At 53.6% G+C, this 71647-nt stretch overlaps 1 protein-coding gene across 2 annotated transcripts; it reads left to right on the top strand.

Moving 5' to 3' along the window:
• Positions 1-14145: 14145 nt before the first annotated feature.
• On the top strand, positions 14146-57097 carry SNX19 (sorting nexin 19). 2 transcript variants are annotated; one of them, XR_012727564.1, is made up of 13 exons: positions 14146-14300; positions 16957-18482; positions 22786-22924; positions 26606-26706; positions 27059-27178; positions 39000-39130; positions 43574-43670; positions 43798-43939; positions 44534-44663; positions 45570-45754; positions 45823-45910; positions 54828-54906; positions 55356-55443. XR_012727564.1 is itself a non-coding variant. In XM_075328645.1 (12 exons), exons 1-12 carry the CDS (start codon positions 14264-14266, stop codon positions 55438-55440), a joined length of 2781 nt encoding a protein of 926 aa, XP_075184760.1. In that variant the 5' UTR covers positions 14146-14263; the 3' UTR covers positions 55441-57097. The 2 variants fall into 2 exon arrangements, 1 of the variants encoding a protein (XP_075184760.1); XM_075328645.1 differs by lacking the exon at positions 54828-54906 and having other exon boundaries at positions 55356-57097.
• Positions 57098-71647: the final 14550 nt, after the last annotated feature.

Below are 71647 nucleotides of genomic sequence, written 5' to 3'. Positions count from 1 at the left end.
AAGTGCAGTAGAAGCAACTGGAGGCACATTAACACGGGTATCAACATGTGGTGGCTTAGAGGAACGGGGAACAATGGGGACAAAATAACTGGGGGCATCCGGTGTTGTGGAGCTGTTAGGCGTCTCTCCGTCCTCCAACAGAACCCTCCACTGAGGCTTGATGGTGAGCACCTCATCAGCTAGAGCAGCAGCTTGTTCCACAGTTGACGGCTTTCTCTCACGCACCCATTCCCGGATCTCAGCGGGGCACTGGGCAAAGAATTGTTCTTTTAGGATGACCTGCAGGAAGGTCTCCCAAGATAAGGCCTCCTCTGCCTCCAGCCAGCGATTACATATTTGTTTGAGTCTATGAGCATATATCTTAAAAGACACTTCCCCATCACAGGCTAAAGCACGGAACTGAGTCCTGTAAGTGTCTGGCGTTACAGCATAATGTTCTAGAATAGTCTGTTTAATATCCGCATACTCACAGTTCCACCGAGGGTCCATAGCTCTATAGGCTTCAGCAGCTCCCCCCTCTAAGAGCCCAACCAGATGCCGGACACGCTCCCTGTCCGGGACTTCCATTAATCGACACTGATGCTCAAAGTCCTGGAAGAAGCCCTCAATGTCGCCTGCAGCCTCATTAAACGGCTTAAAGTCTTTGCGGGACACCCTGGGAAGTTCCCTCATGATGGGTGCTGGGGTTACAGTCTGTCTGGAACCTCTCGCGGCTTCCACAGCGAGCTGCTTATCCAGCAATGCCATCTCCTCCATCCTGCGCTCCTTCTCTTTAGCTCCACGCATGACCTCCATCTTATATTCTATGGTGGTCTCCTCTCCCAGCAAGGCCATCTCCTCCTCGTACCACACAACCCATTGACTTTTTTGGGTATTTACCTCCGGCTCCCGTCTTTGCTCCCCTTGCTGTGGAAATTGTTCCTCGGTGCCATCTTGCAGGCAAGCGTTTTCCAATGCCTCAATTAGTTGCTCCTTAGAGAGTCCTTTGTAGCCGACACCTAATTCACGGGCCTTTGTTTGTAGGCTCACCACAGTCCAGTTCCTGTGGTTCTGGTTTCAGGCGTTGATTGGCCATTGTCCTCCATTTCTTCTGCTCTGATCCCGCCGCTGCCACCAGTTTGTGACGGGGTGTACATCAGAGCAAAGAGAGACAACAGGCCGAGGATGATCCAACAGGTTTACTAACAGGAATACAGGAACAGCACATGACAAGTCCAAATAAAACAGATTCGGGGGCACCTCCCGATAATCCAAAGTGCCAGATCACGACGAAATAGTCCTCTTCAGAGTCCCAGAAATCCCACACAATCCACTGGACGGCGAGGTCTGTCCGCAGAATCAGATCTCGCTCCCTCCCTCATCAAAAACTCAGCTCCCAACTGCATTTAGAAACAGGAGTGAATTGTTTGAGCTCGTGGGCCCGCCCCTCAAGGGTAGGGGTCTATGCAATGGTTGGGCCCACTAAAAGATTCTAGAAGGTTGGCTCCGAGATGTCTACAGGTTTGTGTAGTTGGCGTTATCCACTGCTTACGAAACAATGAGAAGTTCCCCTGGCTGTGTGGACAAGAGATAATTGCATTATGGGCCCAGAGACACAGGAGATGGGGGGAAGGTATATTACAGCAAATACAGTGAGAGGGTAAATTACATCTTCACACCCTCTCCCTCCAGCCAGCGATGGCATACTTGTTTCAGTCTGTGGGCAAACATCTTGAAAGACACTTCTCCATCACAGGCTAATGTACGGAACTTAGTCCTATAAGTATCTGGGGTCACGGCATAATGTTCCAGAATGTTCTGTTTTATCTCCCCATATTCACAATTCCACTGAGGGTCCATAGCTCTATAGGCATCAGCAGCTCCACCCTCCAAGAGGCCCACCAGGTGTCTGACTCGCTCTCTTTCTGGGACTTCCATTAATCGGCACTGATGCTCAAAGTCCTGAAAGAAGCCCTCAATGTCACCTGCAGCTTCATTAAATGGCTTAAAGTCCTTGCGGGACACTCTGGAGAATTCCCTCATAGTGGGTGCTGTGGTTACAGTTTGTCTGGAGTCTCTAGCTGCATCCACAGCAAATCTCCTCTCCAGCAATGCCCTCTCTTGAGCTCTGCGAATGGCATCCATCTTATATTCAATGGTGACCTCATCTCCAAGCAGTGCCATCTCCTCCTCATACCACACAACCCATTGACTTTTTTGGGTATTTACCTCCGGCTCCCGTCTTCGCTCCCCCTTGCTGTGGAAATTGTTCCTCTGTGCCATCTTGCAGGCAAGCGTTTTCCAATGCCTCAATTAGTTGCTCCTTAGAGAGTCCTTTGTTACCGACTCCTAATTCACGGGCCTTTTGTTTGTAGTCTTACCACAGTCCAGTTCCTGTATCCTGAGGTTCTGAATCCAGATGTTAATGGGCCGTTGTCCTCCATTCTTTCTGCTCTGATCCCGCCGCTGCCACCAGTTTGTGACGGGGTATGTGACAGAGCAGTAAGGGACGCCAGGCCAAGGAACAATCCAAGAAGATTTAATGAGGCAGGGAGCATAAAACATGCAATATTAAAATGGTTCTTTAGAGTCCACACAAAGGAAATAGGTCCGGAGGCGCCAAGGAGAATGCCAAAGTCCTCAAAGTCCAATCGTCCATGTACGGGCGATAAGGAGCTGGCCTTAGCACAGGTCCTCACCCTTCACTCAACAAAGCATAACTAACAACTAAAACATGTGGCTGAATCTCCCACCCCTCCTTAGATCCACCCCCTTAACATTTGCTACTTGTAGCTAGAAAAGGGTTCCTAGACACAGCCTCCAGAGATTGTGTACTAGGCAAGCCCCCTGCAGAGGAGAACAATATATATGCAACCCCCCCCCCAATCAAGGACAATAGCTACGGCTGAAGCCTGATTGCAATATGATACAGGCTGGGGGGATAGAATGTTACAACCTATATGAAAAATGATTACTAACCCTCCAAATATAGCTGGTACATATAAAGCCAATGGTATGTGAATAAATTACTTCACAATACGGGAAGAAGGGGGGGTTTGATACAGTAAATATAGGTCACATATAACACCATACACGTCATGTAGTCATTACAGGCAAAGATAATTGTGTGCATTCATAGACCAATAAACCCCACGCCGGATACCCGAGATATTGAATTAAAGCAAAATAAATAGTGTGGACGTCCACAAGAGTAGCTCGTATATGTCATGAAGCCAGGATATTACATATAAGTACCATTCAATGCATATGCAGTCTGGGGTACATCTAGTGTGAATATAAACCCCTGGGTCAGCTAGTCCGTAGCACTGACCTGTCCGTGGTTATGCCATGGAACAATGACAAGCTAGAGGAACAGCCCCAGATAACCAGTCCAATATCGACAGCAGAGGCTGGGGAGGTACACAATCAGGGCAGGGATATATGAACTTGCAGGGTGACATACTCACACCTAGCACAACACAATAGTACCAGGGGGAGGGAAAGTGGAGGTACAGGAAGAGGAGGCAGGTGGCGTGTGGCCCCACGTGTATCGCCATGGGCGTGTGGCTTCCTCAGGGGACAGAGTGTACAATACATGTCATAGAGTGCCCTATATAAATGAAAAAACGCTTGAAAAGTGATTACTCACCAGCCCCTGTATCACAAAACGCTAGCGATGGCGGCCGCCATCTTGGATTAATCACATGGTCCACAAGGACCTGCCTTAACATCACACTGCGCATGCGCGGGTATACCCAGCGCTACTCAAATAGAGTAGCTGCCTCTGTGAATAGGACTTAGGCAGAAATAGTGTAGATGCAAGCCACGGCGCTGGCGCTGCAGTACTGAGAAGCGGTTTTAGCAGATTTTGGACACATATTTGTATTCACACGAGCGCTTATGTGCATATGCCTATAATTCCAAGCATAGCATATTTACCAAAAACATGAGCACAGACATAAATCAGGGGGTAGAATAAATGTAACCCCTTAAAGCACAAATTACAGGCTTGTATGCATATGCTTTAATTCCAAGCATAGCAAGTTTAGCAAAGATATGAGTATAGACATAGATCAGGGGGTAGAGTAAAATTAACCCCTTAAGGCACAAATTACAGACAGAACGTAGTATATAGGTTTTGTACCAGACTCTCCAGATACAGGATAGTAACCGATACACCTATAATGCATAGAGGATTGATCGACACATTTGAAGGAAGGAAGGAGCCATGTATAAAAAGTCAAAAGCTTATCAAATGAGACGTTCGTAGTTATATTAAAGGGAACCTGTCATCAGAAATTTACCTGTAAACCTAAGAGTTCCCCCTCTGCAGTTCCTGGGCTGCATTCTAGCAATGTTCCTATAGTTTTTGTGGCCCCTTTTATACCAAAATAAATACTTTATAAACTTGTACCTTTTCGTATGCAAATTTTGAAAATTATCCATGGGGGCGGGCTGCCTGGTGTCGGTTACTGTCCTCCTGCCGATTTACGCCGCCCCCGAACGCTGAATTTCAAACCTCAGGACGCCGCCCCTGGGCGCCCGTGGTCCCGCGCATGCGCTGTGCGACTGTAGCGGTGCCGTGCACTGTGTGCACGTGTGACCGCTGGTGACGCTTTGTGCGGGCACGAGGTTATGGGCGGCGCTGTGAGTGTCATCAACAAGTGCCGCCCATAACCTCGTGACCGCACTTTCCCCTTTGCCTCCTGCGTTCTGCGCAAGCGTCTCCTCGTAACCTGTGGTGGCCTGATCCGCTCCTCCCATCTGTTTCCTGCTGCAGGGCAAGATGGGAAGAAGGTGACGTCGGATCATTTGGCCAGCGCTTGCGCAGAACGCAGGAGGCAAAGGGGAGAGTGCGGCCACGATATTATGGGCGGGCACTTGTGATGCATTCACAGCGCCGCCCATAATATCGTGCCTGCGACCATGTCACCAGCAGTCCTCGCGTGCACGGGACCTCGGGCGCTGTGGGCGGTGTCCTGATCTATGAAATGAAGCAATGGGTGACGGCGTAAACCAGAAGGAGGGACAGTAACAGACACCACACGGCCCGCCCACATGGACGATTTACAAGAATTGCAGACAAAAAGGTACAACTTTATAAAGTGTTTAATTTGGTTTAAAATGTGGCACAAAAAGTACAGGAACCTTGCTAGAATGCAGCCCACGAGCTGCAGAAGGGGAATCTTTTAGGTTTAAAGCTAAATTTCTGATGACAGGTTCCCTTTAACAACTGTGTGGCATCAAAGGGATCAAAGATATACAAAGAAAAATACAAAATACCGGAGCCTAAATGTGACAAAAAAAGGTTGTAATGGTCCAGGAGCACAAGCTGCCCCGGCTGGGGAAGCATGTGAATGCCGAAATACGTATCATCACCGATGGGTCCTATGGAAATTTACTAAGAAATTTTAGATTCATCATATTTTCTTAGGAAGGGAACCAAGATAATTATAGCGGTCCGGGAGTGTAAGCTGCCCCAACTGGGGAGGCATGTAAAAACCAATGTGCGTATCATCACCAATGGGTCCTACATAAAATTGCTAGATAGCTTTAAATTTTAAATTTCCCGCCCCCCCCCCCTTTTTTTCCTCCCTCCCCCTTTTTTTTTTTCACCCCCCCACCTTTTTCCTTCCATTCTCCTTTAGGCAGAGAACCATACAAGTCGGGATATATTCAATAAGAAGGTCAGATAAGGGTGAAATGAGAACCTGATCAATCATATAAATAAATTGGGGTCAGGAGAACAGTGAGATTCTAAAACCTAAGATACCCTTAAACACCGGAAAAAGAGCACAAGAGAGTTTGGTAACTAACAAGCAGCACCCCCCTGATTATATATGCACAACTAGAAATAGCGGTGGAGCGTGCCTACTCTGCCTAGACGCCTCATCACCGCCTAAGAAACTAGCTAGCCTCAAAGAAGAAGAAAGAAATCCTAGCTTGCCTCAGAGCAGCCCCAAAGAGATACAGGGCCTTGCGAAAGTATTCCGCCTCTTTGAATTTTTTAACCTTTCTCCCACATTTCAGGCTTCAAACATAAAGATAAAATGTTAATGTTCTGGTGAAGAATCAACAACAAGTGACACAATTGTGAAGATGAATTAAATTTATTGCTTATTTTAAACTTTATTAAAAAATAAATAACTGAAAATGGGGGCGTGCAATATTATTCATCCCCTTTACTGTCAGTGCAGAAACTCCCTCCAGAAGTTCATTGAGGATTTCTGAATGATCCAATGTTGTGTGTGTGCCTGATGCAACGGATCTGACGCAGATTATGGTAAAACTAATGCGACGGATCAGGTAAAAAATGGATCCGTTGTAGCAGTTTGTACCGAGAATCCAGCTGTGGCCGCGGGTAACCTGAGTGACGTCACCGCTGACAGCGCGGCTCACTTCAGTTGCTCCGTGGAGCTCACAGGAGCAGCGGTTGTTATGATTGAGTGACCGAGGATCAGAAGCAGGACAAAAACTAGGAAACCCAGAATGTACCAGAGTGGTTGGAATTTCAGCGAACTGCAGACCTACCACTAACACACAACTAGCAGTAGCCGTGGAACGTGCCTACGATGACCTGGTCACCTCGACACAGCCGGAGAACTAATATTCCTACAGAGAGAAATACAGGAAAGGCTAATCTGCCTCAGAGCAGTCCCCAAAGATATAGATAGCCCCCCACATATAAAGATTGTGGTGATGTAGGAAAACACAATACACAGTTAGAAAACAGATTCAGCAAAGATGAGGCCCAAAGTATCTAAATAGGAAAGGGCAGAAAAGAGCACTGTCTGCAGCCGTACAAGACCCTAGAAAAAAATCAAACACGCCTGATATGGAAAAATACTGAGCCCATATGGACTCTCCCCCACTATATCAGTACTCTGGTGTTACTGGGATCCAAACAAAACAGTAATATAGTGGCGAGACTGAAATTAGTACCAAGCATGACACAACAAAATACATAGCAGAATATGGAGCAAGGTACAAAGACATTCCCAGCAGGGAATGATCCAACTCCACCCAGAACTCCACACAGGCAAAATAGGAATAAGCCTTAGTACCTAAACAAAAAACAAACAGAAGGTGGAAACCACCAGCAGAGGTACAATGACTAAACTTATCTGAAATGGGTTCTGGTAGACACAGAAGGAAGGTCTGGCTTCAGAATGTCCATAGCACCCAGGAGACAACATTGAGCACTGGCCAAGAACAAGAGAACACTACTCGGTTATATAGGCCAAGTCAGAAGAACCTGATTGGCAATCATCCCCAGCTGTCTGGTTTCTATTCAGCAAGCCAACTCCACTACCAGCACTGACCACAAGAGGGAACCCCAAACTTGAACCTAGTCCAAATGTATTCACAACAGGCGGTGTTCTACGGCCGCTCCTGTCAGCTTCCGATGTAGCAGAGCTGAAAGCATCGTTGGACCTCTTGTGGATTATGCCGGACCTGGAGGGGTATTTGGGGATTACTAAAGTTGTGAAAGAGGGTGTTTTTTTGTCTTTTATTTCAAATAAAGGATTTTTCGGTGTTGGTGTTTATTTACTTTCACTACAGATTAATCATGGGGGAGTGTCTCATAGACGCCCGCCATCACTAAGCTAGGACTTAGTGGCAGCTATGGGCTGCCATTCACTACTTATTACCCCAATTGCCACTGCACCAGGGCAATTCGGGATGAGCCGGGTAGAGTCCCAGCACTGTCGCATCTAATGGATGCGGCAATTCCAGATAGCTGCTGGCTGATATTTTTAGGCTTGGGGGCTCCCCATAACATGGGGCTCCCCATCCTGAGAATACCAGCCTTCAGGCGTGTGTCTTTACCTTGGCTGGTATCAAAATTGGGGGGGACCGCACGTTGTTTTTTAAAATTATTTATTTATTGTACTGCACGATATAGACCTGCTCCCCAGCGGCTGTGATTGGTTGTAGTGAGACAGCTGTCACTCAGCGTGGGGGTTCGTCTAACTGCAACCAATCATAGGCACCGGTGGGCAGGAGAAGCAGTGAATATGAGATGGAATAATGAGTGGCCGGCATTTTCAAAGCAGGAGAAGCCACTGGAGCTTTGTGACAGCTGTGAAGCGCCGCGCTGCATCGGTGATTGGTGACTATGAGAGAGGGGATGAGAGGGAGAGACTGACTAACAGAGAGAGAGAGAGAGACTGACAGACAGAGAGACTGATCGACAGAGAGAGAGAGAGACCGACAGAGAGAGAGAGACCGACAGAGAGACACCGACAGAGTGAGAGAGACTGACAGAGAGAGAGACCAACCAACGGAGAGAGAGAGACCGACAGAGAGAGAGACCGACAGAGAGAGAGACCGACAGAGAGAGACCAAGAGAGAGAGAGACCGACAGAGAGACTGACAGAGAGAGAGAGACCGACAGAGTGAGAGAGACGGGGGGGAGAGAGAGAGAGACCGACAGAGAGAGAGACCGACAGAGAGACACCGACAGAGTGAGAGAGACTGACAGAGAGAGAGACCAACCAATGGAGAGAGAGAGACCGACAGAGAGAGAGACCGACAGAGAGAGAGACCGACAGAGAGAGACCAAGAGAGAGAGAGACCGACAGAGAGACTGACAGAGAGAGAGAGACCGACAGAGTGAGAGAGACGGGGGGGAGAGAGAGAGAGACCGACAGAGAGAGAGACCGACAGAGAGAGAGAGACCGGCCGGCCGACAGAGAGAGAGACCGGCCGACAGAGAGAGAGACCGACTGAGAGAGAGAGACCGACAGAGAGAGAGAGACCGACAGAGAGAGAGACCGACAGAGAGACCGACAGAGAGAGAGAGAGACCGGCCGAGAGAGAGAGAGAGAGACCAGCCGGCCGACAGAGAGAGAGAGACCGGCCGGCCGACAGAGAGAGAGAGACCGACAGAGAGAGAGACCGGCCGGCCGACAGAGAGAGAGACCGACAGAGAGAGAGACTGGCCGACAGAGAGAGAGAGACTGGCCGACAGAGAGAGAGAGAGAGACCGGCCGACAGAGAGAGAGACCGAGAGAGAGACTGGCCGACAGAGAGAGAGAGAGAGAGACCGACAGAGAGAGAGACCGAGAGAGAGAGAGGTTTTCTAACCAGAAACGAATTTACACGTCTGAGCATGCTCAGTTAAAAAACCCGCATCCGTCAGTGCAATGTGTTTTTTAGCACATTACGGCGGAACCGGTGCCCGTAGGCTTTCCTTTTACAACACGCTGCATGGTGTCGGATCTGGCGCGGTGCGGTTTTTTGCCGGTGACAACGTTTCCTTGTGCGTACTTTTCGGCAGCCGGACACAGAAATTTTGCCGATCAGTCCATATGATGTAATAAATTGTAAACTAGGTACAGCAAAAACCAGTATGCAAAAGTGAAGGGAAAAGTTTTCACCGGATTATTATCAATGTCCTTTTTTAGGGTTCATTAGTGGGAACACAATGGGGAACCAACGCATATATGACCAAAAAACGTAGTGTGGATTTCAGGTCTTTATGTCCCTCCTCTGCATCCTGTGCTGCGCCAGCAATAGACAGAGCATTGGGTCCTAAGATGGCGGCTGGGAAAAATAAAGGAACTGGCTGTCGGCCAGACTAAAATGGGGCCAAAAGAGGAACTATGTAATGTCTGAGTTAAAATGGCCGCTATAAGAGGGAAGAAAAGGAACGAGATGTTGACCAGGGTAAAATGACGTCTGAAGATGCCGGAGAGGGAGGGACATGGGGCGTGCCATCTACATCCAGGACAGGAAATAATGGGGTGGGCTTACGTGGACACAGTGCTCCACAGACAGCACACAAGTCCAACCTATGGGGACAGCTTATAGGGTGGAGGGCGCTGCCTTCTAATGGGCCTGGGAGAAGCCATCTTCACAGACAGGCAATATACATGTGGTGTAGTTACCAGATTCAGAATTACATTTCTTCAATCCATCGCAATATTTTTCCCTCCCTTGATGTTCTATCAATATCACATCCTTTACTCTCCTCCTCTAATCCCCCCCCGGGGAGAATTCTCCATTTTATTTTTATTTTTTTTCCAACATGCTAAATTTGCCGGTCTCCTGTGACCTTACTTCACAGATTTTCAAATACAAAAACTAAAACTTTTTTTTTTTCAATTTCAACATTTCTCAGGTTTTCCCTATTCCTTCTGCACCAGAAATTATTTTGCTTCGGAAAAGAATCAGAGTGCGTGCCAAAACCAGTATCACGCGGGTGGCACGAGATTTCATCCGCCCTCACTATACGCCGGCCGTACAGTGATATTACAAGTACTAAAGTCTGTTTACACTTCATCACCTCATAGAGACGGTCCATCCAAAACTCCGAACACTTGATCAAGGCCGAGGACTTTCCCTAATGCTATTCTTCTCCTAGGATCACAAGGAATACATTACCATCCACTAAATACAGCCAGGGCACTCACCATCAGCTCAGTACTCAGCAGCAAACCTCTGAAAACCCCCCTTTCAAATGTTCTCTCCGTTGAAGATCGGGATCCCAGACCTTATCAATTACATGAATTATTGATTGGGCCCATCACACACAGATGTAGCCGGAAACAGTGAACTTCTCTAAAGTACTAGTTCCTCTTCTCACACAAGAAAGGCAGCTGGGTGCAGTAACATAACTCCCGTCCTCTTCTCACACAAGAAAGGCAGCTGGGTGCAGTAACATAACTCCCGTCCTCTTCTCACACAAGAAAGGCAGCTGGGTGCAGTAACATAACTCCCGTCCTCTTCTCACACAAGAAAGGCAGCTGGGTGCAGTAACATAACTCCCGTCCTCTTCTCACACAAGAAAGGCAGCTGGGTGCAGTAACATAACTCCCGTCCTCTTCTCACACAAGAAAGGCAGCTGGGTGCAGTAACATAACTCCCGTCCTCTTCTCACACAAGAAAGGCAGCTGGGTGCAGTAACATAACTCCCGTCCTCTTCTCACACAAGAAAGGCAGCTGGGTGCAGTAACATAACTCCCATCCTCTTCTCACACAAGAAAGGCAGCTGGGTGCAGCAACATAACTCCCGTCCTCTTCTCACACAAGAAAGGCAGCTGGGTGCAGTAACATAACTCCCGTCCTCTTCTCACACAAGAAAGGCAGCTGGGTGCAGTAACATAACTCCCGTCCTCTTCTCACACAAGAAAGGCAGCTGGGAGCAGCAACATAACTCCCGTCCTCTTCTCACACAAGAAAGGCAGCTGGGTGCAGTAACATAACTCCCGTCCTCTTCTCACACAAGAAAGGCAGCTGAGTGCAGTAACATAACTCCCGTCCTCTTCTCACACAAGAAAGGCAGCTGGGTGCAGTAACATAACTCCCGTCCTCTTCTCACACAAGAAAGGCAGCTGGGTGCAGTAACATAACTCCCGTCCTCTTCTCACACAAGAAAGGCAGCTGGGTGCAGCAACATAACTCCCGTCCTCTTCTCACACAAGAAAGGCAGCTGGGTGCAGTAACATAACTCCCGTCCTCTTCTCACACAAGAAAGGCAGCTGGGTGCAGTAACATAACTCCCGTCCTCTTCTCACACAAGAAAGGCAGCTGGGTGCAGTAACATAACTCCCGTCCTCTTCTCACACAAGAAAGGCAGCTGGGTGCAGTAACATAACTCCCGTCCTCTTCTCACACAAGAAAGGCAGCTGGGTGCAGTAACATAACTCCCGTCCTCTTCTCACACAAGAAAGGCAGCTGGGTGCAGTAACATAACTCCCATCCTCTTCTCACACAAGAAAGGCAGCTGGGTGCAGTAACATAACTCCCGTCCTCTTCTCACACAAGAAAGGCAGCTGGGTGCAGTAACGTAACTCCCGTCCTCTTCTCACACAAGAAAGGCAGCTGGGTGCAGTAACATAACTCCCGTCCTCTTCTCACACAAGAAAGGCAGCTGGGTGCAGTAACATAACCCCCGTCCTCTTCTCACACAAGAAAGGCAGCTGGGTGCAGTAACATAACTCCCGTCCTCTTCTCACACAAGAAAGGCAGCTGGGTGCAGTAACATAACTCCCGTCCTCTTCTCACACAAGAAAGGCAGCTGGGTGCAGTAACGTAACTCCCGTCCTCTTCTCACACAAGAAAGGCAGCTGGGTGCAGTAACATAACTCCCGTCCTCTTCTCACACAAGAAAGGCAGCTGGGTGCAGTAACATAACTCCCGTCCTCTTCTCACACAAGAAAGGCAGCTGGGTGCAGTAACATAACCCCCGTCCTCTTCTCACACAAGAAAGGCAGCTGGGTGCAGTAACGTAACTCCCGTCCTCTTCTCACACAAGAAAGGCAGCTGGGTGCAGTAACATAACTCCCGTCCTCTTCTCACACAAGAAAGGCAGCTGGGTGCAGTAACATAACTCCCGTCCTCTTCTCACACAAGAAAGGCAGCTGGGTGCAGTAACATAACTCCCGTCCTCTTCTCACACAAGAAAGGCAGCTGGGTGCAGTAACGTAACTCCCGTCCTCTTCTCACACAAGAAAGGCAGCTGGGTGCAGTAACATAACTCCCGTCCTCTTCTCACACAAGAAAGGCAGCTGGGTGCAGTAACATAACTCCCGTCCTCTTCTCACACAAGAAAGGCAGCTGGGTGCAGTAACATAACCCCCGTCCTCTTCTCACACAAGAAAGGCAGCTGGGTGCAGTAACATAACTCCCGTCCTCTTCTCACACAAGAAAGGCAGCTGGGTGCAGTAACATAACTCCCGTCCTCTTCTCACACAAGAAAGGCAGCTGGGTGCAGTAACGTAACTCCCGTCCTCTTCTCACACAAGAAAGGCAGCTGGGTGCAGTAACATAACTCCCGTCCTCTTCTCACACAAGAAAGGCAGCTGGGTGCAGTAACATAACTCCCGTCCTCTTTTCACGAGCGACTCTATTTCCAGACAAACAGAGAAAAGATGAACCAACACATAAACACAATGACATAAAATGCAGGTGTCTGAACTTGCCAATTACACAGTTCTTCATATACCTCGCTTCATACCAGAATTCAGCTTATAAAAGTAACACTTTTTCTATAAAAACAACAGAGCTCACAACTTCTGCTTTTTCCCAGGATACAGAGACTTCTGTAGGAAATCGGGGATCATCGCCGCGCTTGTCACCATTCAATCCAAAGAATTATTATTCCAAGTCATTTATTTGGGAACATTAACACAATATCTTCTGTCATTATTTTTACATTGTCCTGAGGAAGGGGGAAGAGACCCCTGAAACGCGTACACTTTGTTAATGTTCCCAAATAAATGACTTAGAAAATAATTCTTTGGATTGAATGGTCACAAGCGCGGCGATGATCCCCGATTTCCTATAGAAGTCTCTGTTTCCATTTTACGGGTCCGCAGCGGTCTCCTCCAGCGTTTATGCTTCAATAGGTGTTGTGACTTCTCACAACATCTATAGGTGAGTGCACCCTATTAATCCTTTCACTGTTTTTATCAGTTAAGACCCTATGCGCCTGTTCTTTCCTCCACAGTCCTTTAATTCCTTTTCACAGGATAGACACACATTACACTTTGCTTTATGCAGACGTTTTAAGATATTATGACTGGATTCGCACTAGGACTTCATCAGGTGTCTGGACTGGGGCAGCCGACACCCCCTCCCTCCAAACGGAAATACACGAGGGGTTTTTAAGGTAAGATAAGAAATTTTCTTACCTTTTTGTGGAGCTGTGCTTACCTCGTGTAGTCCATTTGGAAAATCAAGGTGACAGCACGCCTGTCTTTCGTCCAGACGTTTCATCCTAGGAGATGTTGGGCGCCATCTGATAAGGGGGGCATAATTTAAGGTGATGCAATTAAAGTTATGCATCCATGTCTTAAACTCGTCTGCATTTCAAATCATGAGTCATTTGTTAGTTGCATGCTATTCATCCACACAGATCAGAGATGACCACGGATCTAGGTAGAAATATGACTGCTTTAGTTACGGAAGTTCAGATACATTTAAAGAAATCAGTTTGCTAAGAGCCAAGAATACGTAACACGTCTCCTATTGGGTAAACTGTAAAAAGGGCTTATTCTGAGATATATATGTATATGTGTCTCATCATTTTATATCGCGCTAAGTCAGCATGAATCATGAAAGTCTTGTGATCAGAAAGTCCGATATCTGAGTGCAGCTCCAATGCCATTTTGAGTCCTATTTTGGATATCTTCATATAACTATTCTATTCCACAGATGCAGAATGAAGCGAGTGACGTCTCGTGACCTTCAGATATTAGGAGAGCAGAGTGACCGTCAGTGACGCCGCCATCAGCTGGAGATGTAAAGTCCTTGAGGTTTTATCTCTGGAGGAGATATGGTGTCACCTGTCCAAACCGCGTCTAGAGGGAGTGGTGAGTGCCGACCCCGGCCAAGAGAGAGCGATGTGGGACCCGAGGGCCACAAGAGTGACATGATGTAGAACAGCGACGACCCTGTATTCTCCCCGCAGCCCTCCATTCCCCCCACCCCCTTCCACAGTGTCTCCCTGTTTCTCCTCTTGTCTGCCCGCGGCCCCTTGCTTCTCCTCTTGTCTGCCCGCGGCCCCCTGCTTCTCCTCTTGTCTTCCCGCGGCAACCTGCTTCTCCTCTTGTCTGCCCGCGGCCCCTGCTTCTCCTCTTGTCTGCCCGCGGCCCCGTGCTTCTCCTCTTGTCTGCTCGCAGCCCCCTGCTTCTCCTCTTGTCTGCCCGCGGCCCCCTGCTTCTCTTGTCTGCCCGCGACCCCCTGCTTCTCCTCTTGTCTGCCCGCGGCCCCCTGCTTCTCCTCTTGTTTGCCTGAGGTCCCCTTGCTTCTCCTCTTGTCTGCCCGCGGCCCCCTGCTTCTCCTCTTGTCTGCCCGCAGCCCCCTGCTTCTCCTCTTGTCTGCCCGCGGCCCCCTGCTTCTCCTCTTGTCTGCCCGCGGCCCCCTGCTTCTCCTCTTGTCTGCCCGAGGTCCCCTTGCTTCTCCTCTTGTCTGCCCGCGGCCCCCTGCTTCTCCTCTTGTTTGCCCGCGGCCCCCTGCTTCTCCTCTTGTCTGCCCGCGGCCCCCTGCTTCTCCTCTTGTCTGCCCACGGCCCCCTGCTTCTCCTCTTGTCTGCCCGCGGGCCCCTGTTTCTCCTCTTGTCTGCCCGCGGCCCCCTGCTTCTCCTCTTGTCTGCCCGCGGCCCCCTGCTTCTCCTCTTGTCTGCCCGCGGCCCCCTGCTTCTCCTCTTGTCTGCCCGCGGCCCCGTGCTTCTCCTCTTGTCTGGCCGCGGCCCCCTGCTTCTCCTCTTGTCTGCCTGAGGTCCCCTTGCTTCTCCTCTTGTCTGCCCGCGGCCCCGTGCTTCTCCTCTTGTCCGCCTGAGGTCCCCTTGCTTCTCCTCTTGTCTGCCCGCGGCCCCCTTCTTCTCTTGTTTGCCCGTAGCCCCCTGCTTCTCCTCTTGTCTGCCTGAGGTCCCCTGCTTCTCCTCTTGTCTGCCCGCGGCCCCCTGCCTTTCCTCTTGTCTGCCCGCGGCCCCCTGCTTCTCCTCTTGTCTGCCCGCAGCCCCCTGCTTCTCCTCTTGTCTGCCAGAGGTCCCCTGCTACTCCTCTTGTCTGCCCGCAGCCCCCTGCTTCTCCTCTTGTCTGCCCGCGGCCCCCTGCTTCTCCTCTTGTCTGCCCGCAGCCCCCTGCTTCTCCTCTTGTCTGCCCGCAGCCCCCTGCTTCTCCTCTTGTCTGCCCGCGGCCCCCTGCTTCTCCTCTTGTCTGCCTGAGGTCCCCTGCTTCTCCTCTCGTTTGCCCATGGCTCCCTACTTCTCCTCTTGTCTGCCCGCGGACCCCAGCTTCACACTGCATTTTCCCATGTCTCCCCACAGCCCCCCGCTTCTTTCTGTGTTTTCTCTCATCTCCCCGAAGCCCCCTGTTTCTCATTTCGTCTCCCCACGGCCCCCTGCTTTTCTCTGTATTCCCCCATGTCTCCCTGCAGCCCCCCTGCTTTTTTCTGTGTTTTTTCTCGCCTCTCCGCAGCCCCCTGTTTCTCCTCCACTACCCACAACCTCGTTTCTCCTCTCGTCCCCCCACGGCCCCCTGCTTCTCTCTGTATTCCCCAATGTCTCTCTGCAGCCCCCCCCCCCCCCCCCCGCTTATTTTGGTGTTTTCTCTCACCTCTTCGCAGCCCCCCTGTTTTTCCTCCTCTCTAAACAACCTCGTTTCTCCTCTCGTTCCCCCATGGCCCCTGCTTCTCTCTGTATTCCCCCATGTCTCTCTGCAGCCACCGCTTCTTTCGGTGTTTTCTCTCACCTTTCCGCAGCCCCCTGTTTCTCCTCCCTTCTCCACAACCTCGTTTCTCCTCTCGTCCCTCCACTGCCCCCTGCTTCTCTCTGTATTCCCCCATGTCTTTCTGCAGCCACCGCTTCTTTCGGTGTTTTCTCTCACCTTTCCGCAGCCCCCTGTTTCTCCTCCCTTCTCCACAACCTCGTTTCTCCTCTCGTCCCTCCACTGCCCCCTGCTTCTCTCTGTATTCCCCCATGTCTCTCTGCAGCCACCGCTTCTTTCGGTGTTTTCTCTCACCTCTCCGCAGCCCACTGTTTCTCCTCCCTTCTCCACAACCTCGTTTCTCCTCTCGTCCCTCCACTGCCCCCTGCTTCTCTCTGTATTCCCCCATGTCTCTCTGCAGCCACCGCTTCTTTCGGTGTTTTCTCTCACCTCTCCGCAGCCCACTGTTTCTCCTCCCTTCTCCACAACCTCGTTTCTCCTCTCGTCCCTCCACTGCCCCCTGCTTCTCTCTGTATTCCCCCATGTCTCTCTGCAGCCACCGCTTCTTTCGGTAATTTCTCTCACCTCTCCGCAGCCCCCTGTTTCTCCTCCCTTCTCCACAACCTCGTTTCTCCTCTCGTCCCTCCACTGCCCCCTGCTTCTCTCTGTATTCCCCCATGTCTCTCTGCAGCCACCGCTTCTTTCGGTGTTTTCTCTCACCTCTCCGCAGCCCACTGTTTCTCCTCCCCTCTCTTCAGCCCTGTTTCTCCTTGCTTCTCCCCATGGCCCAGTCTTCTCACCTCTTGTTTTGTGCTCACAGATGGAGACGACCTGCAGGGTGTACAGTGCGAGGCTGCACCACCCATGGACAAGAGGTGGAGGGTCCTTGGTGTGGCGATCTTCCTCGCCGGGCTGATACTAGTGCATCTCCTTGTGAACATATGGCTTCTCCTCCTGTTCTCTGGCATTATGGCTGCCCTCGGGGCCTGGCTGGGGCCACCCTTTATACTCAGCAGTGCCACCCCCGTCCACCTGGAGAGATTCCTCACCTTAGAGCATGGCTACCGCTCCCCAGACGCCGAGGCACAGCTGGACAAGGAGATCGGCCTGACCATTCAGAAGATTGTGCAGGACTTTGTCTCCTCCTGGTATCGGAGGCTTAGTCATGAAGCGACATTTGAGGATGAGGTCAGTGGTGTCATGTGGGATCTTTCCATGGCGCTAAAGCAGAGGCTTAGCTCTGCAGACCGTGAGGCTGTCACCCGCAAGCTGCTTGTCCTGGCTGGGTGTCACCTCCAGTGCTATAAGTGGGCGAAGGCGCGAGTGCAAAGCGTCAGCGACCCGTCCGAGAAAGAGTCCCTCCTATGGGAAGCCTACCAGGAACTGAGTCCTGCCCACCAGGCCACATGCAGCCCCACCGATGAGCTGGCCCACACCCGCTGGTTTGTGGACACCCTCCTGACCGAGCTGGTGCCACAGCCGCACCTGGACACCCGGAGCGGACGGCACTTGGTGGTGGAGCTGATCGCTTGTAACGTGGTCCTTCCTCTGGTGGGCCGAATGTCTGACCCCGACTGGATTAACATCGTCCTGACCAACGTGCTCTCCAGGCTGCCTCTGAGGCTGGAGGAGGCCGGGGACGAGTCTCCTGCGGCCCCAGTAGTTCCCCGGTCACTTCCTCTGAGTCTGGATCCGGCTCCTCAGCTCATCCTTCCTTCCCCGCAGGGTGACGCCATCGGCTGCCACGAAACGGACGGTGCTGACCAGGAAAACGAGACGGATGGGAGGGGCCGAGACTCGGGGGAGGAGGACAGGTTGGAGCTTTTCTCTGTGCAGTATCTGCAACCCCCAAAGCCCTGCAGCCCCTTTTTCCTGTGTGAGGAGTCTGAGCTTGAGTCCCCCTTGTCAGACCTAGGGCGGGAAATGGACCCTCCGCTAATGACCTCGTCTGATGACCTCCTGTCCGACTGCTGCTTGGACATCCTGACTCCAGCCGAAAGCCCCATCATCCCGACCCATGACGACAGCGGCTCGACTCTATCGGAAGATGCCTGCATGCCCATCCATGGGGGGCCACCTGCTCGCCCCGAGATCCTCATAGAGCCCGCCGGATTGGACCCAGAATGTATAACTGTACCCAGCACTGACAAAGAGGGCCTGAGTCCGATGGATGCCTCCCCCATAATCACATCCTCACCCACTGCCCCTCTCCATCCATTCAGCTTTGTGCCCCTCAGCAGCCCAGATGGGCCGGTGCTGATCCAGAACCTGCGAATCACGGGCACGATAACGGCGCGGGAGCACAGCGGCACCGGCTCTCACCCCTACACGCTGTACACCATAAAGGTAATGCATCGGTGATGCTGGAGACCACCGACTATAGAGCCCGGACATACTGCGCGCACAGCATGCCCTGCATTGAGCGGAGAGATTAGTGCAGCTCTGGGGGAGAGGACACCATGTACTGGCAGAATACTGACCTCAGCTCTGGGGGAGAGGACACCACGTACCGGCAGAATACTGACCTCAGCTCTGGGGGAGAGGACACCACGTACCGGCAGAATACTGACCTCAGCTCTGGGGGAGAGGACACCACGTACCGGCAGAATACTGACCTCAGCTCTGGGGGAGAGGACACCACGTACCGGCAGAATACTGACCTCAGCTCTGGAGGAGAGGACACCACGTACCGGCAGAATACTGACCTCAGCATTTAGGGAGAGGACACCACGTACCGACAGAATACTGACCTCAGCTCCGGGGGAGAGGACACCACGTACTGGCAGAATACTGACCACAGCTCTGGGGGAGAGGGCACCACGTACCGGCAAAATACTGACCTCAGCTCTGGGGGAAAGGGCACCACGTACCGGCAGAATACTGACCTCAGCTCTGGGGGAAAGGGCACCACGTACCGGCAGAATACTGACCTCAGCTCTGGGGGAAAGGGCACCACGTACCGGCAGAATACTGACCTCGCTCTGGGGGAGAGGGCACCACGTACCGGCAGAAGACTGACCTCAGCTCTGGGGGAGAAGACACCACGTACCGGCGGAATACTGACCACAGCTCCGGGGGAGAGGACACCACATATCGGCAGAATACTGGCATCAGCTCCGGGGGAGAGGAAACCACGTACCGGCAGAATACCTCAGCTCTGGGGGATAGGGCACTACGTACCGGCAGAATACTGACCTCAGCTCTGGGGAAGAGGGCGCCACGTAACTGCAGAATAGTGACCTCAGCTTTGGGGGAGAGGACACCACGTACCGGCAGAATACTGACCACAGCTCTGAGGGAGAGGACACCACGTATCGGCAGAATTCTGACCTCAGCTCTGGGGAAAGAGGGCGCCACGTAACTGCAGAATAGTGACCTCAGCTTTGGGGGAGAGGACACCACGTACCGGCAGAATACTGACCACAGCTCTGGGGGAGCGGACACCACGTACCAGCAGAATGCTGACCTCAGCTTTGGGGGAGAGGACACCACGTACCGGCAGAATACTGACCTCAGCTCCGGGGGAGAGGACACCTCGAACCGGCAGAATACTGATCACAGCTCTGGGGGAGAGGACACCACGTATTGGCATAAGACTGACCACAGCTCTGAGGGAAAGGGTACCATGTACCGGCAGAATACTGACCACAGCTCCAGGAGAGAGGGTACCACTTACCGGCAGAATACTGATCACAGCTCTGGGGGAGAGGACACCACGTACCAGCAGAATACTGACCTCAGCTCTGGGGGAGAGGCCACCACGTACCGGCAGAATAGTGATTGCAGCTCCAGGGGTGAGGACATGATGTCTGGCAGAATATTGACCACAGCTCCGTGGAACAGGACATGAGTAACTGCAGTATACTGATCGCAGCTCCAGGGGTGAGGACACCACGTACCGGCAAAATACTGACTGTAGCTCTGGAGGTGACTGGAGGATAAGATAAGATGTAACAGCAGAATAGTGACTGCAGCTCTGGAGGTGACTGGAGGATAAGACAAGATGTAACAGCAGAAGAGTGACTGCAGCTCTGGAGGTGACTGGAGGATAAGACAAGATGTAACAGCAGAAGAGTGACTGCAGCTCTGGAGGTGACTGGAGAATAAGACACGATGTAACAGCAGAATAGTGACCAGCTCTGGAGGTGACTGGAGGATAAGAGTTGATATAACAACAGAATAGTGACTGCAGCTCTGGGGGTGACTGGAGTATAAGACATGATGTAACAGCAAAATAGTGTGTTTGGTTTCGTCTTATAATCCTGTTATAATTATAATTGGTGGTACAGCTATGTGGCTGTGGATTTGTGTGGCCGCTGTATGTGTCTGTGGATTGGCGAGGCCGCTGTATGTGTCTGTGGATTGGCGAGGCCGCTGTATGCGGCTGTGGATTGGCGAGGCCGCTGTATGTGTCTGTGGATTGGCGAGGCCGCTGTATGTGTCTGTGGATTGGCGAGGCCGCTGTATGCGGCTGTGGATTGGCGAGGCCGCTGTATGTGGCTGTGGATTGCTGACACCGCTGTATGTGGCTGTGGATTGGTGACACCACTGTGTCTGTGGATTGGCAAGGCCGCTGTATGTGGCTGTGGATTGGTGTGGCCGCTGTATGTGGCTGTGGATTGATGGGACCGCTGTATGTGGCTGTGGATTGATGGGACCGCTGTATGTGGCTGTGGATTGATGGGACCGCTGTATGTGGCTGTGGATTGGCGAGGCCACTGTATGTGGCTGTTTATTGGTGACACCGCTGTATGTGGCTGTGGATTGGTGACACCGCTGTATGTGGCTGTGGATTGGTGACACTGCTGTATGTGGCTGTTTATTGGTGACACTGCTGTATGTGGCTGTGGATTGGTGACACCGCTGTATGTGGCTGTGGATTGGCGACACCGCTGTATGTGGCTGTGGATTGGTGACACCGCTGTATGTGGCTGTGGATTGGTGACACCGCTGTATGTGGCTGTGGATTGGTGACACCGCTGTATGTGGCTGTCGATTGGTGACACCGCTGTATGTGGCTGTGGATTTGTGTGGCCGCTGTATGTGGCTGTGGTTTGGCGAGGACGCTGTATGTGGCTGTGGTTTGGTGGCGCCGCTGTATATGACTGTGGATTGGCGAGGCCGCTGTATGTGGCTGTCTATTGGTGATACCGCTGTATGTGGCTGAGGATTGATGACACTGCTGTATGTGGCTGTGGATTGGTGACACCGCTGTATGTGGCTGTGGATTGGTGACACCGCTGTATGTGGCTGTGGATTTGTGTGACCGCTGTATGTGGCTGTGGATTGGCAAGGCCGCTGTATGTGGCTGTGGATTGGTGACACCGCTGTATGTGGCTGTGGATTTGTGTGGCCGCTGTATGTGGCTGTGGATTGGCGATGCCGCTGTATGTGGCTGTGGATTGGCGAGGCCACTGTATGTGGCTGTGGATTGGTGACACCGCTTTATGTGGCTGTGGATTGGTGACACCGCTGTATGTGGCTGTGGATTGGTGGCACTGCTGTATGTGGCTGTGGATTGGTGACACCGCTGTATGTGGCTGTGGATTGGCGACACTGCTGTATGTGGCTGTGGATTGGTGGCGCCGCTGTATGTGGCTGTGGATTGGTGACACCACTGTATGTGGCTGTGGATTGGTGGTGCCACTGTATGTGGCTGTGGATTGGTGACACCGCTGTATGTAGCTGTGGATTGGTGACACCGCTGTATGTGGCTGTGGATTGGCGAGGCCGCTGTATGTGGCTGTGGATTGGTGACACCGCTGTATGTGGCTCTGGATTGGTGGCACTGCTGTATGTGGCTGTGGATTGGTGGCGCCGCTGTATGTGGCTGTGGATTGGCGAGGCCGCTGTATGTGGCTGTGGATTGGTGGTGCCACTGTATGTGGCTGTGGATTGGTGACACCGCTGTATGTGACTGTGTATTGGTGGTGCCACTGTATGTGGCTGTGGATTGGCGAGGCCGCTGTATGTGGCTGTGGATTGGTGGTGCCGCTGTATGTGGCTGTGGATTGGTGGCACTGCTGTATGTGGCTGTGGATTGGTGGTGCCGCTGTACGTGGCTGTGGATTGGTGGTGCCGCTTTATGTGGCTGTGGATTGGCGAGGCCGCTGTATGTGGCTGTGGATTGGTGGCACTGCTGTATGTGGCTGTGGATTGGTGGTGCCGCTGTATGTGGCTGTGGATTGGTGGTGCCGCTGTATGTGGCTGTGGATTGGCGAGGCCGCTGTATGTGGCTGTGGATTGGTGGTGCCGCTGTACGTGGCTGTGGATTGGCGTGGCCGCTGTATGTGGCTGTGGATTGGTGGCACCGCTGTATGTGGCTGTGGATTGGTGACACCGCTGTATGTGACTGTGGATTGGTGGCACCGCTGTATGTGGCTGTGGATTGGTGGCACCGCTGTATGTGGCTGTGGATTGGTGGTGCCGCTGTATGTGGCTCTGGATTGGTGGCTGGTGTGCAGTTGTCTTTGTCGCGCTCTGCAGATGACGGTTGTCTGGAGATGGTATGATGGGGCTGAGCGCGGGGTCTGGAGCCGCCGGGAACATTTTATGACTTTTCAGACTGATGAATGTTGGGGATAATGATGCTGCACGTGTGTAATGTGCGGGGGCAGCGGCTGTGTGACGCCTTTCACTGCCTCCGCAGTATGACACCGCGCTGGACAGCCAATCCCTGGGCTCCCTGCAGCCAATGGCGTATCACACCGTCAACCGCCGCTACCGCGAGTTCCTGAATCTACAGACGCGTCTGGAGGAGAAAGCCGATCTGCGCAAGTTCATCAAACGTGAGTCGGGGGTCACATCACATGATGAACGCCCCAGTGTCCCCCCATGTCCTCCCCGTGTCCCCTCAATGTCCTCCCCGTGTCCCCTTATGTCCTCCCCGTGTCCCCCATGTCCTCCCTGTGTCCCCTCAATGTCCTCCCCGTGTCCCCTCTATGTCCTCCTTGTGTCCCCCCATGTCCTCCCCGTGTTCCCCCATGTCCTCCCCGTGTTCCCCCATGTCCTCCCCATGTCCCCCAAGTCCTCCACGTGTCCCCCCATGTCCTCCCCATGTTCCCCCCAAGTCCTCCACGTGTCCCCCCATGTCCTCCCCATGTCCCCCCAAGTCCTCCCCGTGTCCCCCCATGTCCTTACCTTGTCCCCCCCGTGTCCCCCCATGTCCTCCCCGTGTCTCCCCAAGTCCTCCACGTGTCCCCCCATGTCCTCCCCGTGTCCCCCCATGTCCCTCCCCGTGTCCCCCCATGTCCCCCCCGTGTCCCCCCATGTCCCCCCCGTGTCCCCCCATGTCCTCTCCGTGTCCCCCCATGTCCTCTCCGTGTCCCCCCATGTCCTCTCCGTGTCCCCCCCATGTCCTCTCCATGTCCCCCCCCATGTCCTCCCCGTGTCCCCCCATGTCCTCCTCGTGTCCCCCCATGTCCTTCCCTTGTCCCCCGCGTGTCCCCCATGGCCTCCCCTGTGTCCTCCTCGTGTCCCCCCATGTCCTTCCCTTGTCCCCCGCGTGTCCCCCATGTCCTCCCCTATGTCCTTCGCATGGGCCCCCATGTCCTCCCTGTAGACCTCATCTGGAATACTGATAATGAGTGTGTGTGAGCGATAACACCAAATGTAACACCCCGGCCCCCCATTCACACCGGAGACCTTGTCACATGACATCGGGGAGGCGATTGGATAATTGGGCACTGTTATATAACCTGAGCACTGACACTGCACATTGTATACAAGCAGCTCACTGACACTGCACATTGTATACAAGCTGCACACTGACACTGTACATTGTATACAAGCTGCACACTGACACTGCCCATTGTATACAAGCTGCACACTGACACTGCACATTGTATACAGGCTGCACACTGACAGTGCCCATTGTATACAAGCTGCGCACTGACACTGTACATTGTATACAAGCTGTACACTGACACTGCACATTGTATACAAGCTGCGCACTGACACTGCACATTGTATACAAGCTGTACACTGACACTGCACATTGTATACAAGCTGCACACTGACACTGCACATTGTATACAAGCTGTGCACTGACACTGCACATTGTATACAAGCTGCACACTGACACTGCACATTGTATACAAGCTGCACACTGACACTGCACATTGTATACAAGCTGCACACTGACACTGTACATTGTATACAAGCTGCACACTGACACTGCACATTGTATACAAGCTGCACACTGACACTGCACATTGTACACAAGCTGCGCACTGACACTGCACATTGTATACAAGCTGCGCACTGATGCTGCACATTTTATCACAGGGTCAGATCTGTAGCGCTGTCCCAGGAGAAGATATAACACAATATGTACAAGAGTGTGAGGGGTGTGCTGACTTCTGTGATATATGAGAAAACCATGTAGTTACAGGGCTCCACCTACTGGGGATTTCTGATAGCAGAGTGTTAAATCTGCTCAGAAAGGAAGAAGAGCGGTGATAATGTACAGGATCTGCACAAGACATACAGAGCACAACAATAAAAAACGGCACAAAGCAATGTAAGTTACTGATAGTCACCCTGAAACGTGCGTGAGATGGAGGAGGATGAAGAGATTATAATGAGGGGCACGGACTATGGAGAAGGGTGATATGTATCACATGGAGACAGCAGGTACAGGCAATGAGCATGAAACCTGCAGGTAAAGTCCCAGAGTCACGCTCCAACCCAAATATACAAGTGCAATAAATAAAGGGTGACCAATCAGACCCCGCACTGCTGATGTGGAGCTAGCGGCCGACAAATCCACCTGAGAAGGTCAGAGCCGAGGCCAACCAAATAAGAAAAGGGAACATCCTCCCCCAACACAGAGTTCAGGGAGGCGTGGCAATGACCACTCCGCATCAGCAGTGTGAGCTCTGATTGGTCACCCTTTATTTATTGCACTTTGCATTTGTTTATCTGGGTCGGACTGTGGATCTGGGTGTCAGGACGTTACCGGTCTGTACTGTGTATCTCCATGTGATGCATAGCACCCTTCTCCATAGTCAGTGCCCCTCAGTAGAATCTCCTCATCCTCCTCTATCTCACGCACGTTTCGGGGTGACTGTCAGTCACTGCTTTTTAGCTACTTTTTATATTGTTGTGTTTTTGTCTTTTTTGATTACAATAAAAGTCTGCATGTCTCTGATTTAAAAAATGTTTTATGCCGATCCTGGACATTATCGCCTCTTAATTTCTTAAAAGAGACTTGTGTGATATACTGTGTATACAGGGGCTGTACTGGCGTGTGTGATATACTGTATGTATACAGGGGGTACTTTTGTGAATGTCATCCGAGTGGGTGCTGGTGTGGGGCTCCCTCTGGTGGCCAGGAATGGTAATGAAGCGGAGTTGGAATCTGTGATTCAGACAGGTGATGGAATTTGGTATCCAGGAAATCCTATTGCAGATCAGCCTAGTGTATTTAGGAGAGCATTGTGTGCCTGGCGGTCGCCGGTGATAATGCTTCCTGCCTGCTTCTGAAGATGGCTGGGAGTTTTCTCTTCTGATTTTCCCATTTATTTGGTGCCTGAATCTACTCCAGATAAGTTTACTGTTTCTGTGCTTAATTGCTGGATTTGCACTTAAGAGTGTTTCTGCATATTCCATTTGGTTCTGTGTTTGGTTTCTTGTATGTGAGGATCTGTCTTTCTGCTTCTGTGAGCCGGGCAGTTCCTCCAGCAAGAAAGGGAGGTTGCTCTCTGTTCATGTTTGGATTATTTGCACTTTAGAATATTTGTTCAGTGATTTTGCTTCTTCTCATTATATCTGCAGTTCTGTTTAAAGTGTCTGGCACAAGAGTACCTGATATAGTGGGGGAGAGTCTGTGTGGTCTCAGTATTTTTTATTATCAGGAAATTGGTGTTTTTGCAGGGTTTTTTGCTGGCCGCAATCTGTTATCTGTCCTGTCTTGTTGTCTCTAGTAAATCGGGCCTCACTTTTGCTGATCTTTTTTTTCTATCTGTGTATTGTGATTTCTTACATCACTGTTGTTACATGTTGGGGGCTTGTTATTTCTTTGGAGACTGCTCTGACGCATGTTAGGATTCCTCATTTCTATCTTTGAGGTGTGGCAAGTTTCTCCAGCAGTGACGAGGTGTCTAGGTGTGTTAGGAACATCCCACTGTTACTTCTAGTGTTGTCTGATAGATAAGGCATTGGGGTCAGCTCAGGTTCCAACTACTCTTGTGGTTTTGTTTTTTTCCTAATTAATGGGATTTTTTGTGATCGTCCACAGTTACCAGATCATAACAGGGTGTACTGACTTTTGAGATATACTGTATATACAGGGGGTGTACTGACTTTTGTGATATACTGTGTGTTCCTGAGTCCAGGCATCATTCCTTCTATTCTGGTCATAGCCCATGGCTTCATCCATGTTGTTTCTCGCTGTTATCAGTCGCTCTGGTTGTGACACCTCTTCTTGCTGTCAGTGCAGAGTCTTTTTTATTTCCATCTTTTATCAGATATTAAAGGACCCAAGAAGTTCCTTCCAGATTTACCATTTGGTAACATGGACAGTGAGAAGGTGGAGGCGCGGAGGAGCCTGCTGGAGTCCTTCCTGACGGTAAGCAGGGTGCAGGGGTTGCGGAGGGGCTGGCACTGGTGATTGGGGGCAGCACTGTCGGTGGGTCACGGAGGGGCCGGCGCTGTCGTTTGGGGCCAGCATTGTTGGTCGGGTGCAGAGGGATTGGCACTGTCGGTGGGGTGCGGAGGGGCCGGCACTGTCGATTGGGTGCGGAGGGGACGGCACTGTCGGTCGGGTGCGGAGGGGCACGGCACTGTCGGTCGGGTGCGGAGGGGTTGGCACTGTCGGTGGGGTGGGGAGGGGTTGGCACTGTCGGTGGGGTGCGGAGGGGCTGGCGCTGTCGGTCGGAGGTTATTGTGTGACGTCCTTCGGGGCAATCTCTCTTTTCCAGCAATTGTGCGCAGTGCCGGAGATCGCGGGCAGCGAGGAGGTGCAGGAATTTCTGGCGCTGAACACGGACGCTCGCATCGCATTTGTGAAGAAGCCGTTCCTGGTGTCCCGGATAGACAAGGTGCATAACGCCGGGGGCTCCGGACCCTCAGAGATGTGTGGTCCTGGCTCGCTGTTATCAGCTGTCCTGAGAGCACAACAGTGATGGCTGCAGGAGATTGCTAACAGCTTGATGGCTAGCTTCTTTGTGGCTGGCGACTCGGTGGCTCTGGCTAATGGCTCTGTAACTAGTGGCTTGATAGCTCTGGCTAGTGGCACTGGCTCACGGGTCTGTGGCTAGCGGCTTGATGGCTTTAGATAGTGTCACTGGCTCACGGCTCGGTTGCTTGGTGGCTAGCAGCTCGGTGTCTCTGTGGTTAGCAATTTAATGCTTCTGGCTATCTGCTCAGTGGCTCTTTATTCAGCGGCTTAGTGGCTCTGGCTGATGGCCCGGTAGCCAGCAGCTTGGTGGCTCTGACTAGTGGTTCAGTGGCTAGGGCTGATGGATCTTTGGCTAGTGACTGTAGCTAGCGGCTCGGTGGGTCTGTGGCTACCGGCTCAGTGGTTAGTGGCTTGGAGGCTCTGTGGCTAGCGGTTTGGTGTCCCTAGTTAGTGGCTCTATGCTAGAGTTTCTTCAGCGCTCTATTGGGAGACCCAGACGATTGGGGTATAGCTACTGCCCTCCGGAGGCCACACAAAGCACTACACTAAAAAGTGCAAGGCCCCTCCCCCTCTGGCTATACCCCCCCGTGGTATCACGGGTTCTCCAGTTTTAGCTTTGTGTGCGAAGGAGGTCAGACATCCACGCATAGCTCCACAGATTTTAGTCAGCAGTAGCTGCTGACTATTTCGGATGGAAGAAAAGAGGGCCCATATAGGGCCCCCAGCATGCTCCCTTCTCACCCGTTGATGGTGTTGTAAGGTTGAGGTACCTATTGCTGGTACGGAGGCTGGAGCCCACATGCTGCTTTCCTTCCACATCCCCCTGAGGGGCTCTGAGGAAGTGGGATCCTGCCGGCCTCAAAGCTCTGACGCCGGGCTCCATCCACAGACCCATTTGAACCTGCTGGATACGGAGCTGGAGTACCGTTCAGGGACATGGCCCTGCACCATTACAGGTACTCTGTGTCCCCGGACACACAGACACAGCACACTCCAGACTTGCTGGGTGTGCTAGTGCGCCGGGGACAGTAAAGGGTTACAGTCACTGCAGCTTTGCTGAGTGACTTTGTGTTTTGGGAACTACCGCGCCGGACGCTCTGGGAGCGGCGGCGCGGCTGGGACTTGTAGTTCGCCGGGGACTGGGCGCCGACCGCGCTTTTACGGCGGCGGCGCTTATAACTCCAGTCCCCGGCTTCTGCGGCCTAGTGCCGCTTCGTTCCCGCCCCCTCCCTGTCACTCAGGGAAGGGGACAGGCGCTGAGCAATCAGCAGCGCCGAGGGCTGGAGCCTTTTTACATGCTCCAGCCCTCTCACTGCACACTGTCGGACGCCGGATTCCCGCTCTGCCTTGGGGCACGCCCACGGCCCGCCCCTACTCACACGAGCTGGGGAAGAAGCCGGCAGCCATTACTGCAGAGCTCGGACTTTCGGCACCAAGGCAGGACGGTGGCGATCATACACCCGCTTATAGGCGGGCGGTAAGAGGCACACATAGTGCTGACCACAGATAACTGCAGTGTATACATGTGTTGTTTTTTACTGCATAGGTCGCTATATGCCCGCTGGGGGAGCGACACATCAGCAGCAGGAAAGCAGGTGTGCTAAGGCACAGGCTTTCTAGGCTGCTTGTATTGCACGACTGAGGTGTTCATTTGTGTTTATGCTGATATGCTATACATTGCACTGTACAGTCGCTAGTCTTAGCTATATTCTCCTGGAATGGCTAGACTACAGCAGCAGAAAACCAAGGGTGCTGGGGCACAGGTTTTTTTCTATGCTGCTTGTATTGCATGGGCTGCAGTGTGCATTTGTACTTGTGCTTGTATGCTATACATTGCACTGTATGGTCACTCTTCTGGGCTATATTCCCCTAGATGACTAGTCTACAGCAGCAGAAGAGCTGGGGTGCCAGGGCACAGGCTTCTATGCTGCTTGTATTGCATGGGCTGCAGTGTGCATTTGTACTTGTGCTTATATGCTATACATTGCACTGTAGGGTCACTCTTGGCTATATTCCCCTAGATGACTAGTATACAGCAGCAGAAGAGCAGGGGTGCCAGGGCACAGGCTTCTATGCTGCTTGGATTGCATGTGCTGCAGTGTTCATTTGTACTTGTGCTTGTATGCTATACATTGCACTGTAGGGTCACTCTTCTGGGCTATATTCCCCTAGATGACCAGTCTACAGCAGCAGAAGAGCAGGGGTGCCAGGGCACAGGCTTCTATGCTGCTTGTATTGCATGTGCTGCAGTGTGCATTTGTACTTGTGCTTGTATGCTATACATTGCACTGTATGGTCACTCTTCTGGGCTATATTCCCCTAGATGACTAGTCTACAGCAGCAGAAGAGCAGGGGTGCCAGGGCACAGGCTTCTATGCTGCTTGTATTGCATGTGCTGCAGTGTGCATTTGTACTTGTGCTTGTATGCTATACATTGCACTGTATGGTCACTCTTCTGGGCTATATTCCCCTAGATGACTAGTATACAGCAGCAGAAGAGCAGAGGTGCCAGGGCACAGGCTTCTATGCTGCTTGTATTGCATGTGCTGCAGTGTGCATTTGTACTTGTGCTTGTATGCTATACATTGCACTGTATGGTCACTCTTCTGGGCTATATTCCCCTAGATGACTAGTCTACAGCAGCAGAAGAGCAGAGGTGCCAGGGCACAGGCTTCTATGCTGCTTGGATTGCATGTGCTGCAGTGTTCATTTGTACTTGTGCTTGTATGCTATACATTGCACTGTAGGGTCACTCTTCTGGGCTATATTCCCCTAGATGACTAGTATACAGCAGCAGAAGAGCAGGGGTGCCAGGGCACAGGCTTCTATGCTGCTTGTATTGCTTGTGCTGCAGTGGTCATTTGTACTTTATGCCTGTATGCTATACATTGCAATGTACGGTCACCAATCTTGGCTATATACTTCTAGATAGCTAGTCGGCAGCGGCAAAAAAGCAACACAGATTTCAGTGCTGTTTTTACTACATGGGATGCTGTTCATGACACCGTCCCATTGTGTGCATGCTCCCCTGTAGCACGTCGTCTGCCGGGGTCTCTAGCACTTCGTCTGCCGGGGCTCTACTAGTTGTGGCCAAAGAAACCTCCTGTCAACCCTGTCCATGGACAGGGACGGAGTAGTCATAATATAGAGACTTGCACCCATGGGCAATCTACTTGACCAAAAGGCAGCTCTTCAGGGCTTTGATACTGACATCGCTCTCAATCCGGATACACCGGGTGGTAACGCCATACGGAATGATCCTATACCGTCCATCAATGGAAGGTTGGATCTTTCTCCCTCAGCTCCCCCAGTGGAGATAGGAGACGAACAGGAGAAGTTCCTTTTCAGTGTCTCACGCAGATATTGAGTATTTTTCTGGCCACGCTGACTTCAGAGAAGCAGTCCAGGAACACCACGCTTACCAGATAAGCGTCTTCTCCAAACGTTTTTAGGATACACGTTATCCCTTTTTTCCCCTGACCCAGGGTCCAAAGGTGGATTCTCCAATCTCCAGGCTTGCATATAGAGCCATAGTTGCACTGGAGATGGGGCTTCACTTCAAGATGCCATTCACAGACAGATGGACTCTGGTTGAAATCTGTCTAGGAGGCTATCGGCGTGTCGGTTGCTCCGGCATCCACAGCCGTATTGGCAACCTAACCTTTTCTGCTGTTCTTGCGCAGCTGACCTTGAGCAGGGACATCTGTACCGCAGAGGCGTCCGTAACTCCCGCAATGTCTGCACTGCGACTTACCCTGTTAATACTGTCCTAAAAGTACAGTCGAGGTTTCGGTCCTTCCCAAGCTCCGGCAGGTCCCAATTGTCCTCGTGCAAAAGGGCTACAAAACCTCAGACGGGCTCAGATTCCGGCCGGGCTCAATCTCGCCCAAGGAAGGCAGTCGGAGGAACCGCTACCAAGGCGGTCTCCTCAGGACTCTCAGCTCTCTCTCTCTCTCTCTCCGCATCCGCGGTTGATGGCAGACTCCCCCGCCTTTGGCGACATTTAGCTGCCACAGGTCACAGACCGGTGGGTGACGGACATTGTGCTCACGTGCACAGGACAGTGTTCTGTTCTCGTCCTCCGACTCCATTCTTCAGAACGGCCCCACCTCTCCACCGAGCAGATGCCCTGCTGCAGGCGGTGGACGCTCTAAGAGCAGAAGGAGTGGTGATCCCTGTCCCCCCTCAGGAACGAGGGCGAGGGTTTGTACTCCAATCTCTTTGTGGCTCCAAAAATGGACGGTTCCTTCCGTCCTGTTCTGGTTCTGAAACTGCTCAACGAGCATGCGAACGCCAGGCGGTTCCGGATGGGATCCCTCCGATCCGTCATTGCCTCAATGTCTCGAGGAGACTTCCTTGCCTCAACAGACATCAAAGATGCCTATCTCCACGTGCCAATTGCTACGGAGCACCAACGTTTTCTACGTTTTGTGATAGGAGACGAACATCTTCTGTTCGTAGCTCTGCCATTCAGTCTGGCGACAGCCCCACGGGTGGGCACCAAGGTCATGGCAGCAGTGGTAGCAGTCTTGCACTCTCACGGACACCCGGTGATTCCGTACTTGGACGATCTACTCGTCAAAGCAACCTCCCTCGAGGCATGCCAACGCAGCCTGAATGTTACGCTGGAGACTCTCCAGACTTTCGGGTGGATCATCAATTTGGCAAGGTCAAATCTGTCTCCGACTCAATCACTAACGTATCTCGGCATGGAGTTTCATACTCTATCAGCCATAGTGAAGCTTCCGCTGAACCAGCAGCGTTCACTGCGGACAGAGGTGCAGTCTCTCCTTCAAGGCCAGTCGCACCCCTTAAGGCGCCTCATGCACTTCCTAAGGAAGATGGTGGCAGCCATCGAGGCAGTTCTCTTTGCGCAGTTTCATCTGCGCCAACGGCAATGGGACATTCTCCGCCAATGGGATGGGCAGTCAACCTCCCTGGACGGGAAGTCTCCCTTGCCCTGACGGCCGAGGACTCTCTGCAATAGTGGCTTATTCCCACCTCATTGCCATAGCCCCCATCCTGGGCAGTGGTCACGACAGATACGAGTCTGTCAGGGTGGGGAGCAGTTTGTCTCCGCCACATGGCTCAGGGGACGTGGACTCAGCAGGAGTCCACCCTTCAGTTCGATGTGCTGGAAATCGGGGCAGGGTATCTTACCCTATTAGCTTTCCAAAAGTGGCTAGAAGGGAGCAGATCCGAATCCAGTCGGACATCTCCACAGCGGTGGCATACATCAACCACCAAGGAGGGACACGCAGTCAGCAGCCTTCCAGGAAGTCCGGCGAATCCTCATGTGGGTGGAGGACACAGCATCCACCATATCCGCAGTTCACATCCCGGGCGTAGAAAACTGGGAAGCAGACTTCCTCAGTCGCCAGGGCATGGACGCGGGGGAATGGTCCCTTCACCCGGACGTGTTTCAGGAAATCTGTTGCCGCTGGGGGGGGCCGGACGTCGACCTAATGGCGTCTCGGCACACCAACAAGGTCCCGGCATTTATGGCACGATCGCGCGATCACAGAGCTCTGGCGGCAGACGCCTTAGTGCAAGATTGGTCGCAGTTCCGGCTCACATATGTGTTTCCACCTCTGGCACTCTTGCCCAGAGTACTGCGCAAAAATCAGATCCGATTGCAGCCGCGTCATACTCGTCGCACCAGACTGGCCGAGGAGATCGTGGTACCCGGATCTGTGGCATCTCACGGTCGGCCGACCGGGGTCACTACCAGACCGACCAGACTTACTGTCTCAAGGGCCGTTTTCTCCATCGGAATTCTGCGGCCCTGAACCTGACTGTGTGGCTTGTGTGTCCTGGATCCTAGCGTCTTCAGGATTATCCCAAGGGGTCGTTGCCACCATGAGACAGGCTAGGAAGCCCACGTCTGCTAAGATCTACCACAGAACGTGGAAGATTTTCTTAATCTGGTGCTCTAATCAGGGAGTGTCTCCCTGGCCATTTGCATTGCCTATCTTTCTTTCCTTCCTACAATAGGAGTTAGAAAAGGGCTTGTCGCTAGACTCCCTCAAAGGGCAAGTCTCAGCACTATCCGTGTTTTTTCAGAAGCGTCTAGCACGTCTTTCTAAGGTGCGCACGTTCCCGCAGGGGGTTTGTCATATCGTACCCCCGTACAAGCGGCCGTTGGATCCATGGGATCTGAACAGGGTTCTAGTTGCTCTCCAGAAGCCGCCTTTCGAGCCTCTGAAGGAAGTTTCCTTTTCTCGCCTGTCACAGAAGGTGGCGTTTCTCGTTGCGATCACATCGCTTCGGCGAGTGTCTGAGCTGGCAGCTCTGTCATCCAAGGCTCCCTTCCTGGTGTTTCACCAGGACAAGGTAGTGCTGCGCATCATTCCGGAGTTTCTCCCTAAGGTAGTATCCTCGTTTCATCTTAATCAGGATATCTCCTTACCGTCCTTTTGCACTCATCCGGTTCACCGGTATGAGAATGATTTACGTTTGCTAGATCTGGTGAGAGCACTCAGAATCTACATTTCCCGCACGGCGCCCGTACGCCGTTCCGATGCCCTTGTCGCTGGTACGCGCAAGAGGTTGCAGGCTTCTAAAGCCACCCTGGCTCGATGGATCAAAGAACCAATTCTGGAAGCCTACCGTTTTGCAGGGCTTCCGGTTCTTTCAGGGCTGAAAGCCCATTCAACCAGAGCCGTGAGTGCGTCCTGGGCGCTACGACACCAGGCTTCGGCTCAACAGGTGTGCCAGGCAGCTACCTGGTCGAGTCTGCACACTTTCACCAAACATTATCAGGTGCATACCTATGCTTCGGCGGATGCCAGCTTAGGTAGAAGAGTCCTGCAGGCGGCAGTGACATCCCCGTAGGGGAGGGCTGTTTTGCAGCTCTAACATGAGGTATCTCTTTACCCACCCAGGGACAGCTTTTGGACGTCCCAATCGTCTGGGTCTCCCAATAGAGCGCTGAAGAAGAAGGGAATTTTGTTACTTACCGTAAATTCCTTTTCTTCTAGCTCTTATTGGGAGACCCAGCACCCGCCCTGTTGTCCTTCGGGATTTCTTGGTTGTTTGCGGGTACACATGTTGTTCATGTTGAACGGTTTTTCAGTTCTCCGACGTTATTCGGAGTTAATTTGTTTAAACCAGTTATTGGCTTCCTCCTTCTTGCTTTGGCACTAAAACTGGAGAACCCGTGATACCACGGGGGGGTATAGCCAGAGGGGGAGGGGCCTTGCACTTTTTAGTGTAGTGCTTTGTGTGGCCTCCGGAGGGCAGTAGCTATACCCCAATCGTCTGGGTCTCCCAATAAGAGCTAGAAGAAAAGGAATTTACGGTAAGTAACAAAATTCCCTTCTTCTGTGGCTAGCAGCTAAGGGGGTCTGTGGTCAGCAGCTCTGTGGCTAATGTCTAGCGGCTTGGCTCTAGCTAGTTGCTCTGTGGCTAGTGATTTGGTGGGTCAGTGGCTCTGGCTAGCGGCTTGTTGGCTCTGGCTGATAGCTTGGTGGCTCTGGCTAGTGGCTCTGTGGCTAGCGGCTTGGTGGCTGGTGGGTCTGTGGCTAGTAGCTTGGTAACTTGTGGCTCGGTAGCTTGTGACTCGGTGGGTCTGTGGCTAGTGGATGGGTGGCTCAGTGACTAGTGGCCTGGTGGCTCTGGCTAGTAACTCTGTGGCTAGTGATTTGGTGGGTCTGTGGCTAGCAGCTCAGTTTTTTAGCCAGCAGCTTGGTGGCTAGTTGCTCTGGCTAGCGGTTTGTTGGCTCTGGCTGGTAGCTTGGTGGCTCTGGCTAGTGAGTCTGTGGCTAGTAGCTCGGTAACTTGTGGCTCGGTGGGTGTGTGGCTAGCGGATCGGTGGCTCAGTGACTAGTGGCCTGGTGGCTCTGGCTAGTGACTCTATGACTAACGGTTTGGTGGGTATGTGGTCCGCAACTCGGTGGCTCTGTGGCTAGCGGCTCTGGCTAGTGGCTCTGTGACTAGTCGCTCTGTGGCTAGCAGCTCTGGCTAGTGGTTATGTGGCTAGTTGGTCTGTGGCTAGCGGCTCAGTGGCTAGTGGCTCTGTGACCAGTGGCTTGATGGGTCTGTGGCTAGTGGCTCATGGCTCTGTGGCTTGGTAGCTCTGGCTAGTGGTTCTGTGGCCAGCGGCTTGGAGGCTCTGTGGCTAGTGGCTCTGTGACTTGCGACTTGTTGGCTCTGGCTAGTGGCTCTGTGACTAGAAGCTTGGGGGCTCTCTGGCTAGCGGCTTTGTGGCTAGAGGCTTGGGGGCTCTGTGGCTAGAGGCTTGGGGGCTCTGTGGCTAGAGGCTTGGGGGCTCTGTGGCTAGAGGCTTGGGGGCTCTGTGGCTAGAGGCTTGGGGGCTCTGTGGCTAGAGGCTTGGGGGCTCTGTGGTTAGAGGCTTGAGGGCTCTGTGGCTAGAGACTTGGGGGCTCTGTGGCTAGAGGCTTGGGGGCTCTGTGGCTAGAGGCTTGGGGGCTCTGTGGCTAGAGGCTTGGGGGCTCTGTGGCTAGAGGCTTGGGGGCTCTGTGGCTAGAGGCTTGGGGGCTCTGTGGCTAGAGGCTTGGGGGCTCTGTGGCTAGAGGCTTGGGGGCTCTGTGGCTAGAGGCTTGGGGGCTCTGTGGCTAGAGGCTTGGGGGCTCTGTGGCTAGAGGCTTGGGGGCTCTGTGGCTAGAGGCTTGGGGGCTCTGTGGCTAGAGGCTTGGGAGCTCTGTGGCTAGAGGCTTGGGGGCTCTGTGGCTAGAGGCTTGGGGGCTCTGTGGCTAGAGGCTTGGGGGCTCTGTGGCTAGAGGCTTGGGAGCTCTGTGGCTAGAGGCTTGGGAGCTCTGTGGGTAGCGGCTTGGGGGCTCTATGGCTAGCGGCTTTGTAGCTAGTGGCTTCATGACTAGCAGCTCTGTGGCTATAGCGGCTTGGTGTCTGTGTGGCTAGCAGCTTGTGGGCCAGCATCCTAAAGCTAGCCCTGTCTGAATGCTGCTGGCGTGTCTGGTGCTCACCTCCTTCTGATGCTCGCAGCAGCAATATACCTAGCTGTGCAGCGAGCGGCATCAGATGAAAGGAGGCGGAGAGCAGATGGGAGGAGGCGGGGTGCAGATGGGAGGAGGCGGGGTGCAGATGGGAGAAGGCGGGGTGCAGATGGGAGGAGGCGGGGTGCAGATGGGAGGAGGCGGGGTGCAGATGGGAGGAGGCGGGGAGCAGATGGGAGGATCAGATGGAAGGAGGCAGGGAGCAGATGGAAGGAGGCGGGGAGCAGATGGAAGGAGGCGGGGAGCAGATGGGAGGATCAGATGGAAGGAGGCAGGGAGCAGATGGAAGGAGGCGGGGAGCAGATGGAAGGAGGCGGGGAGCAGATGGAAGGAAGCGGGGAGCAGATGGGAGGATCAGATGGAAGGAGGCAGGGAGTAGATGGAAGGAGGCGGGGAGCAGATGGAAGGAGGCGGGGAGCAGATGGAAGGAGGCGGGGAGCAGATGGGAGGAGGAGGCGGGGAGCAGATGGCAGGAGGAGGCGGGGAGCAGATGAGAGGAGGAGGCGGGGAGCAGATGGCAGGAGGAGGCGGGGAGCAGATGGGAGGAGGAGGCGGGGAGCAGATGGGAGGAGGAGGCGGGGAGCAGATGGGAGGAGGAGGCGGGGAGCAGATGGGAGGAGGAGGCGGGGAGCAGATGGAAGGAGGCAGGGAGAAGGTGGAAGGAGGCGGGGTGCAGATGGAGGAAGGAGGCGGGGAGCAGATGGGAGGAGGCGGGGAGCAGATGGGAGGAGGCGGGGAGCAGATGGGAGGAGGTGGGGAGCAGATGGGAGGAGGCGGGGAGCAGATGGGAGGAGGCGGGGTGCAGATGGGAGGAGGCGGGGTGCAGATGGGAGGAGGCGGGGAGCAGATGGAAGGAGGCGGGGAGCAGATGGAAGGATGTGGGGAGCAGATGGAAGGAGGCGGAGAGCAGATGGGAGGAGGCGGGGTGCAGATGGAAGGAGGCGGGGATCAGATGGAAGGATCAGATGGAAGGAGGCGGGGAGCAGATGGAAGGAGTCGGGGAGCAGATGGAAGGAGGTGGGGAGCAGATGGAAGGAGGTGGGGAGCAGATGGAAGGAGGCGGGGTGCAGATGGAAGGAGGCGGGGTGCAGATGGGAGGAGGCGGGGTGCAGATGGGAGGAGGCGGGGAGCAGATGGAAGGAGGCGGGGAGCAGATGGAAGGAGGCGGGGAGCAGATGGAAGGAGGCGGGGTGCAGATGGAAGGAGGCGGGGATCAGATGGAAGGATCAGATGGAAGGAGGCGGGGAGCAGATGGAAGGAGTCGGGGAGCAGATGGAAGGAGGTGGGGAGCAGATGGGAGGAGGAGGCGGGGAGCAGATGGAAGGAGGCGGGGTGCAGATGGAAGGAGGCGGAGAGCAGATGGGAGGAGGAGGCGGGGAGCAGATGGAAGGAGGCGGGGTGCAGATGGAAGAAGGCGGGGAACAGATGGAAGGAGGAGGTGGGGAGTAGATGGAAGGAGGCGGGGTGCAGATGGGAGGAGGCGGGGAGCAGGTGGTAGGAGGCGGGGAGGAGGCGGGGTGCAGGTGGGAGGAGGCGGGGTGCAGGTGGGAGGAGGCGGGGAGCAGATGGGAGGAGGCGGGGTGTAGATGGGAGGAAGCGGGGTGTAGATGGGAGGAGGCGGGGTGTAGGTGGGAGGTGGCAGGGTGTAGGTGGGAGGAGGCGGGGAGCAGATGGGAGGAGGCGGGGAGCAGATGGGAGGAGGCAGAGTACAGGTGGGAGGAGGCGGGGAGCAGGTGGGAGGAGGCGGGGTGCAGGTGGGAGGAGGCGGGGTGCAGGTGGGAGGAGGCGGGGAGCAGATGGGAGGAGGCGGGGTGTAGATGGGAGGAAGCGGGGTGTAGATGGGAGGAGGCGGGGTGTAGGTGGGAGGTGGCAGGGTGTAGGTGGGAGGAGGCGGGGAGCAGATGGGAGGAGGCGGGGAGCAGATGGGAGGAGGCAGAGTACAGGTGGGAGGAGGCGGGGAGCAGATGGGAGGAGGCGGGGAGCAGATGGGAGGAGGCGGGGAGCAGATGGAAGGAGGCAGGGTGCAGATGGAAGGAGGCGGGGTGCAGATGGAAGGAGGCGGGGAGCAGATGGAAGAAGGAGGCGGGGAGCAGATGGAAGGAGGAGGCGGGGAGTAGATGGAAGGAGGTGGGGTGCAGATGGAAGGAGGCGGGGAGCAGGTGGTAGGAGGCGGGGAGCAGGTGGGAGGAGGCGGGGTGTAGATGGGAGGAGGCGGGGTGCAGGTGGGAGGAGGCGGGGTGCAGGTGGGAGGAGGCGGGGAGCAGATGGGAGGAGGCGGGGGTGCAGATGGGAGGAGGCGGGGTGTAGATGGGAGGACGCGGGGTGTAGATGGTAGGAGGCGGGGAGCAGATGGTAGGAGGCGGGGAGCAGGTGGCAGGAGGCGGGGTGTAGGTGGGAGGTGGCAGGGTGTAGGTGGGAGGAGGCGGGGAGCAGATGGGAGGAGGCAGAGTGCAGGTGGGAGGAGGCAGAGTGCAGGTGGGAGGAGGCGGGGAGCAGATGGGAGGAGGCGGGGTGCAGACTGCGGGTCACACGCCCCTGCAGTGCTCAGACAGTCAATGAGCAGAGCAAGGGCCCCAATATGCACTGATTTCTTGGCCCCTGGTGTAACCACAAAGATCCTCCTCTGCATATGAAGGAAGCGTTGTTTTCAGTGACGGGTGCGCGCTGCTTCGGCTGTCACAGGGGCTCGGCCCCCTTTTAATGCACAGCCCTTTTAAAATGCAATTTGGGGCAACAGACGCCCTTTCACTTGTCCTTTTTCCACAGATCGTAGTAAACGCCATTGTGGACACCCTGAAAACGGCGTTCCCGCGCTCCGAACCCCAGAGCCCGACTGATGACCTGAGCGAGAATGAAGTAGACGGGAAGAGTCAGAATGACGCCAAGAAGAGCTCAAAGTGAGTGGGCGTGCAGCAACGGGCGTGCGTGCGTGCAGGGGCGTGCGTGCAAGGGCGTGCAGCAGCGGCCGTGCAGGGAAATGCGGGCGTGCAGGGGCGGGCGTGCAGTGACCTCCTGATCTGCAGCGACAGTTGGGTGTGCAGCGACTGTTTGGTGTGCAGCGACGGGGGCATGCAGCCGGTGCTCTGCTCAGTACATTGCGGCTCCACACAGTGCGGAGGAGACACTGCGGAGTGGCCAGTTGTTGGAGTGGCAGCCTTGGCGGTGAAGATGCAGAATGTAGATCCGGCTTTCCCTGTCCACTTCTGATTATTTCCAGTTCCATCGTGTGAGAAAATCTGTCACAATCTGCACATTCCTGCGCGGTCCGGGGCTGCTCTGTCACCAGGTCCTGCGCAGTCCGGGGCTGCTCTGTCACCAGGTTTTGGGCGGTCCGGGGCTGCTCTGTCACCAGGTCCTGCGCAGTCCGGGGCTGCTCTGTCACCAGGTTTTGGGCGGTCCGGGGCTGCTCTGTCACCAGGTCCTGGGCGGTCCGGGGCTGCTCTGTCACCAGGTCCTGGGCGGTCCGGGGCTGCTCTGTCACCAGGTCCTGCGCGGTCCGGGGCTGCTCTGTCACCAGGTCCTGCGCGGTCCGGGGCTGCTCTGTCACCAGGTCCTGCGCGGTCCAGGGCTGCTCTGTCACCAGGTCCTGGGCGGTCCGGGGCTGCTCTGTCACCATGTCCTGCGCGGTCCGGGGCTGCTCTGTCACCAGGTTTTGGGTGGTCCGGGGCTGCTCTGTCACCAGGTCCTGGGTGGTCCGGGGCTGCTCTGTCACCAGGTCCTGGGCGGTCCGGGGCTGCTCTGTCACCAGGTCCTGGGCGGTCCGGGGCTGCTCTGTCACCAGGTCCTGGGCGGTCCGGGGCTGCTCTGTCACCAGGTCCTGCGCGGTCCGGGGCTGCTCTGTCACCAGGTCCGGGGCTGCTCTGTCACCAGGTCCTGGGCGGTCCGGGGCTGCTCTGTCACCAGGTCCTGGGCGGTCCGGGGCTGCTCTGTCACCAGGTCCTGGGCGGTCCGGGGCTGCTCTGTCACCAGGTCCTGGGCGGTCCGGGGCTGCTCTGTCACCAGGTCCTGGGCGGTCCGGGCTGCTCTGTCACCAGGTCCTGCGCGGTCCGGGGCTGCTCTGTCACCAGGTCCTGCGCGGTCCGGGGCTGCTCTGTCACCAGGTCCTGCGCGGTCCGGGGCTGCTCTGTCACCAGGTCCTGCGCGGTCCGGGGCTGCTCTGTCACCAGGTGCTGGTCAGGTGTCGTGCGGGGCAAATATCTCTATCTGTGGCATCTGTAGGTTTGGGTATCTTTTGGATCAGACCCTTGTATTATAGAGCATGTCCTAGGCCAAGATCCTTTTTGTGGTTAGTCAATGTGTAGAAAGTTCCTAGTCCTGAGGGCGTCCTCTGCAGGGACGCAGGATAATGGCACAGGTGAGACGCAGCTCTGTTTTGGGGGTGACGTCCAGTTTTTAACTCAAATCCATGAATTGTCAGAGCGGGCAGGCGCAGCTGACGAGGCAGCGGATGGGCGCAGCTGACGAGGCAGCGGGCAGGCGCAGCTGACGAGGCAGCGGACGGGCGCAGCTGACGAGGCAGCGGGCAGGCGCAGCTGACTAGGCAGCGGGCGGGCGCAGCTGACGAGGCAGCGGACGGGCGCAGCTGACGAGGCAGCGGGCGGGCGCAGCTGACGAGGCAGCGGGCGGGCGCAGCTGACGAGGCAGCGGGCGGGCGCAGCTGACGAGGCAGCGGGCGGGCGCAGCTGACGAGGCAGTGGACATCTCATGCTTTTCCTGCACATGCCGCGATTTAGACCAACACAAGCAATTGTCCCCAATCAGGAAACAAATCAGTGGTTCATGGTTAAAACAATGATTTTTATTACATAAATTAAATAACACACATTTTAAAAAAACAGAACTATCCTGGTGGGACACTAATGATTCCCAGAAAACATCTGTTACATCCAGACACAAGTGAAGCTATATGCTAGAATAAAAGAAGCTTCCATATATGTGGCAGAATAGCATATACAGTGCTGCTAGTAGGACCATACATGCACTGACATACACATTATGTCCATAAAGGTGCCCATACATAGAAAGAGCCTGATAGCTACAGAGTATGCACTGCCCTGATGTAACAGTCATCCCATGGCTAACGCCACAATAGCTACCTGATAGATAACCTGGATCTGGGTAAAGCGTCCCTGCACCCCAACACCGTTTCGCCCTTGCTTCTTCCGGGGGCGCGTCTAATTGGGGAAGAGGCTGTCTATTTATAGTGACGCCAATGAGTTTAAGTCACTTCACCTGGTTGTTCCCCTATGATGCTCGTTGCAGAGGGTGTATCCCGGCTGCAGACGCTGATTATCAGCCACTCCCACAGGAACTACACAAGCCGCGCGCGTGGAACGCAAGCTTGAACCGCAAGCTGTGTTCCCATGTGCGCGCGACCGGAAGTTCGGAGGTCCGCGATCAGAGTCTGCGCACAACCATCTGCAAGGATTTATACACTTCATATAGTGAGCAAATGACTGGAAGAAGGATCTACACAGCTCACTGTGGAATTAACGATAAGAGAAACGAATATTCAGCTCATTAAGTACATAGTCCTTCATAAATACAAAAGTAATACTACTTTATATATAGTTTACTGCATAAAAAGAACGGACCAATTATTATCAAAAAATAAACTAGATAAATGATAAGTAGATTGATCTATCTTTCTAGAAAAAATACACATATACGTAAGATCCACCCTATCAATAAATTATTAATATTATAACTATTATTATTATTACCATTAAACCTAAATCTCAAATAACAAGTACAATACATTCATATATCCATTAAAAATATTATTACATTATTCAATATATATAAATCAATGGATCCCATTCAATAATGCACATATACAATAAATAGAATAAACTAAAGACATTTACAAGTGCAATGTTAATCAATACTGTGTTAAATATGTGAACATTGAGGATTACAATTGTGTAACCCTAATTATAATGAAAGTGATATAATATTTATTTTTTACGTTGATGTGCCTAAAATTGCTCTCAGCTATAAAACATTTACAGTTGTGTGTAGAGCTGGAGCAATTGTAGGCACGTAAAAATGTTCACATATTTAACACAGTATTGATTAACATTGCACTTGTAAATGTCTTTAGTTTATTCTATTTATTGTATATGTGCATTATTGAATGGGATCCATTGATTTATATATATTGAATAATGTAATAATATTTTTAATGGATATATGAATGTATTGTACTTGTTATTTGAGATTTAGGTTTAATGGTAGTAATAATAATAATAGTTATAATATTAATAATTTATTGATAGGGTGGATCTTACGTATATGTGTATTTTTCTAGAAAGATAGATCAATCTACTTATCATTTATCTAGTTTATTTTTTGATAATAATTGGTCCGTTCTTTTTATGCAGTAAACTATATATAAAGTAGTATTACTTTTGTATTTATGAAGGACTATGTACTTAATGAGATGAATATTCGTTTCTCTTATCGTTAATTCCACAGTGAGCTGTGTAGATCCTTTTTCCAGTCATTTGCTCACTATATGAAGTGTATAAATCCTTGCAGATGGTTGTGCGCAGACTCTGATCGCGGACCTCCGAACTTCCGGTCGCGCACACATGGGAACACAGCTTGCGGTTGAAGCTTGCGTTCCACGCGCGCGGCTTGTGTAGTTCCTGTGGGAGTGGCTGATAATCAGCGTCTGCAGCCGGGATACACCCTCTGCAACGAGCATCATAGGGGAACAACCAGGTGAAGTGACTTGAACTCATTGGCATCACTATAAATAGACAGCCTCTTCCCCAATTAGACGCGCCCCCGGAAGAAGCAAGGGCGAAACGGTGTTGGGGTGCAGGGACACTTTACCCAGATCCAGGTTATCTATCAGGTAGCTATTGTGGCGTTAGCCATGGGATGACTGTTACATCAGGGCAGTGCATACTCTGTAGCTATCAGGCTTTCTATGTGTGGGCACCTTTATGGACATAATGTGTATGTCAGTGCATGTATGGTCCTACTAGCAGCACTGTATATGCTATTCTGCCACATATATGGAAGCTTCTTTTATTCTAGCATATAGCTTCACTTGTGTCTGGATGTAACAGATGTTTTCTGGGAATCATTAGTGTCCCTACAGGATAGTTCTGTTTTTTTAAAATGTGTGTTATTTAATTTATGTAATAAAAATCATTGTTTTAACCATGAACCACTGATTTGTTTCCTGATTGGGGACAATTGCTTGTGTTGGTCTAGTTGAACTTAGTGGCATGAATAGATGGTCAGGTGAATTGTTGATTAATTACATTCCGCCATTTGTAGTAATATTGAGCAGCGCGCATCATCTCATGGATCGCTGTCGTCCTCAGGTCTCGCCTCCGATTCCCATCCAGTAAAATTGCTCCGGTGCTGAGTTCCGCGGATGTGCAGGAGAAGATTGTGTACTGTGTGCGAGACGGCAGCACGGTGAGCGCAGGCAATGAATCATGGGGCGGCCGGAGCATCCGCACTGTTCCTGCGCCATCCTCTGAGGAAGGTTCTGTACCGGAGCGCTGCTGCAGGCAGTACTGACGCCCCGCGTGCTCCTCCACAGGTGTCCGACATCTTGTCTGTCAGCGGGATGGAGTCCTTTATTCAGAAGCAGGAGGCGCTGCTGTCTGAGATGGCGACATCCCCAGAGAGGTGTGCGGGCGGCACGCGGACTCAGCCCTTCACCATTAATCCGCAGACAGCAGGTAGGAAGGAGCAGCCGGCCCCATATCACACGGGTAACCCCAGGGCATATCACACGGGTAACCCCAGGGCATATCACACGGGTAACCCCAGGGCATATCACACGAGTAACCCCAGGTCATATCACACAGGTAACCCCAGGGCATATCACACGGGTAACCCCAGGGCATATCACACGGGTAACCCCAGGGCATATCACATGGGTAACCCCAGGGCATATCACACGGGTAACCCAAGGGCATATCACACGGGTAACCCCAGGGCATATCACACGGGTAACCCCAGGGCATATCACACGAGTAACCCCAGGGCATATCACACGGGTAACCCCAGGGCATATCACACGGGTAACCCCAGGGCATATCACATGGGTAACCCCAGGGCATATCACACGGGTAACCCCAGGGCATATCACATGGGTAACCCCAGGGCATATCACACGGGTAACCCCAGGGCATATCACACGGGTAACCCCAGGGCATATCACACGGGTAACCCCAGGGCATATCACACGGGTAACCCCAGGGCATATCACACGGGTAACCCCAGGGCATACCTTCCAGTGTCACCTGATTGCATTTGTGCGTGTGGTGCAGGTCTGGAGGGCAGCCTGTCGGCCGTGGCGCTGGAGGTCCTGTGGCTGCTGATGAGAGAGCAGTGGAGCTGGCTGTGCACAGACGCCATGCAGCGGGTCACCCACCTCCTGTGCGGCAGCCTCATCCAGAGGTGAGAGCAGCTCCCGGGAGCAATGGCCGCACACAGGTCCATCCTCCTGTCCACTCAGTGCCAATCTGTCCCCCCATGTCCCTGCCCACCCAATCCCGCCTCCCCTATAATCCTGCCCACCCAATCCCGCCTCCCCTATAATCCTGCCCACCCAATCCCGCCTCCCCTATAATCCCACCTCCCCTATAATCCTGCCCACCCAATCCCGCCTCCCCTATAATCCTGCCCAGCCAATCCCGCCTCCCCTATAATCCTGCCCACCCAATCCCGCCTCCCCTATAATCCTGCCCACCCAATCCCGCCTCCCTTATAATCCTGCCCACCCAATCCCGCCTCCCCTATAATCCTGCCCACCCAATCCCGCCTCTCCTATAATCCTGCCCACCCAATCCCGCCTCCCCTATAATTCTGCCCACCCAATCCCGCCTCCCCTATAATCTCACCCACCCAATCCCGCCTCCCCTATAATCCTGCCCACGCAATCCCGCCTCCCCTATAATCCCGCCTCCCCTATAATCCTGCCCACCCAATCCCGCCTGCCCTATAATCCTGCCCACCCAATCCCGCCTCCACTATAATCCTGCCCACCCAATCCCGCCTCCACTATAATCCTGCCCACCCAATCCCGCCTTCCCTATAATGCTGTCCACGCAATCCCGCCTGCCCTATAATCTTGCCCACCCAATCCTGCCTGCCCTATAATCCTGCCCACCCAATCCTGCCTGCCCTATAATCCTGCCCACCCAATCCCCCTTGTCCTATAATCCATAATCCCGCCTCTTTTATAATCCTGCCCACCACATCCCGCCTCCACTATAATTCAGCCCACCCAATCTCGCCCCTCTTTCCGCCTCCCCTGTAGCCCTGCCCCGGGGTGGTCTGTGTGACCCTTTTCTCGCCGGTCAGGTGGCTGGAGGTGCAGGTGGGGAATCTCACATGTCTGCAGCGCTGGGCGCTCTACCTACGTCTTCTTCAGCAAGCCATCTGGCCTGGGGGGAAGCTGCGGACCCAGCCCCGGCCAGCGAGAACGCTGGAGCAGAAGGACGCTGCCCGCAGACAAGCCCTGCTCAGCCTGATGGGGGTAATACCAGGTGGGTCCTGTTCCCCTCCCCCATCACCAGCTCCTGGGTTCTGGCTCTGACCTATCTTCTGTCCATAGATCTGGTGCAGGAGTTACTTGGCATGGAAAAGTGTCGGCTCGTCTGGCAGGCTGTCCTGGACTCGCTGCAGCACCCCCAAATAAACAGGTGAGGATGCAACACCACGGCGGGTGACAGCACCATATGTACTGATACATAGTCAGGTCCAGGAGTCTTTGGCCAGTGATGAATCTTCATGATTTCAGCTCTGGAGGACAATATTTTTTATGTAAAATGAAACAACTGAGGTGAAATTGTAGTGGAGACTTTCAGGGTTAATGAAATGGGTGGAATAAAATCTCCTGTGAAACGTTTAGGAATTGCAGCCATTTCTCTATGAATCCTCCTCATTTCCAGGCTCAGAAGTAACTGGACTCTTCCATAAATAAAATGTCCATCTTTAACCCTATGTAGAGAAGCCTTTGTAGCAATGACTGAAGTCTTTAGGCCATGAATATCGCCATCACTGATCTCCAGTGTGAGGCTTCCGGCCATGGACGTCTCCATCGCTGGTCTCCTCCATTATGAGGCCTGTGGCTGTGGACGTCTCCCCTGGTGTGAGGCTTCCGGCCATGGACGTCTCCATTGCTGGTCTCCTCCAGTGTGAGGCTTCCGGTCATGGACGTCGCCATCGCTGGTCTCCAGTGTGAGGCCTGTGGCTGTGGACGTCTCCTTTGGTGTGAGGCTTCCGGTCATGGACGTCGCCATCGCTGGTCTCCGCTGTGAGGCTTCTGGCTGTGAACGTCTCCTCTGGTGTGAGGCTTCTGGTCATGGATGTCGCCATCGCTGGTCTCCTCCAGTGTGAGGCCTGTGGCTGTGGACGTCTCCTCTGGTGTGAGGCTTCTGGTCATGGATGTCTCCATCGCTGGTCTCCTCTGGTGTTGGGCTTCTGGCTGTGGACGTCTCCTCTGGTGTGAGGCTTCTGGTCATGGACGTCTCCATCGCTGGTCTCCTCTGGTGTGAGGCTTCTGGTCATGGATGTCTCCATCGCTGGTCTCCTCCAGTGTGAGGCCTGTGGCTGTGGACGTCTCCTCTGGTGTGAGGCTTCTGGTCATGGATGTCTCCATCGCTGGTCTCCTCTGGTGTTAGGCTTCTGGCTGTGGACGTCTCCTCTGGTGTGAGGCTTCTGGTCATGGACGTCTCCATCGCTGGTCTCCTCTGGTGTGAGGCTTCTGGTCATGGATGTCTCCATCGCTGGTCTCCTCCAGTGTGAAGCCTGTGGCTTTGGACGTCTCCTCTGGTGTGAGGCTTCCGGTCATGGATGTCTCCATCGCTGGTCTCCTCTGGTGTGAGGCTTCTAGCTGTGGACAACTCCTCTGGTGTGAGGCTTCCGGTGATGGACGTCTCCATCGCTGGTCTCCTCCAGTGTGAGGCCTGTGGCTGTGGACGTCTCCTTTGGTTTGAGGCTTCCGGTTATGGACGTCGCCATCGCTGGTCTCCTCCAGTATTAGGCCTGTGGCTGTGGACGTCTCCTTTGGTGTGAGGCTTCTGGTCATGGACGTCGCCATCGCTGGTCTCCGCTGTGAGGCTTCTGGCTGTGAACGTCTCCTCTGGTGGGAGGCTTCTGGTCATGGACGTCTCCATCGCTGGTCTCCTCTGGTGTGAGGCTTTTGCTCATGGATGTCTCATCGCTGGTCTCCTCCAGTGTGAGGCCTGTGGCTGTGGACGTCTCCTCTGGTGTGAGGCTTCTGGTCATGGATGTCTCCATCGCTGGTCTCCTCTGGTGTTAGGCTTCTGGCTGTGGACGTCTCCTCTGGTGTGAGGCTTCTGGTCATGGACGTCTCCATCGCTGGTCTCCTCTGGTGTGAGGCTTCTGGTCATGGATGTCTCCATCGCTGGTCTCCTCCAGTGTGAAGCCTGTGGCTGTGGACGTCTCCTCTGGTGTGAGGCTTCTGGCCATGGACGTCTCCATCGCAGGTCTCCTCCAGTGTGAGGGCCTGTGGCTGTGGACGTCTCCTCTGGTGTGAGGCTTCCGGCCATGGACGTCTCCATCGCTGGTCTCCTCCAGTGTGAGGCTTCCGGTCATGGATGTACGTCTCCATCGCTGGTCTCCTCTGGTGTGAGGCTTCTAGCTGTGGATGTGGCTGTGGACGTCTCCTTTGGTGTGAGGCTTCCGGTCATGGACGTCGCCATCGCTGGTCTCCGCTGTGAGGCTTCTGGCTGTGAACATCTCCTCTGGTATGAGGTTTCTGGTCATGGACATCTCCATCGCTGGTCTCCTCCAGTGTGAGGCCTGTGGCTGTGGATGTCTCCTCTGGTGTAAGGCTTCTGGTCATGGATGTCTCCATCGCTGGTCTCCTCTGGTGTTAGGCTTCTGGCTGTGGACGTCTCCTCTGGTGGGAGGCTTCTGGTCATGGACGTCTCCATCGCTGGTCTCCTCTGGTGTTAGGCTTCTGACTGTGGACGTCTCCTCTGGTGTGAGGCTTCTGGTCATGGATGTCTCCATCGCTGGTCTCCTCCGCTGTGAGGCTTCTGGCTGTGGACGTCTCCTCTGGTGTGAGGCTTCTGGTCATGGACGTCTCCATCGCTGGTCTCCTCCGCTGTGGGGCTTCTGGCTGTGGACATCTCCTCTGGTGTGAGGTTTCTGGTCATGGATGTCTCCATCGCTGGTCTCCTCTGGTGTGAGGCTTCTAGCTGTGGACGTCTCCTCTGGTGTGAGGCTTCCGGTCAAGGACGTCGCCATCGCTGGTCTCCTCTGATGTGAGGCCTATGGCTGTGGACGTCTCCTTTGGTGTGAGGCTTCCGGTCATGGACGTCGCCATCGCTGGTCTCCTCCAGTGTGAGGCCTGTGGCTGTGGACGTCTCCTTTGGTGTGAGGCTTCCGGCCATGGACGTCTCCATCGCTGGTCTCCTCCAGTGTGAGACCTGTGGCTGTGGACGTCTCCTCTGGTGTGAGGCTTCCAGCTGTAGACGTCTCCATCGCTGGTTGCCTCCGCTGAGAGGCGGAGATTACAGCCGAGAGGCGAAGATTACAGCTGAGAGCCGGAGGTTACAGCTGAGAGCCGGAGGTTACAGCTGAGAGGCGGAGATTACAGCTGAGAGGCGGAGATTACAGCTGAGAGGCGGAGATTACAGCTGAGAGGCGGAGATTACAGCTGAGAGGCGGAGATTACAGCTGAGAGGCGGAGATTACAGCTGAGAGGCGGAGATTACAGCTGAGAGGCGGAGATTACAGCTGAGAGGCGGAGATTACAGCTGAGAGGCGGAGATTACAGCTGAGAGGCGGAGATTACAGCTGAGAGGCGGAGATTACAGCTGAGAGGCGGAGATTACAGCTGAGAGGCGGAGATTACAGCTGAGAGTCGGAGGTTACAGCTGAGAGTCGGAGGTTACAGCTGAGAGTCGGAGGTTACAGCTGAGAGTCGGAGGTTACAGCTGAGAGTCGGAGGTTACAGCTGAGAGGCGGAGGTTACAGCTGAGAGGCGGAGGTTACAGCTGAGAGGCGGAGGTTACAGCTGAGAGGCGGAGGTTACAGCTGAGAGCCGGAGCTTACAGCTGAGAGCCGGAGGTTACAGCTGAGAGCCGGAGGTTATAGCTGAGAGACGGAGATTACAGCTGAGAGTTGGAGGTTACAGCTGAGAGTTGGAGGTTACAGCTGAGAGTTGGAGGTTACAGCTGAGAGCCGGAGGTTACAGCTGAGAGCCGGAGGTTACAGCTGAGAGGCGGAGATTACAGCTGAGAGGCGGAGGTTACAGCTGAGAGCCGGAGGTTACAGCTGAGAGTTGGAGGTTACAGCTGAGAGCCGGAGGTTACAGCGGAGAGTTGGAGGTTACAGCGGAGAGTTGGAGGTTACAGCGGAGAGTTGGAGGTTACAGCGGAGAGTTGGAGGTTACAGCCGAGAGCCGGAGGTTACAGCCGAGAGGCGGAGGTTACAGCCGAGAGGCGGAGGTTACAGCCGAGAGGCGGAGGTTACAGCCGAGAGGCGGAGGTTACAGCCGAGAGGCGGAGGTTACAGCTGAGAGCCGGCGCTAGAAGCCCAGATTGTTATAGAACTGGAGACCTATATAACAATAAAAAAACAGCATAAAAACAACCTCTACTCAGAATATCATGTTTTGCAAAGTGTGCACAGTGCCAGCATCCCAACCTGTACTATTCAAAAATGAGATTTTTGGCAAAAAATTGCAATTTTTGGAACTCCCCCGCCACGTCACGGCAAATCTCCTGAGGCAGTCCCACACTACAATATCTTTATTTAGAGTGTGCCATGCGGCCTCACATATGCAAGCATAGGAGTGCACAGCACGGACCTGGTGCTTTCCAGTCCCGTCTCCAGGACTGATTTATGGTTGTGGGCGGGATCGGCCCAGGCACATGCTGCTTGGAATATATAGCCTGTGGACAGGGCTGGATGGCAATGTGTGAACAGCCACCAATCGCCAAAAATCAAGACAGATGTAAAATAAAAATGAAGTGCACTGCAAGATGGGGTGTTTTTTATTGTTATATAGGTCTTTGGTTGGTCCCCATCTTGCAGTGCACTTCATTTTTATTTTAGTTAGTCTGATGAGGCTATCCCTGCATGGGCACTTCTGATGTCTAAAAGGTTAGATGACCTGGCCGCTCAGATATCTCAGCCTTCCACAGGCTCGCACAGCCTCCCCCCGGCTCAGCTCCCTCAGAGGAGCCCGCCTTCGTCTGGTGTATCATCCCCAGTACGTAAAAAGGCTGTCTCCAAAAGGCGCCATTGCGACCGCTCCGCCTCTTCTGACTCACACGATGGTCAGTCCTTTAGTAGTCACGATTCCCGAGACTCTGACTCTGATTCAGATGTCCCTTCTGAGTCTAGGCATATGGAAGACACTCTGATAGCGGCTGTCAATCACTCTCTGTCGATTTCTGATCAGCCCTCGGACCCGACTTCTCAGTCGGCAATCAAGCGAGCCAAGAAGCCTCCTAAGTCCTTTGCCCAGGATCCGATTTTTCATCAAATCGTATCTAAACGGTGGGATCACCCTGATAGGAGGTTTAATAAAAAATCCTCCTCTTCATTCGCTTATGCCTTTCCCCCGGAAATGGTTAAGCGCTGGTCGGTACCCCCCATTGTGGATCCGCCAGTATCCAGACTGGCTAAACACACGGTTATGTCTGTTTCAGACAACGTGTCTCTTAAGGACTCGTCCGACCGCGCAGTTGATGCTGCGGTCAAATCTATTTTTCAGGCTTCGGGCTCCTCTCTGCGCCCCCTGTTTGCCATGACATGGGTGGCAAGAGCTATGAGCGTGTGGAGTAGGAATTTGCGCAAGTTGCTTCGCCCTTGCAAATATCCTCCGGAGGCTTTTGAGATTCTTGATTTGTTCTCTCTCGCCTCTAATTATCTTCTTCATGGCTCTCTAGATGCAGCTAGCTGGTCAGCCCTAACGGCAGCTAATGCTGTCTTCGCCCGCAGGGTTCTGTGGCTAAAGATCTGGAATGCGGACAGTGCCTCCAAGAAGTCCCCGTCCACACTTCCCTTCCAGGGTCTTCGTCTATTTGGTGAATCCCTGGACAAGCTCATATCTGAGGCGACGGGTGGTAAAAGTACCATTCTACCACAAAAGCGGCCTGTAGCCTGAAATTTCAAAAAATCTTCTTGGCGCAGGCAGTCCTTTCGGCCTGCTCCCCAAAAGCCATCGGCCCAAGGACCGTCCCAATGCTTAGATCGAGGATCCGGTCCCTCAAGTGGCTCGTCTTGGCGTTCCCACTCCAAGCAGCCTAAATCCAAAGGACCTCGCTCTGTACAGGCCCCCGCTCTGTACAGGCCCCCTCAGCATGACGCCAGGTATCCCGCAGATCCGACTCCTGTGGGAGGGCGGCTTCTGCTTTTTCGGGATATCTGGCTGGACCACACTCACGATGCCTGGGTTCGAGAAATCGTCACCTCAGGTTACAAGATTGATTTCCTCTCCCTGCCGGCCAACAGGTTTCTGCGTTCTCGTCTCCCAAGGTCCGAAACGCAAAACCGGGCCTTATTTCAGGCCATAACTTCTTTACAAAAAGCAAACGTTATCATTCCAGTGCCCCTGGAACAGCGCGGAAAAGGTTTCTACTCAAACCTTTTTGTCGTTCCCAAAAAAGATGGCTCTGTCCGCCCTATCTTGGACCTCAAACGGCTGAACAAGTTCGTACGGATTCGAACTTTCCGAATGGAATCATTGAGAGCTGTACTAGCCGCCATGGAACCTGGAGAATTCCTAGCTTCCATAGACGTTCAAGATGCTTATTTACACATTCCCATATGTGTCTCTCATCAACGGTTCCTTCGCTTTGCCGTAGGACACCGTCATTTCCAATTCAGGGCCCTCCCCTTTGGGCTGGCCACTGCGCCTCGGGTCTTCACAAAGGTCATGGTGGCCGTCATGTTCATTTTACACCCCAGAGGAATCCTGGTCGTTCCCTATTTGGACGACCTTCTTGTCAAAGGGAGCTCTCCTCACGTTTGCTCAGAAAGCTTGCAGATTTGCCTAGACACGCTGTCAAGGCTAGGGTGGCTTGTCAATTTCAACAAGTCATCCCTCATTCCTCATCAGCGCATCACCTTTTTAGGTATGCTGATAGACACGGCTCAGTCCCGGGTTTTCCTTCCAGAGGACAAGAGGTCTTCCCTGATCCGGGCTGCCCAATCCCTCCACTCTCGCCGTCACACATCCCTTCGGAACGGAATGAGAGTGTTCGGCAAGATGGTGGCGGTCATAGAAGCCGTGTCCTTTGCCCAATTCCACCTGCGCCCTCTACAACTGGATCTTCTATCCTCCTGGGACAAGAATCCAGCCTCCCTCGACCGGTCAGTCCGCCTGTCTTGGTCTGCGCTCAGCTCCCTCGTCTGGTGGACTCAAGCCTCATCCCTATCTCAAGGGAAGACCTTCCGCCCGGTCCACTGGCAGGTAGTCACGACGGATGCCAGCCTGATAGGCTGGGGGGCGGTGTTTCTACACCACACTGTTCAGGGACGCTGGTCTCCTTCCGAGCGCTCTCTGCACATCAATGTTCTGGAGATCAGAGCCATATTTCTGGCCCTTCAGAATCTTCAACCCTTATTACTGGGCCTCCCTGTTCGGATCCAGTCAGACAATGCCACGGCCGTGGCTTACATCAACCGTCAGGGAGGAACTCGCAGCAAGGCAGCGATGAAGGAGGTATCCAGAATTCTTCTTTGGGCAGAGAAGCACATCCCCATTATTTCAGTTGTCCATATCCCAGGGGTAGACAACTGGGCCGCAGACTTTCTCAGCAGGCAGGGTCTAGCGGCAGGAGACTGGTCTCTCCACGACGAAGTGTTCCATCAGATCACTGTACGTTGAGGACTCCCGGATGTGGACCTCATGGCGTCTCGAATGAATGCCAAGATACGTCCCTTCATATCTCGGTCGAGAGACCCGCTAGCGCTCGGCTCCGACGCTCTAGTCTTTCCATGGTCGCAGTTCCGCCTACCCTACATCTTCCCTCCGTTTCCTCTCATTCCGAGAGTAATCAAGAAAATCAAAGCGGAGGGAATTCCGGTGATCCTCGTGGCCCCGGACTGGCCCAGGAGAGCCTGGTACCCAGAGCTCCTACAACTTCTTAGCGACACTCCCTGGCGTCTTCCCAACCGCCCGGATCTTCTATCGCAAGGTCCAATATTCCACCAGAATACAGCACAGCTGCATTTGACGGCGTGGCACTTGAATCCCTGATTCTAGCCAGATCGGGTTTTTCTTCCAGGGTAGTTCATACCATGCTTAATGCTCGGAAGCCTTCCTCCGCCAGCATTTACCACAGGACCTGGAAGACCTATCTTTCCTGGTGTGACCGTCATAATCGTTCACCCCTGACCTTTTCAATCCCTAATGTTCTTGCTTTCTGCAAGACGGTCTGGACTCGGGTCTTGCTCTCAGTACCCTTAAAGGACAAGTTTCTGCTTTGTCATTTTTTTTCCAGAAGCAGCTGGCTTCTCGCCCTCAGGTCCGTACTTTTCTTCAAGGGGTAGCGCATTTGGTCCCTCCTTATCGTCACCCCTTAGATCCCTGGGATCTGAATCTGGTTCTCGGAGTCCTTCAACTTCCTCCTTTCGAACCTCTGAAAGAAATCTCTCTCCAGCGACTGTCTTGGAAAGTGGCCTTTTTGGTCGCTATCACCTCTATCAGGCGAGTGTCCAAACTGGCAGCGCTTTCCTGTCGCTCCCCTTACCTGATATTCCATCATGATAAGGTGGTCCTTCGGCCTTCCCCCGCCTTCCTTCCGAAGGTCGTATCCTCTTTCCACCTGAACGAGGACATTGTGTTGCCGTCATTCTGCCCGGCCCCGGTCCACTCCTTTGAGAAAGCCCTTCACAATCTCGATCTTGTCAGGGCTCTGCGGATCTACATCTCCAGAACAGCGCTGTTGCGCAAGTCCGATGCCCTCTTCGTCCTCCCAGTAGGACACAAAAAGGGCAACCCGGCATCTAAATCCACGATTTCTCGATGGATCAGGACTGCCATGTGTGAGGCTTACAAAGCACGAGGTGCCGTTCCCCCTCAATCTGTGCAGGCCCACTCTACACGAGCAGTGGGTGCCTCCTGGGCTATCTGCCATCAGGCCTCGGCGGCCCAACTTTGCAAGGCCGCTACCTGCTCCAGTGTGCACACGTTTACAAAATTCTACAGAGTGCATACGCATGCCTCCGCGGATGCTGCTCTTGGAGAACAAGTCCTTCAGGCAGCAGTGGCCCATTTATAAGTGGCCACTGCTCGGTTCTTGACAGTGTTGATATGTGTTCACTGCAGTTGCAGTTGTTAGTCAGCTCTTAGGCTGATGTTATACACTGTTAATAGTTCAGTTCTCACCCAGGGACTGCTTTGGGACGTCCCACTGTCTGTGTCCCCCAAATGAAAAGGCGAGAAAGGAAATGACATTTTTGTGTACTCACCGTAAAATATCTTTCTTGGAGCCTTTCATTGGGGGACACAGCTCCCACCCTTGTGGTTTTGGTTGTCCTTCTACTGCTTTTACACCAAACTGAGCTAGTTCCCGCCTAGCTGGGGTTATATGCTGTGGGGGGAGGAGCTAACTCTTTTTTCAAATCTAGTGTCAAGCCTCCCCTGGAGACACCATAATACCCACTGTCTGTGTCCCCCAATGAAAGGCTCCAAGGAAGACATTTTACGGTGAGTACACAAAAATGTCATTTTTCTGTTTCCCTCCAGACCAGCAAAGTCCAGAGCTTCTGCTCTTATAGAGGTCCTTGGCAGTGAGCATGGGATATCAGCCCCGTTACCTGCTCTGCTGGTTTCTGTGGCAGCCTTTGGGTGATCTTTGTCCCCCAGCGTCCGCGCTTTGCCTCGTGTCCTCCGTCATGTTCGCTCCTTCATCTGAAGACTTTTACCGACCTTTATGATATTCCAAAGATGAGGTTAATTCTGTCCTGATCTGTCTCCAAGGAGTTCATGGGTGTACTCAGTTCTTCTCATGGCTGGACACAAATAATCTGGGCAGCATGGCGGGCAACATATCTCTATATCTACATATATACGCTCATCATGCCTGTCAGTGTGTTGTGGGCTGCTTGTGCCTCCGGGGCGCGCTGCTGTGGTCACTAACTATCTTCTCTCCACAGGCATCTGCTGTACTGTATCTGGGACCTTCTTCTGGAGAGTGTGACCAGCCATCGCCCCGCACTGGATGACGCCGGCGCCCATTAAGCAGTTTCGGGATGGAGCAGTTGCTATAGATTGATGAACATTGTCGGTGAGCGGCTCAACTGCCTCATGGATCTGCCGCACCCTCCCACCACCATCCGGGACATTCTTCAGCTGACCCCCACCCCGGGACCACTCGGGAGGGATGCGTGTGTTCCCTCCGCAAGACCACACAGTACCAGCCATCCGGCACCACGAGGGACGGATTCTCCACCCCGGGACCACACGGAGGTATACCCTCCAGCACCACAAGGGATTGACCTCCCCCCCCCCCCCAGACCACACACAGGAGGGATCTGCTCCCCCCCAAGGACCACACAGGAGGGACGTGCCCCCCCCCCAACAACCACACGAGAGGTATGTGCATGCAACCTTGGGTCCACACAGGAAGGGATTTCACCCCGTCCCAGGACCACACAGGAGGGACGTGCTCCCCTCAGTGCCGCAGGGGAGGGATGTACACCACCCCAGGGACCACACAGGTAGGGATGTACCCCGCCCCGGGGACCACACAGGGAGGGATGTATCCCGCCCCGGGGACCACACAGGGAGGGGATGTACCCCGGCCCGAGGACCACACAGGGAGGATGTACCCCGCCCTGGGGACCACACAGTTAGGGATGTACCCCGCCCCGGGGACCACGCATGGAGGGATGTACCCCGCCCCGGGGACCACACATGGAGGGATGTACCCCGCCCCGGGGACTACACAGGGAGGGATGTACCCCGGCCCGAGGACCACACAGGGAGGATGTACCCCGCCCCGGGGACCACACATGGAGGGATGTACCCTGCCCCGGGGACCACACATGGAGGGATGTACCCCGCCCCGGGGACCACACAGGGAGGGATGTACCCCGCCCCGGGGACCACACAGGAGGGATGTACCCCACCCGAGGACCACACAGGAGGGATGTACCCCGCCTCAGGGACCACACAGGAGGGATGTGCACTGCAGAGCTGACACTTTATAGCCCCACATGACACCATCTGATGATAGATGTAAATGGCACCTCACCAAATCTAGAGAAGACTCCTGGAACAGCTGGGTGGTGCGTGGTCTCTTCCTGGGTGGTGAGTGGTCTCCTCCAGGGTGGTGCGTGGTCTCCTCCTGGGTGGTGCGTGGTCTCCTTCTGGGTGGTGCGTGGTCTCCTCCTGGGTGGTGCGTGGTCTCCTACTGGGTGGTGCGTGGTCTCCTCCTGGGTGGTGCGTGGTCTCCTCCTGGGTGGTGCGTGGTCTCCTCCTGGGTGGTGCGTGGTCTCATCCTGGGTGGTGCGTGGTCTCCTCCTGGGTGGTGCGTGGTCTCCTCCTGGGTGGTGCGTGGTCTCCTCCTGGGTGGTGCGTGGTCTCATCTTACACCCCCGGCTCGTCGTGCTGGTGGGAGATGAGAGCAGTTGGTTGTTGTACAGAGGTGGAGCCGGGCTCTGCTGAGAGGGGGCTCCGGGGGCTTCACAGGTCAGCATCGCTGCATGTCTGAGATGTCACCTTGTATTAGCTTGTAATCCTGCGGTGACCACGTCCCTCGGAGCTGTGGCTACGTGGCGTGCAGAAGCGGTGTGTGTCGCCATCGCTGTGCACCAGATTATCCTCACTCCTCCATCAGACTTTTATTATTCTGCTTTTATGTATTATTTTATGTAGTAAATTGTGGAAAATCTGAGCGGTCGCCTCCTCCGTGTGCTGTGCAGGGTCCGGTCACATCGCCTCCTCTGTGTGCTGTGCAGGGTCCGGTCACATCGCCTCCTCCGTGTGCTGTGCAGGGTCCGGTCACATCGCCTCCTCCGTGTGCTGTGCAGGGTCCGGTCACATCGCCTCCTCCGTGAGCTGTGCGGGGTCCAGTCACATTGCCTCCTCCGTGTGCTGTGCGGGGTCCAGTCACATTGCCTCCTCCGTGTGCTGTGCGGGGTCCAGTCACATTGCCTCCTCCGTGTGCTGTGCGGGGTCCGGTCACATTGCCTCCTCCGTGTGCTGTGCGGGGTCCAGTCACATCGCCTCCTCCGTGTGCTGTGCGGGGTCCATTCACATCGCCTCCTCCGTGTGCTGTGCGGGGTCCGATCACATCGCCTCCTCCGTGTGCTGTGCGGGGTCCGATCACATCGCCTCCTCCGTGTGCTGTGCGGGGTCCGATCACATCGCCTCCTCCGTGTGCTGTGCGGGGTCCGATCACATCGCCTCCTCCGTGTGCTGTGCAGGGTCCGATCACATCGCCTCCTCCGTGTGCTGTGCGGGTCCGATCACATCGCCTCCTCCGTGTGCTGTGCGGGGTCCGGTCACATCGCCTCCTCCGTGTGCTGTGCAGACCCTCCACCCCTGTAACCTCTGCAGTGTGTGGTGTATGGTCTGAGCACTGACAGGCGGACCCCCACCCCTGTAACCTCTGCAGTGTGCGGTGTGTGGTCTGAGCACTGACAGGCGGACCCTCCACCCCTGTAACCTCTGCAGTGTGTGGTGTATGGTCTGAGCACTGACAGGCGGACCCCCCACCCCTGTAACCTCTGCAGCGTGCGGTGTATGGTCTGAGCACTGACAGGCGGACCCCCACCCCTGTAACCTCTGCAGCGTGCGGTGTATGGTCTGAGCACTGACAGGCGGACCCCCCACCCCTGTAACCTCTGCAGTGTGCGGTGTATGGTCTGAGCACTGACAGGCGGACCCCCACCCCTGTAACCTCTGCAGTGTGTGGTGTATGGTCTGAGCACTGACAGGTGGATCCCCCACCCCTGTAACCTCTGCAGTGTGTGGTGTATGGTCTGAGCACTGACAGGCGGACCCCCACCCCTGTAACCTCTGCAGTGTGTGGTGTATGGTCTGAGCACTGACAGGCGGACCCTCCACCCCTGTAACCTCTGCAGTGTGTGGTGTATGGTCTGAGCACTGACAGGTGGATCCCCCACCCCTGTAACCTCTGCAGTGTGTGGTGTATGGTCTGAGCACTGACAGGCGGACCCCCACCCCTGTAACCTCTGCAGTGTGTGGTGTATGGTCTGAGCACTGACAGGCGGACCCTCCACCCCTGTAACCTTTGCAGTGTGTGGTGTATGGTCTGAGCACTGACAGGCGGACCCCCCACCCCTGTAACCTCTGCAGCGTGCGGTGTATGGTCTGAGCACTGACAGGCGGACCCCCACCCCTGTAACCTCTGCAGTGTGTGGTGTATGGTCTGAGCACTGACAGGCGGACCCTCCACCCCTGTAACCTCTGCAGTGTGTGGTGTATGGTCTGAGCACTGACAGGCGGACCCTCCACCCCTGTAACCTCTGCAGTGTGTGGTGTATGGTCTGAGCACTGACAGGCGGACCCCCCACCCCTGTAACCTCTGCAGTGTGTGGTGTAAGGTCTGAGCACTGACAGGCGGACCCCCACCCCTGTAACCTCTGCAGCGTGCGGTGTAAGGTCTGAGCACTGACAGGCGGACCCTCCACCCCTGTAACCTCTGCAGCGTGCGGTGTATGGTCTGAGCACTGACAGGCGGACCCCCACCCCTGTAACCTCTGCAGTGTGTGGTGTATGGTCTGAGCACTGACAGGCGGACCCTCCACCCCTGTAACCTCTGCAGTGTGTGGTGTATGGTCTGAGCACTGACAGGCGGACCCCCCACCCCTGTAACCTCTGCAGTGTGTGGTGTAAGGTCTGAGCACTGACAGGCGGACCCCCACCCCTGTAACCTCTGCAGTGTGCGGTGTATGGTCTGAGGACTGACAGGCGGACCCCCCACCCCTGTAACCTCTGCAGTGTGCGGTGTAAGGTCTGAGCACTGACAGGCGGACCCCCCACCCCTGTAACCTCTGCAGTGTATGGTGTGAGCAGTGACAGGCGGACCCCCCACCCCTGTAACCTCTGCAGTGTGCGGTGTATGGTCTGAGCATTGACAGGCGGACCCCCACCCCTGTAACCTCTGCAGTGTGTGGTGTATGGTCTGAGCACTGACAGGCGGACCCCCCACCCCTGTAACCTCTGCAGTGTGTGGTGTATGGTCTGAGCACTGAGGACCCCCCACCCCTGTAACCTCTGCAGTGTGTGGTGTATGGTCTGAGCACTGAGGACCCCCCACCCCTGTAACCTCTGCAGTGTATGGTCTGAGCACTGACAGGCGGACCCCCCACCCCTGTAACCTCTGCAGTGTATGGTCTGAGCACTGACAGGCGGACCCCCCACCCCTGTAACCTCTGCAGTGTGCGGTGTATGGTCTGAGCACTGACATGCGGACCCCCCACCCCTGTAACCTCTGCAGTGTGCGGTGTAAGGTCTGAGCACTGACAGGCGGACCCCCCACCCCTGTAACCTCTGCAGTGTATGGTGTGAGCAGTGACAGGCGGACCCCCCACCCCTGTAACCTCTGCAGTGTGCGGTGTATGGTCTGAGCACTGACAGGCGGACCCCCCACCCCTGTAACCTCTGCAGTGTATGGTCTGAGCACTGACAGGCGGACCCCCCACCCCTGTAACCTCTGCAGTGTATGATCTGAGCACTGACAGGCGGACCCCCCACCCCTGTAACCTCTGCAGTGTGCGGTGTATGGTCTGAGCACTGACAGGCGGACCCTCCACCCCTGTAACCTCTGCAGTGTGTGGTGTATGGTCTGAGCACTGACAGGCGGACCCCCCACCCCTGTAACCTCTACAGTGTGCGGTGTATGGTCTGAGCACTGACAGGTGGATCCCCCACCCCTGTAACCTCTGCAGTGTGTGGTGTATGGTCTGAGCACTGACAGGCGGACCCCCACCCCTGTAACCTCTGCAGTGTGTGGTGTATGGTCTGAGCACTGACAGGCGGACCCTCCACCCCTGTAACCTCTGCAGTGTGTGGTGTATGGTCTGAGCACTGACAGGCGGACCCCCCACCCCTGTAACCTCTGCAGCGTGCGGTGTATGGTCTGAGCACTGACATGCGGACCCCCACCCCTGTAACCTCTGCAGTGTGTGGTGTATGGTCTGAGCACTGACAGGCGGACCCTCCACCCCTGTAACCTCTGCAGTGTGTGGTGTATGGTCTGAGCACTGACAGGCGGACCCCCCACCCCTGTAACCTCTGCAGTGTGTGGTGTATGGTCTGAGCACTGACAGGCGGACCCCCCCACCCCTGTAACCTCTGCAGTGTGTGGTGTAAGGTCTGAGCACTGACAGGCGGACCCCCACCCCTGTAACCTCTGCAGTGTGCGGTGTATGGTCTGAGCACTGACAGGCGGACCCCCCACCCCTGTAACCTCTGCAGTGTGCGGTGTATGGTCTGAGCACTGACAGGCGGACCCCCCACCCCTGTAACCTCTGCAGTGTGCGGTGTAAGGTCTGAGCACTGACAGGCGGACCCCCCACCCCTGTAACCTCTGCAGTGTATGGTGTGAGCAGTGACAGGCGGACCCCCCACCCCTGTAACCTCTGCAGTGTGCGGTGTATGGTCTGAGCATTGACAGGCGGACCCCCACCCCTGTAACCTCTGCAGTGTGTGGTGTATGGTCTGAGCACTGACAGGCGGACCCCCCACCCCTGTAACCTCTGCAGTGTGTGGTGTATGTTCTGAGCACTGAGGACCCCCCACCCCTGTAACCTCTGCAGTGTTTGGTGTATGGTCTGAGCACTGAGGACCCCCCACCCCTGTAACCTCTGCAGTGTATGGTCTGAGCACTGACAGGCGGACCCCCCCACCCCTGTAACCTCTGCAGTGTATGGTCTGAGCACTGACAGGCGGACCCCCCACCCCTGTAACCTCTGCAGTGTGTGGTGTATGGTCTGAGCACTGAGGACCCCCCACCCCTGTAACCTCTGCAGTGTGTGGTGTATGGTCTGAGCACTGAGGACCCCCCACCCCTGTAACCTCTGCAGTGTATGGTCTGAGCACTGACAGGCGGACCCCCCCACCCCTGTAACCTCTGCAGTGTATGGTCTGAGCACTGACAGGCGGACCCCCCACCCCTGTAACCTCTGCAGTGTGCGGTGTATGGTCTGAGCACTGACATGCGGACCCCCCACCCCTGTAACCTCTGCAGTGTGCGGTGTAAGGTCTGAGCACTGACAGGCGGACCCCCCACCCCTGTAACCTCTGCAGTGTATGGTGTGAGCAGTGACAAGCGGACCCCCCACCCCTGTAACCTCTGCAGTGTGCGGTGTATGGTCTGAGCACTGACAGGCGGACCCCCCACCCCTGTAACCTCTGCAGTGTATGGTCTGAGCACTGACAGGCGGACCCCCCACCCCTGTAACCTCTGCAGTGTATGATCTGAGCACTGACAGGCGGACCCCCCACCCCTGTAACCTCTGCAGTGTGCGGTGTATGGTCTGAGCACTGACAGGCGGACCCCCCACCCCTGTAGCCTCTGCAGGGTATGGTCTGAGCACTGACAGGCGGACCCTCCACCCCTGTAGCCTCTGCAGTGTATGGTCTGAGCACTGACAGGCGGACCCCCCACCCCTGTAGCCTCTGCAGGGTATGGTCTGAGCACTGACAGGCGGACCCCCCACCCCTGTAGCCTCTGCAGGGTATGGTCTGAGCACTGACAGGCGGACCCTCCACCCCTGTAGCCTCTGCAGTGTATGGTCTGAGCACTGACACGCGGACCCTCCACCCCTGTAACCTCTGCAGAGTGCGGTGTATGGTCTGAGCACTGACAGGCGGACCCCCCACCCCTGTAACCTCTGCAGTGTGCGGTGTATGGTCTGAGCACTGACAGGCGGACCCCCCACCCCTGTAACCTCTGCAGTGTATGGTCTGAGCACTGACAGGCGGACCCCCCACCCCTGTAACATCTGCAGTGTGTGGTGTGAGCAGTGACAGGCGGACCCCCACCATAATATAACCTCCAGACATTATGCCGCGGCTGGTGGATATCCGCCCCTCTGGTGACACTGCAGGCCGCATGCTGTGTAGGGAACTTTCCTGATTGTGTTGGCTAAGTTCACACATCCTGTGTTTTGCATCAGTCACAATCCGTAGCCTTGAGGAATTACGGAATCCTGCAAAATATTTTGCAGGAATCCTGTATTTCCCCATAGACTTCTATTAGTGACGGATTGCGACTGATGACCCTGCGTTGCATCCGCTGCGTCGCGGTCCGTCGTTTTTGACTGACCGCCGAGCGGGGAGCAACGCAGAATGTAACGTTTTTCGGGCCGTCAAAATTAATGCGCCGCGCAGGAATCCGTCGCCATCCGTCAAGCTTGTAATGCATGTCTATGGTGCTGGATTCCGTCGTAATCCGTCTTACAACGGAATCCAGCGCAGGATTCCGTCATGCTCTACTGAGCATGCCCAGCATGCTTGGCACGCCCACTGGGCTGTCCCAAACACAGACGGATCATGACTGATCCGTCAAAAAACGGACGCACAGCGGATGTAACGGACGCAACTGATCCGTTTTTTCACAGGATTCCTGTGAAAGGAATCCTGTGAAAAACACATCAGTTGCATCAGTTGACATCTTGAAAATGACTGATCCGTTGCTGACGGACCTGACGGATTGAAAACACAGGATGTGTGAACTTAGCCTTAATGTGACAATGAGGAGAAAAGTGAAGCATCAATGAAAAACCTGAGAAAGGCGGATGTGTGATTGTGCCTGTGTGGATGGGAACGGAGCTTTCTCCAAAACATATAGACAAGTGGATTAAATATACATCCCAAAGACATGTGGCCCCCGTCCTGCGGAGGAGACCGGTCATCCAGGAGTAGTCACCAAAAGTGCAGGAATGCCAAACATCAGGGAAATTCCAGAATAACCACACAGAATGTATAGGCACCGCTACCGGCCCAGACACAAGTACAAGAGCCTACACACTCCGTCCTGTGCAGCAAACCTCCAGAGAGGCACTGCAAGAAGAAATACACACACCAACTCACTACACTGCTACTGACCTCAGGAGAGGCACTGCAAGAAGAAATACACACTCACACCAACTCACTACACTGCTACTGACCTCCAGAGAGGCAGTGCAAGAAGAAATACACACTCACACCAACTCACTACTCTGCTACTGACCTCAGGAGAAGCACTGCAAGAAGAAATACACACTCACACCAACTCACTACACTGCTACTAACCTCCAGAGAGGCACTGCAAGAAGAAATACACACTCACACCAACTCACTACTCTGCTACTGACCTCCAGAGAGGCACTGCAAGAAGAAATACACACTCACACCAACTCACTACTCTGCTACTAACCTCAGGAGAGGCAGTGCAAGAAGAAATACAGACTCACACCAAGTCACTACTCTGCTACTGACCTCCAGAGAGGCACTGCAAGAAGAAATACACACTCACACCAACTCACTACTCTGCTACTAACCTCAGGAGAGGCAGTGCAAGAAGAAATACACACTCACACCAACTCACTACTCTGCTACTAACCTCCAGAGAGGCAGTGCAAGAAGAAATACACACTCACACCAACTCACTACACTGCTACTGACCTCCAGAGAGGCAGTGCAAGAAGAAATACACACTCACACCAACTCACTACACTGCTACTGACCTCCAGAGAGGCAGTGCAAGAAGAAATACACACACCAACTCACTACACTGCTACTGACCTCCAGAGAGGCAGTGCAAGAAGAAATACACACTCACACCAACTCACTACTCTGCTACTGACCCCCAGAGAGGCAGTGCAAGAAGAAATACACACTTCCACCAACTCACTACACTGCTACTAACCTCCAGAGAGGCAGTGCAAGAAGAAATACACACTCACACCAACTCACTACACTGCTACTGACCCCCAGAGAGGCAGTGCAAGAAGAAATACACACTCACACCAACTCACTACACTGCTACTAACCCCCAGAGAGGCAGTGCAAGAAGAAATACACACTCACACCAACTCACTACACTGCTACTAACCCCCAGAGAGGCAGTGCAAGAAGAAATACACACTCACACCAACTCACTACACTGCTACTAACCTCCAGAGAGGCAGTGCAAGAAGAAATACACACTCACACCAACTCACTACACTGCTACTAACCCCCAGAGAGGCAGTGCAAGAAGAAATACACACTCACACCAACTCACTACACTGCTACTAACCCCCAGAGAGGCAGTGCAAGAAGAAATACACACTCACACCAACTCACTACACTGCTACTAACCCCAAGAGAGGCAGTGCAAGAAGAAATACACACTCACACCAACTCACTACACTGCTACTGACCTCCAGAGAGGCAGTGCAAGAAGAAATACACACTCACACCAACTCACTACACTGCTACTAACCTCCAGAGAGGCAGTGCAAGAAGAAATACACACTCACACCAACTCACTACACTGCTACTGACCCCCAGAGAGGCAGTGCAAGAAGAAATACACACTCACACCAACTCACTACACTGCTACTAACCCCCAGAGAGGCAGTGCAAGAAGAAATACACACTCACACCAACTCACTACACTGCTACTAACCTCCAGAGAGGCAGTGCAAGAAGAAATACACACTCACACCAACTCACTACACTGCTACTGACCCCCAGAGAGGCAGTGCAAGAAGAAATACACACTCACACCAACTCACTACACTGCTACTAACCCCCAGAGAGGCAGTGCAAGAAGAAATACACACTCACACCAACTCACTACACTGCTACTAACCCCCAGAGAGGCAGTGCAAGAAGAAATACACACTCACACCAACTCACTACACTGCTACTGACCCCCAGAGATGCAGTGCAAGAAGAAATACACACTCACACCAACTCACTACACTGCTACTAACCCCCAGAGAGGCAGTGCAAGAAGAAATACACACTCACACCAACTCACTACACTGCTACTAACCCCAAGAGAGGCAGTGCAAGAAGAAATACACACTCACACCAACTCACTACACTGCTACTGACCTCCAGAGAGGCAGTGCAAGAAGAAATACACACTCACACCAACTCACTACACTGCTACTAACCTCCAGAGAGGCAGTGCAAGAAGAAATACACACTCACACCAACTCACTACACTGCTACTGACCCCCAGAGAGGCACTGCAAGAAGAAATACACACACCAACTCACTACACTGCTACTAACCTCCAGAGAGGCAGTGCAAGAAGAAATACACACTCACACCAACTCACTACTCTGCTACTAACCTCAGGAGAGGCAGTGCAAGAAGAAATACACACTCACACCAACTCACTACTCTGCTACTGACCTCCAGAGAGGCACTGCAAGAAGAAATACACACTCACACCAACTCACTACTCTGCTACTAACCTCAGGAGAGGCAGTGCAAGAAGAAATACACACTCACACCAACTCACTACTCTGCTACTAACCTCCAGAGAGGCAGTGCAAGAAGAAATACACACTCACACCAACTCACTACACTGCTACTGACCTCCAGAGAGGCACTGCAAGAAGAAATACACACTCACACCAACTCACTACACTGCTACTGACCTCCAGAGAGGCAGTGCAAGAAGAAATACACACACCAACTCACTACACTGCTACTGACCTCCAGAGAGGCAGTGCAAGAAGAAATACACACTCACACCAACTCACTGCACTGCTACTGACCCCCAGAGAGGCAGTGCAAGAAGAAATACACACTCACACCAACTCACTACACTGCTACTAACCTCCAGAGAGGCAGTGCAAGAAGAAATGCACACTCACACCAACTCACTACACTGCTACTAACCCCCAGAGAGGCAGTGCAAGAAGAAATACACACTCACACCAACTCACTACACTGCTACTAACCTCCAGAGAGGCAGTGCAAGAAGAAATACACACTCACACCAACTCACTACTCTGCTACTAACCTCCAGAGAGGCAGTGCAAGAAGAAATACACACTCACACCAACTCACTACACTGCTACTAACACCCAGAGAGGCAGTGCAAGAAGAAATACACTCACACCAACTCACTACACTGCTACTAACCTCCAGAGAGGCAGTGCAAGAAGAAATACAGACTCACACCAACTCACTACACTGCTACTGACCTCCAGAGAGGCAGTGCAAGAAGAAATACACACTCACACCAACTCACTACACTGCTACTGACCCCCAGAGAGGCAGTGCAAGAAGAAATACACACACACCAACTCACTACACTGCTACTAACCTCCAGAGAGGCAGTGCAAGAAGAAATACACACTCACACCAACTCACTACTCTGCTACTAACCTCCAGAGAGGCAGTGCAAGAAGAAATACACACTCACACCAACTCACTACACTGCTACTAACCCCCAGAGAGGCAGTGCAAGAAGAAATACACACTCACACCAACTCACTACACTGCTACTAACCTCCAGAGAGGCAGTGCAAGAAGAAATACACACTCACACCAACTCACTACACTGCTACTGACCCCCAGAGAGGCACTGCAAGAAGAAATACACACACCAACTCACTACACTGCTACTAACCTCCAGAGAGGCAGTGCAAGAAGAAATACACACTCACACCAACTCACTACTCTGCTACTAACCTCAGGAGAGGCAGTGCAAGAAGAAATACACACTCACACCAACTCACTGCACTGCTACTGACCCCCAGAGAGGCAGTGCAAGAAGAAATGCACACTCACACCAACTCACTACACTGCTACTAACCCCCAGAGAGGCAGTGCAAGAAGAAATACACACTCACACCAACTCACTGCACTGCTACTGACCCCCAGAGAGGCAGTGCAAGAAGAAATGCACACTCACACCAACTCACTACACTGCTACTAACCTCCAGAGAGGCAGTGCAAGAAGAAATACACACTCACACCAACTCACTACACTGCTACTGACCCCCAGAGAGGCAGTGCAAGAAGAAATACACACACACCAACTCACTACACTGCTACTAACCTCCAGAGAGGCAGTGCAAGAAGAAATACACACTCACACCAACTCACTACTCTGCTACTAACCTCCAGAGAGGCAGTGCAAGAAGAAATACACACTCACACCAACTCACTACACTGCTACTAACCCCCAGAGAGGCAGTGCAAGAAGAAATACACACTCACACCAACTCACTACACTGCTACTAACCTCCAGAGAGGCAGTGCAAGAAGAAATACACACTCACACCAACTCACTACACTGCTACTGACCCCCAGAGAGGCACTGCAAGAAGAAATACACACACCAACTCACTACACTGCTACTAACCTCCAGAGAGGCAGTGCAAGAAGAAATACACACTCACACCAACTCACTACTCTGCTACTAACCTCAGGAGAGGCAGTGCAAGAAGAAATACAGACTCACACCAAGTCACTACTCTGCTACTGACCTCCAGAGAGGCACTGCAAGAAGAAATACACACTCACACCAACTCACTACTCTGCTACTAACCTCAGGAGAGGCAGTGCAAGAAGAAATACACACTCACACCAACTCACTACTCTGCTACTAACCTCCAGAGAGGCAGTGCAAGAAGAAATACACACTCACACCAACTCACTACACTGCTACTGACCTCCAGAGAGGCAGTGCAAGAAGAAATACACACTCACACCAACTCACTACACTGCTACTGACCTCCAGAGAGGCAGTGCAAGAAGAAATACACACACCAACTCACTACACTGCTACTGACCTCCAGAGAGGCAGTGCAAGAAGAAATACACACTCACACCAACTCACTACTCTGCTACTGACCCCCAGAGAGGCAGTGCAAGAAGAAATACACACTTCCACCAACTCACTACACTGCTACTAACCTCCAGAGAGGCAGTGCAAGAAGAAATACACACTCACACCAACTCACTACACTGCTACTGACCCCCAGAGAGGCAGTGCAAGAAGAAATACACACTCACACCAACTCACTACACTGCTACTAACCCCCAGAGAGGCAGTGCAAGAAGAAATACACACTCACACCAACTCACTACACTGCTACTAACCCCCAGAGAGGCAGTGCAAGAAGAAATACACACTCACACCAACTCACTACACTGCTACTAACCTCCAGAGAGGCAGTGCAAGAAGAAATACACACTCACACCAACTCACTACACTGCTACTGACCCCCAGAGAGGCAGTGCAAGAAGAAATACACACTCACACCAACTCACTACACTGCTACTAACCCCCAGAGAGGCAGTGCAAGAAGAAATACACACTCACACCAACTCACTACACTGCTACTAACCCCCAGAGAGGCAGTGCAAGAAGAAATACACACTCACACCAACTCACTACACTGCTACTGACCCCCAGAGATGCAGTGCAAGAAGAAATACACACTCACACCAACTCACTACACTGCTACTAACCCCCAGAGAGGCAGTGCAAGAAGAAATACACACTCACACCAACTCACTACACTGCTACTAACCCCAAGAGAGGCAGTGCAAGAAGAAATACACACTCACACCAACTCACTACACTGCTACTGACCTCCAGAGAGGCAGTGCAAGAAGAAATACACACTCACACCAACTCACTACACTGCTACTAACCTCCAGAGAGGCAGTGCAAGAAGAAATACACACTCACACCAACTCACTACACTGCTACTGACCCCCAGAGAGGCAGTGCAAGAAGAAATACACACTCACACCAACTCACTACACTGCTACTAACCCCCAGAGAGGCAGTGCAAGAAGAAATACACACTCACACCAACTCACTACACTGCTACTAACCTCCAGAGAGGCAGTGCAAGAAGAAATACACACTCACACCAACTCACTACACTGCTACTGACCCCCAGAGAGGCAGTGCAAGAAGAAATACACACTCACACCAACTCACTACACTGCTACTAACCCCCAGAGAGGCAGTGCAAGAAGAAATACACACTCACACCAACTCACTACACTGCTACTAACCCCCAGAGAGGCAGTGCAAGAAGAAATACACACTCACACCAACTCACTACACTGCTACTGACCCCCAGAGATGCAGTGCAAGAAGAAATACACACTCACACCAACTCACTACACTGCTACTAACCCCCAGAGAGGCAGTGCAAGAAGAAATACACACTCACACCAACTCACTACACTGCTACTAACCCCAAGAGAGGCAGTGCAAGAAGAAATACACACTCACACCAACTCACTACACTGCTACTGACCTCCAGAGAGGCAGTGCAAGAAGAAATACACACTCACACCAACTCACTACACTGCTACTAACCTCCAGAGAGGCAGTGCAAGAAGAAATACACACTCACACCAACTCACTACACTGCTACTGACCCCCAGAGAGGCACTGCAAGAAGAAATACACACACCAACTCACTACACTGCTACTAACCTCCAGAGAGGCAGTGCAAGAAGAAATACACACTCACACCAACTCACTACTCTGCTACTAACCTCAGGAGAGGCAGTGCAAGAAGAAATACACACTCACACCAACTCACTACTCTGCTACTGACCTCCAGAGAGGCACTGCAAGAAGAAATACACACTCACACCAACTCACTACTCTGCTACTAACCTCAGGAGAGGCAGTGCAAGAAGAAATACACACTCACACCAACTCACTACTCTGCTACTAACCTCCAGAGAGGCAGTGCAAGAAGAAATACACACTCACACCAACTCACTACACTGCTACTGACCTCCAGAGAGGCACTGCAAGAAGAAATACACACTCACACCAACTCACTACACTGCTACTGACCTCCAGAGAGGCAGTGCAAGAAGAAATACACACACCAACTCACTACACTGCTACTGACCTCCAGAGAGGCAGTGCAAGAAGAAATACACACTCACACCAACTCACTGCACTGCTACTGACCCCCAGAGAGGCAGTGCAAGAAGAAATACACACTCACACCAACTCACTACACTGCTACTAACCTCCAGAGAGGCAGTGCAAGAAGAAATGCACACTCACACCAACTCACTACACTGCTACTAACCCCCAGAGAGGCAGTGCAAGAAGAAATACACACTCACACCAACTCACTACACTGCTACTAACCTCCAGAGAGGCAGTGCAAGAAGAAATACACACTCACACCAACTCACTACTCTGCTACTAACCTCCAGAGAGGCAGTGCAAGAAGAAATACACACTCACACCAACTCACTACACTGCTACTAACACCCAGAGAGGCAGTGCAAGAAGAAATACACTCACACCAACTCACTACACTGCTACTAACCTCCAGAGAGGCAGTGCAAGAAGAAATACAGACTCACACCAACTCACTACACTGCTACTGACCTCCAGAGAGGCAGTGCAAGAAGAAATACACACTCACACCAACTCACTACACTGCTACTGACCCCCAGAGAGGCAGTGCAAGAAGAAATACACACACACCAACTCACTACACTGCTACTAACCTCCAGAGAGGCAGTGCAAGAAGAAATACACACTCACACCAACTCACTACTCTGCTACTAACCTCCAGAGAGGCAGTGCAAGAAGAAATACACACTCACACCAACTCACTACACTGCTACTAACCCCCAGAGAGGCAGTGCAAGAAGAAATACACACTCACACCAACTCACTACACTGCTACTAACCTCCAGAGAGGCAGTGCAAGAAGAAATACACACTCACACCAACTCACTACACTGCTACTGACCCCCAGAGAGGCACTGCAAGAAGAAATACACACACCAACTCACTACACTGCTACTAACCTCCAGAGAGGCAGTGCAAGAAGAAATACACACTCACACCAACTCACTACTCTGCTACTAACCTCAGGAGAGGCAGTGCAAGAAGAAATACACACTCACACCAACTCACTGCACTGCTACTGACCCCCAGAGAGGCAGTGCAAGAAGAAATGCACACTCACACCAACTCACTACACTGCTACTAACCCCCAGAGAGGCAGTGCAAGAAGAAATACACACTCACACCAACTCACTGCACTGCTACTGACCCCCAGAGAGGCAGTGCAAGAAGAAATGCACACTCACACCAACTCACTACACTGCTACTAACCTCCAGAGAGGCAGTGCAAGAAGAAATACACACTCACACCAACTCACTACACTGCTACTGACCCCCAGAGAGGCAGTGCAAGAAGAAATACACACACACCAACTCACTACACTGCTACTAACCTCCAGAGAGGCAGTGCAAGAAGAAATACACACTCACACCAACTCACTACTCTGCTACTAACCTCCAGAGAGGCAGTGCAAGAAGAAATACACACTCACACCAACTCACTACACTGCTACTAACCCCCAGAGAGGCAGTGCAAGAAGAAATACACACTCACACCAACTCACTACACTGCTACTAACCTCCAGAGAGGCAGTGCAAGAAGAAATACACACTCACACCAAC

The sequence above is a fragment of the Anomaloglossus baeobatrachus genome, chromosome 11, assembly GCF_048569485.1.
Source record: "Anomaloglossus baeobatrachus isolate aAnoBae1 chromosome 11, aAnoBae1.hap1, whole genome shotgun sequence".
NCBI lineage: Eukaryota > Metazoa > Chordata > Amphibia > Anura > Aromobatidae > Anomaloglossus > Anomaloglossus baeobatrachus.
The sequence above is the reverse complement of the archived record's forward strand: the minus strand, read 5'-3'. Positions and strand labels throughout refer to the sequence as shown.

What these genes read in the sequence shown, in the direction of transcription:
- SNX19 (XM_075328645.1), top strand. Translation starts at nt 14,264, where the DNA reads ATGGTGTCACCTGTCCAAACCGCGTCTAGAGGGAGTG. An exon ending in CATTAATCCGCAGACAGCAG is followed by an intron (nt 43,940 to 44,533) that starts GTAGGAAGGAGC and finishes CGTGTGGTGCAG; the next exon opens with GTCTGGAGGGCAGCCTGTCG. An exon ending in CAGCACCCCCAAATAAACAG is followed by an intron (nt 45,911 to 55,355) that starts GTGAGGATGCAA and finishes TTCTCTCCACAG; the next exon opens with GCATCTGCTGTACTGTATCT.